This window comes from Salvelinus sp. IW2-2015, unplaced genomic scaffold (assembly GCF_002910315.2).
Source record: "Salvelinus sp. IW2-2015 unplaced genomic scaffold, ASM291031v2 Un_scaffold1718, whole genome shotgun sequence".
In the NCBI taxonomy this organism is placed as follows: domain Eukaryota; kingdom Metazoa; phylum Chordata; class Actinopteri; order Salmoniformes; family Salmonidae; genus Salvelinus; species Salvelinus sp. IW2-2015.
The window spans coordinates 77,792-149,880 of record NW_019943106.1 but is presented as its reverse complement, the minus strand read 5'-3'; the positions used below and the strand labels follow the sequence as shown (position 1 = coordinate 149,880).

At 42.2% G+C, this 72,089-nt stretch overlaps 1 protein-coding gene across 4 annotated transcripts; it reads left to right on the top strand.

Moving 5' to 3' along the window:
- The first annotated feature begins 48,767 nt into the window (after positions 1 to 48,767).
- LOC112071785 (protein FAM107B) lies at positions 48,768 to 71,336 on the top strand. Of its 4 annotated transcripts, none has more exons than XM_024139214.1 (5): positions 48,768 to 49,012; positions 49,484 to 49,540; positions 66,604 to 66,778; positions 69,428 to 69,584; positions 69,831 to 71,336. In XM_024139214.1, exons 3-5 carry the CDS (start codon positions 66,651 to 66,653, stop codon positions 69,948 to 69,950), a joined length of 405 nt encoding a protein of 134 aa, XP_023994982.1. In that variant the 5' UTR covers positions 48,768 to 49,012; positions 49,484 to 49,540; positions 66,604 to 66,650; the 3' UTR covers positions 69,951 to 71,336. The 4 variants fall into 4 exon arrangements, with proteins under 4 accessions (XP_023994982.1, XP_023994981.1, XP_023994980.1 ...); XM_024139212.2 differs by lacking the exons at positions 48,768 to 49,012; positions 49,484 to 49,540 and adding an exon at positions 65,089 to 65,287 and having other exon boundaries at positions 69,831 to 69,963; positions 70,193 to 71,336; XM_024139213.2 differs by lacking the exon at positions 49,484 to 49,540 and having other exon boundaries at positions 48,769 to 49,012.
- The last annotated feature ends 753 nt before the right edge of the window (positions 71,337 to 72,089 follow it).

Below are 72,089 nucleotides of genomic sequence, written 5' to 3'. Positions count from 1 at the left end.
TTTTTATATTTCAATCTCAAGTGAACAAAGATGCGTACGTACAGGATGTTAGGCCAGCAGCACCTTATGTCTTTATGAAGGAGAGAACGGCCATATAATCAGTGCTGTTCATTGGATGTGTTTACATATGGTTGTATTGTTCTTACATGCACATTGGATTTGTTTACATATGGTTGTATTGTTCTTACATGCACATTGGATTTGTTTACATATGGTTGTATTGTTCTTATATACACATTGCTTTACTTGTGTTGCTTTTATATGCACATTTGATTTGCTTACTTAAGGTTGTGTTCATTTAAAGCTGCACTAGGGAAACTTTTACCTCATGGCCACATCTTTAATGTTAATGCTATTATTTTAATGTTTATGCAAACAAAAAGTGCATAGTGCTGCTAATTTTATTTGTTGTTTGTTGGTTTTCAATATAAAACTTGGTGACATGATTTCAGTGTGTGTATTAGTACTTTTTGAACATCTCCAGCACATTTTAACAATACCGCGATAATACTGATAACCGTGATAATTTGTCACTATAATCGGGATATGAAATGTTCATACCGTTTCATCTCTAGCACACACTTGTCTATATAAAAGGTCAAACAGTTGACAGTGCATGACAGAGCAAAAACCAAGTCATGAGGTCGAAGGAATTCCGTAGAGCTCTGAGACGAGCTTGTGTCGAGGCACAGATCTGGGGAAAGGTATCACAACATTTCTGCAGCATTGAAGGTCCCCAAGAACACAGTGGCCTCCATCATTCTTAAATGTTAGAAGTTTGGAACCACCAAGACTCTTCTTAGAGCTGGCCATGATCAGGAATCCATTTTTTAAATGTGAAATTGTTTTATAAAAAAACTATTTCAGAAATTTTAGCATAAGACTGTAACGTAACAAAACGTGGAAAAAGTCAAGGTGTCTGAATACTTTCCGAATGCACTGGACATACATACATACAGGCAAACATACTCCGGACTCCAACATTGCTCGTCTTAATATTTAAATATTTCTTAATGCCATTCTTTACTTTTAGATGTGTGTATTGTTAGATATTACTGCACCTTTGGAGGTAGGAACACAAGCATTTCACTACACCCGCATTAACATCTGCGAAATATGTGTATGCGACCAATAAAACATGATTTGAATAAAATGTTATTTGATTAATTCCTTGTGCTGTTGGACTCCTAAATGCAATGTAAATTGTATTGGTATATGCACTTATCTATTTATCTATTTTAACAGTGCAGTTGGGGCAGTGGTCAGTTAATGTATCAATATCCTTTATGTTTTTAGTGTATGCAAAATGATGGACTGACTGTTTTAAATGTGTGTGATGTGAGAATGTATGTGTGATGTGATCCTTTTAATGTAAGGTGATGCCAAAAAAATCTCCATCCTCGATCAACAAAGTTTTATTCTATATGTGACAACTTTGATAAGTTACTTTGTCCAAATACTTATGACTTATTCACATGGGGGACTAGATACATAAAGTGCTTTCATTTCTAAATGATAAAACATAAGTATAAAAAATAAGCTAAGGACCCTGCGACTAAACTAGAGGTCGACCAATTAATTAGGGCCGATTTTAAGTTATGACAATCGGTAAATCAGCTTTTTTGGATGCCAATTCTGGCCGATTACATTGCAATCCACGAGGAGACTGCGTGGCAGGCTGACCACCTGTTACGTGAGTGCAGCATCAAAAGGACCTTGTGGCTGCAAGGAGCCAAGGTAAGTTGCTAGATAGCATTAAACTTATCTTATAAAAAACAATCAATCTTCACATAATCACTAGTTAACTACACATGGTTGATGACATTACTAGGTTAACTAGCTTGTCCTTTAAAAAAATATATATATATTTTACTTATCCGTTATTTTACCAGGTAAGTTGACTGAGAACACATTCTCATTTACAGCAACGACCTGGGGAATAGTTACAGGGGAGAGGAGGGGGATGAAAGAACCAATCGTAAACTGGGGATTATTAGGTGACCGTGATGGTTTGAGGGCCAGATTGGGAATTTAGCCAGGACACCGGGGTTAACACCCCTACTCTTACGATAAGTGCCATGGGATCTTTAATGACCTCAGAGAGTCAGGACACCCGTTTAATGACCAAAGGCTCGTATTTCTCTGTGTTTATTATATTATAATTAAGTCTATGATTTGATAGAGCGGTCTGACTGAGCGGTGGTATGTTATATATAATGTTATATATAAATCGGGACATTAATTAGCAGAATCAGGTGTGTTCTAAAGGGCCAGGCTAAAGCATGCATATCCAGTGGCTCTCCAGGAGGAGAGTTGGCCCAGGCTAAATGTAAAGCATGCATATCCAGTGGCTCTCCAGGAGGAGAGTTGGCCCCGGCTAAATGTAAAGCATGCATATCCAGTGGCTCTCCAGGAGGAGAGTTGGCCCGGCTAAATGTAAAGCATGCATATCCAGTGGCTCTCCAGGAGGAGAGTTGGCCCCGGCTAAATGTAGGGCTTGTTTTCTGATTCATGGTAGTCTTGTGGAAGTGCAGAGCAATGCCCTGGTAAGTTACTGTTACTGACTGCAAAGTAAATTCTGAGTTTGTGTCAGTCCAAATGAAACAGGCTCGAAATGGACCAGGCTCCCGAGACTCAAAAAGAAAAAGGTGGCGTAAGAGGCCGACGTGCGGGCACACTGGCGAAACTTCGTCGGCGAGTACATAAACCGCCTCAACCCTCCTTTCTATTGGCGAACCTACAATCACTGGAGAACAAACTGGAAGAGCTCCGTTCGAGACTATCCTATCAACGGGACCTGAATAACTGTAACATACTATGTTTCTCAGAGTCGAGGCTGAACAAGGACAATATACATCTCAAATCTAACAGGTGTAACCTTTTCCGTGAAATGCTTACTTACAAGCCCTTAACAAACAATGCACTGAGATGAGTAATGTAGGGTATGTAAACATATAAAAGTGGCATTGTTTAAAGTGGCTAGTGATACATGTATTACATCAAGATGGCAAGATGCAGTAGATGATATAGAGTACAGTATATACATATGAGATGAGTAATGTAGGGTATGTAAACATTATATGAAGTGGCATTGTTTAAAGTGGCTAGTGATACATTTTTCATACATTTTTACATTATTAAAGTGGCTGGAGTTGAGTTAGTATGTTGGCAGCAGCCACACAATGTTAGTGGTGGCTGTTTAACAGTCTGATGGCCTTGAGATAGAAGCTGTTTTTCAGTCTCTCGGTCCCTGCTTTGATGCACCTGTACTGACCTCGCCTTCTGGATGATAGCGGGGTGAACAGGCAGTGGCTCGCGTGGTTGTTGTCCTTGATGATCTTTTTGGCCTTCCTGTGACATCGGGTGGTGTAGGTGTCCTGGAGGGCAGGTAGTTTGCCCCCGGTGATGCGTTGTGCAGACCTCACTACCCTCTGGAGAGCCTTACGGTTGTGGGTGGAGCAGTTGCCGTACCAGGCGGTGATACAGCCCGACAGGATGCTCTCGATTGTGCACCTGTAAAAGTTTGTGAGTTAAATAGTTACCCGGACTATCTGTCTTGACCATTTTTGCATAACCTTTTTTGACTCATCACATAATGCTGCTGCTACTGTTTGTTATCTGTCACTTATTCCTACAGTATTTATATGTACATACAGTATCTACCTAAATAACTTCGTACCCCTGCACATTGACTTGTTAGCTGTTGCCTGCTCTGTGCTACGGCTCAGAGGTGATGAGTGGAGCGAGAGAGCGAGAGAGAAGGAAAGGCAGCTCCATGAAAGAAACTGATAACACAGTCTGCCCTGAGTGGTGAGACACAGCACAGCACAAACGCAAAACACACAGACACCTCTGAACCCCTTCACAATACTAAGTCAAGCATTGTCTTGGCCTAAACAGTACAAGTGTCCTAAGCAACAATCCCACAGGAATCCCACAGACAGGACTGCCTGATGGCATGACTGACAGTTACTCTAAGAAGCAGGATGAGTAGTCTCTCTCTATGCTGTGTGTGTGTGTGTTTTTTTATATTAGATAAACATATGAATCTGACCAGAAGTGATGCGTCATCAATTCTTAATCGTATTAGTTTCGGTTGATGGAATAACAATAGCCTACATTAGCGCTCATGTTCTCAGTATGTGCCTAAACTCACAGTCCTCTTCTGACTCTATTTGAATGGGTAAACTGGTAAATAACACGTTCCTGTGTTTTCCAGTAACATGCATAGCCTATTATTACCCTACAGAAAATACTTATGGTAACAATGACTCCGACAACACACATTATCTGTGTCCTGCGAGTGGATCTTACCTCTGTGCATGGATGTGGTCGCTTAGCCCCGACTGCCAGTTGGAGAAAGGAGGAGCGAGCTACCACCGATAAACCAAGACCGAGACAGCATAATAGGTAGCAGGAAATAAAGCGATGGTCTGATAAACGTTATTGTAACGTGTCGACTTGACTCGGACTCACAAGAATCATTGACTTCCAAAGTATTTCTCGTTCACCAAGCATCGCCTCCCTCCGTTCCTCACGTGACTTCTAGTGCCCCACTGGTATTGCACCACTAGGTGTCGCTAATATACTACATCCCTCCTCTTCTGTTTGACGAACCACTATGATAACACATCTCCAAACTGCAGATCTATGCATTATAACGTAACAAAACATTATCTAGTACTCAAAATAAGGTATCTCTCGTATACAGTATTAACATATTTTCCAACAACAATATACTGTAATGTTTACTTCTAATTTCTTTAAACTACCAACCATAACACTAGTTACATTTCAGGACCTCTTTTGTTAACAATGTTTCTTTAAACAATAGTTGAGTTGAGTTGAGTTTATTTAATTTTTTACAGGAACAGTGCACATTAATCAACGTTTCAGTAAAAGTGCCGGTTTTAGCCAGCCGGCTAATTTTCAACCGCAGTCCCTGGGCAGGTTATTAAAAACAATTACAATATAGACAATCATTGAGCAGTGAGCACACACAGAGCAACATAGGACAAGCAAGACATAGCATACAGACAGAGCAACATAGGACAAGCAAGACGTAACATACAGACAGAGCAACATAGAACAAAAAGCAGCAAGGTAAAATTCATAAAAGCAACAAAGTGTTTCCACACCTCACAAGCTACAGACAACAGACAACGTGGCCATGAGAAACGTCTGTAGTTCTGTGTGCCAATCCTTCCCTTCTGCGCGAATTGCTTTGACAAGCGTCCTGTTCTGTCTTTCAACTTCGGAGTTGGCCTGAGGCCAGTATGGAGTGATGCAGCGGTGTTAGATCCCGCTTTCCTCCACGCATGCTCAGAAATCACTCGCGGTGAGAAGAACGCCATTATCCGTCACAATAGACTCAGGATACCCATGGACTGCGAACGCCATTCTTAGGCTTTTGATTATATTGGCGGTGGTAACGCAGTTTAGGATACTTACATCAACCCATCTTGAGTAGTAGTCCGTTACAAGGAGGTGTTCTCCTGTTGGAAACAGCCCACACATGTCAATGGCTAGGATCTGCCATGGTTTAGCTGGTAGCTCTGTTCTGACTGGGCAGGACTTCACCAGCAGTTCAACCTCTTTATCAATGCATCAGCTGTCAGAGAAGCTCACAGATCATTGCACCTGTACATAGCCCATCTGTAAATAGCCCATCCAACTACCTCATCCCCATATTGTTATTGTAACGGTCATCGTTGCATGAACAAGTGGACCAAAGCGCAGCGTGGTAAGTGGTCATGATTTATTCTCAAAAAACACTTGAACAAAATAACAAAGAGCAAAACGACAACGAACAGTTCTGTCAGGTGCAGAAACACAAAACAGAAAATAACTACCCACAAAGCACAGGTGGGAAAAGGCTACCTAAATATGGTTCCCAATCAGAGACAACGATAGACAGCTGTCCCTGATTGAGAACCACACCTGGCCAAAACAAAGAAATACAAAACATAGAAAAATGAACATAGAATGCCCACCCAAATCACACCCTGACCAAACCAAAATAGAGACATAAAAAGCTCTCTAAGGTCAGGGCGTGACAGTTATTTATCTTTTTGCTCCTTTGCACCCCAGTATCTCTACTTGCACATTCATCTTCTGCACATATATCACTCCAGTGTTTAAATGCTAAATTGTAATTACTTCGCCACTATGGCATATTTATTGCCTTACCTCCCTAATCTTACCTCATTTGCACACACTGTAAATAGATGTTTTTCTATTGTGTTGTTAACTGTACGTTTGTTTATTCCATGTGTAACTTTGGCTTGTTGTTTGTATCACACTGCTTTGCTATATCTTGGCCAGGTCGCAGTTGTAAATGAGAACTTGTTCTCAACTGGCCTACCTGGTTAAATAAAGGTGAAATAAAAAAAAATAATAATGTTTGGCTACCACACTGTTGTATTTTTACTATCCCCTGATGCCCTTCGTGCGCTAACATCAAAGTCCGTTTCTAAGCTGCTCGTGGCATAATAATGTGGTTGCTTCGTAGAACTATCTGTCCAACAATGGAGAGTTCTTCTTGAACACATCGGTATGCAGTGTGGCATGTGCTCCAGTCACCTTGTCTGATGCTTGTCTGATGCTTGTCTGATGCTTGTCTGATGCTTGTCTGATGCTTGTCTGATGCGTGTCTGATGCTTGTCTGATGCTTGTCTGATGCTTGTCTGATGCTTGTCTGATGCTTGTCTGATGCTTGTCTGATGCTTGTTTGATGCTTGCTCGTTGAGTAGCTAGAACTGGGTCCTTTGCTCACACTTCTTCCAGCTCTTGTGGGGTGAAAGCATATGGCACTGTGTGTTTGGCTACGTAGTATATGTGGTCGTCCCTGTAGTGTAGAGATGCCGGAGGGTTCAGAGTCAACCGTGACAGTGAGTCGGCTGCATTCTGAGGCTCAGGCTTGTATATAACCTTGAATCTGTAAGGCTGCATTCTCAGTGCCCATCTCTCAATCCTCGCTGGTGGTTTGGATTTTGGAGAACAAATAGTCTCTCATGGCTTGTGGTTGGTTACCATTACAAAGTCTTTGCCATAGAGAAACACATGAAACTTCTCGCATTCCCAGACTACATCTGTGAGAGCACGACAAGCGTAGTACACTGGCTTGTGTGAACCATATTTTTGCTTCTGACTCAAAATAGCCCCTAGCCCCAACTGGACTAGAATCCACAATCACGTGTCTCTCCATCTTGATTGAAGTAGGCCATGTTGTGTGAACTGGCCAGTGCGTTCTTCAGTGCGTTGAATGATGATTCTTGTTCATCTCCCCATGTCCATTTGCATGATGTTTTTGTGAGTTTTCTCAGTGGTTCGGATGTGGTTGCCAGATTAGGGATGAATCTGCCACAGTAGTTTACTAGTTCTAAGAAACTCCTTATTTCAGCAGCATTTGTCGGTCTGCATGTGTCCTGCACCGCTTCCACCTTTGACTGTGCTGCTCCAATGCTGTTCTGCGAGAGAACGTGGCCCGTCTCTGTCAGTCGGAATTCACATTTGTCACTGTTGAGGGTGAGTCCCCTGTCCTGTAGTTGTCTCAGGACTTGGTGTAGTCGTTTGTTGTGTTCTTGTGTGTTCTTCCCAAACACAATAATATCATCTGAGATGTTGTGGACCCCCTCAATGCCTTGTAGGACTTGGTGGATGATGTGTTGATACTGTATGTCTCTGGAGCAGAGGAGACACTGAACATTAGTCTCTTAGTAGTGCCACAAACCTGTGTGAATCACGAATGTGGTCAGGGCACGAGACTCAGGTTTCAGTTCGATCTGATGGAATGCCCACTTTAGGTCCAGTTTTGAGAAGACCACGGCTCCTGACATGTCCTCCAGGATCTCGTCGATGGTGGGGATGGGGTGTCGCTCCTGCACAACAGCTTCATTTGCTCTACTCATGTCAACACATACTCTGAGGTTTTCTTGTGTACTACAACTAATGGGGACACCCATGGTGTAGATCCATTCACTTTCTCAATAACATCCATGTCCTCTAGCTCGTTCGTCTTCACTTCAACTAGCTTCCTGACACTGAATGGTATTCTGCGCACTGGCTGTGCAACAGGTGTGACAGTCTCATCTACATGAATTCCTAACTGGAAGCCTTTCAGTTTTGCCAGCCCTGTATTCCTCCTGAAGTGCAGCTTTGAATGTCTGTGTAATCACCTTGAACCGAGTTTATGTGTGCCTTTGGCCCTACAGTATGTGCAAAATGCCAAGAGCAACTGCTGATTTCTTTCCCAGTACAGATGTCTGTGCATCTTTCACGACTAGAATGTCTGCAGTGACTGACTCAGAACTAACAACTGCTGTAATGTTCGCAGTGAACAGGCCCTCAACTGCTAATGGTTGTGTTGACCCATATGGGTAAAGTCTCTTGGATGTTGGTTTCAATTGCACATTGCATTTGGTCTGCAAATGACTGAATGTTGCTGTGCCCACAATATTACAGCTAGCCCCAGAGTCAATTAACACGTTAACTGGCTGGCCATTGACTAATAATCGCATTTCAGCGTCATCAGTACTGCTGTTAAGTGTGAACACATGTTCATCATTGTCATTGTTTAGTTTGTCATTTTGTGTAGCAGGTGTGTTTGTGACTTGATTTACATTCAGTTTTGTCTTTGTCCTGCACATTTTGGAGGAACGTCCGTCTTTGCCACATTTGTTGCATTGTTTACCTTGTGTGATGGAACATGCCCGACCAGTATGGCCCTCCTGGCCACATCTGAAGCATGTAACCACTTGGTCATCATTAGATGGCTTGCCTTTGTTGGATGAAGAAAATATTGTTTTCCTTTTCTCTATTTTGTTCCATTCCCATCTGGGTTGTTTTTGTTCACTTTTCCCCCATTGAATTGCATTGACATTGTCTTTCCATTCTGGCCGCCTGCTGGTCAACATCCTCCATTGCTCTTGCTATATCCATTAGAGCCATGAGCCATGCCATGAGCCATGCCTGGCTATCATACTTAGGCAGCCTGTTTTTTCCACCTTATTTGTGGGTAGTTGTCTGTGTTAGTGGCCTGTATAGCCCTAATCAGCTTCACGTTCGTTTTGTTGTTTCTTGTTTCTGTTGGCGACATTCATAAATAATAAGAAATGTATGCTCACCACGCTGCACCTTGGTCCGGTCATTTCCACCCTGACGATGCCCGTGACAAGCTTTAATTTTATTGTTTATCATTGCTGAAGCTTGTTCAAAGCACGTGAATGCACACAACTCTTTGTTTCGAGTTTACAAGCCATATTTTCAGTTTCTGATGTGTCATGAAGGCAGACTACCAATGATGATGTACATAAACCCTGGATTATTGATGCTATCTATTGGCCATTGAGAGGCTTTGAAGTGACCAGTTGGCCGTATTGACCACTCCACGGTGGGAGCAGTCCTCCATAGGAATGAATGGAATTCTACACTATATTAATTAAATGTTTCAAAGACAAAATTGCATGTCTTTAAGTATTGTTTTTTGTTGTAGTGGGGACAGTAACATTAGCAATCTCTAAAAAATATACTTTAAAGAAAATGTTTTTATATATATTTTTTAAATGTTTAGCTCACATAATATAATTTAAAAGTATACATTAAGGTCTCTAATAGAATAAATGTGGTAAAATGAATGTAGACATTAATACATGCATTTCTATAACTTCCTAAATATATTTTACAGCGGTGGGGGAGAGCCAAAATGGAAGCACCATGGTGGCATCAACACAGCACACCCTATAAGTCATCTAGTGTATAAGTAAAACATTGAGGCCTACATACAGAGCACAATCAGGGCAGCAGTTTTGCATTGAGATTCATTTAAATATTTACGGAACAATTAATTACTTTCAATAGAACCATAGTTAGTCTACCTATCAATGTAGAATCTCTGAAAGCTATAGCTTTCAAATAGGCTGCACTTTCTACAGTTACTGCTAGGGTTCAGAATTGTGGTTTCCTATATGTTTTAATGATTGGCCATGTCACTCAACTGGTCACAAAGTATCAAAGTGGTTTAAAGTATTCCATGACTTGAAATGGAAATGTATATGAAAACAATGTATGTGATAATCAGACAGGACTAGCACATGTTTTAATATTGCCCGCTAGAGGTCAGTCATGCTCTAGTCTAGACAGAGCTCTGGAGACAGTGTCATTCTGACCGTACAGGACTGACTTCATCCCAACTGCAGGGCAGCATATTTTAACCTGAGACAGTTTTGAATGTCCAGACAGGTCATAAGAACAAAAAGGAATCCCATATTGCTCCTAATTCGGGGAAAAGCATCCACTATATGAGCATTTTTGCCTGAGAGCTGAAGACTGGGTAGCTCCCAAAACTCGGTAACGTAGGCGGAACCTCATTGGCCAACAGGCGACCGTCCAAGTGCCTGGACAACGTGGGGGAAACATCTCTGAAGTTGGTGTGATAGTCATAGCCATCATCGTTGACCGTGTGGTTGCCAGAGGCTGCCAGATTAGTTCACCCCAATCTGAAAAGATTTACTGTCAATTCGTTCATGAGGACATTTCGGGAAGAAAGCTATTGCGGGGCAGCAGGTAGCCTAGTGGTTAGAGCATTGGACTAGTAACCGAAAAGTTGCTGGATCTGAGCTGACAAGGTAAAAATATGTTCTTCTGCCCTTGAACAAGGCAGTTAACACACTGTTCCCCAGTAGGCCATCATTGTAAGTAAGAATGTGTTCTTAACTGACTTGCCTAGTTAAATAAAGGTTATATAAAAAATGCTTTACCATTCAGTGGTGACCTGTCATGTGGGGCAAAGCCCCAAAAAAATTATATATATTTAAAAAACATTTTGGGGGGCTTGCCTGTTTTGCATGTTATTTTGGCATTAATACGTGTCAAATATCAGTTTGCAAATAAAAAAATATTTTCCACCATAATTTGCAAATAAATTCATTAAAAATCCTACAATGTGATTTTCTGGATTTTTTTTTCTCATTTTGTCTGTCATAGATGAAGTGTACCTATGATGAAAATTACAGGCCTCTCTCATCTTTTTAAGTGGGAGAACTTGCACAATTGGTGGCTGACTAAATACTTTTTTGCCCCACTGTACATACAGTATATCATTCAGTTAATAAAGCTCTATACAAGCACTTGTTACATTAAAACATTTTCATTAAATCGATTTTAATCCGAACCTAAGTTTTGTTACTAAGGATTCCACATTGCGGTTAGCCTTTACGGCTGGGACTGCAAGTTTGTGTTCCTTTTTTTTTTGTGTGGATTCCACGAGTGCTAGCTGGCTGTACTACAGACACCTGTCATCATCGTGGTTAATACTCATTGTTATCTTTTCGTAAAACAACTGGTTGCAGTATAGAGCCAATCTGGATACCAAGCAGATCCTGAGGGAAATCGACGAGTTTACGCAATGGAGGAACAACATACTCCTTCGTGGAAAGATCCAACCACCTCACAAAATAACTTTAATTAACCCGACAAAAAAAAGAAAAACAGACTCATCTAAAGACACAATTGACTTACCATTGAGGTAGAGGCTAGTGCTCTGGCTAAAATCCATGCAACAATGGAAAAGTTGGGTGAGGAGGTAGCAGGGCCGAGGGGGAGTTTGAAGTTCAGCAAGAGTGAAATTCTCAAGCTCCAAAGAGAAAACAAGACACTCACAGCCAAGGTAAAAATACACGATTCCAACATGGATTGTCTACTCAGGGAAAACAGGGTGATGAAGGAGACGCTACTAGACATACAAAGTCATTGCATGCGTGAAAATCAATTTTCTTCTGGTATTCCTGAGGACGCATCCAATACTCCAGAGGGCGCAATCAGAGAATTCATGAAATCCCCATTGAAACTTCATATAGAGACTGTAAACAAGGTGGCTTTCCACCGAGTACACAGACTTGGAGCTCGGAGCAACAAGACCACGGGTCCCGACCGATCATCGCAAAATTTGATCACTACTAACAAAAGGAGCTGATCAAAAGCAGAGGATGGGAGCTTAAAGGGACCAAATTCGGTCTCAACGACCAATTTCCAAAGGAGATAAACGAACGTTGTAAGAGACTGTATCCGGTACAAAGACAACAACGGATGGACGGTAGGCATGCCTTTCTCATTGTGGACAAACTCTTTATAGATGGACAGCTATTCCGAGACAGCTCCATAACACCGTGGCTGTACTAAATTCTACAGGGACTTCAGGTTACAAAAAAAATAAGGTATGGGAACTGTTTAAAATATCTGAACATTATGAAGTGGATATGAACACACACGTACACAACTACATGCTTGCTTACACATACGGACACATACGGACTTATACACACACACACACACACACACACACACACACACACACACACACACAACACACACACACACACACACACACACACACACACACACAGCACACACACACACACACACCACACACACACACACACACACACACACACACACACACACACACACACACACACACACACACCTGATCTTGCTCTCTTCTCTCACTCTCTCTTTTCTCTTCTCTTCTCTCCCTCTCTCTCTATTGTCAAGAACTGTTTAATAATTTAATGTGTTTATTGTTTGTCTATCTTTTTTATGTATTAGTCTTCAAGTTTTTATATGTTTACAACAAGCAATGGGAAGATATCAAAATAGGGGCATTAGGGGATAATAACATATTGTACGGAATACATTTGTACTGTAGTGAAGCCGTCTCTAGAGTAATGCAAGGTCTCTTTCATGATCATGTGAAACGTCAATTGCTATGGAAATGCTGGGATGTGTTTTTCAATTATGTTAAAGGTAATTATGATGCAACTATGATGGTGATACGATATGGATTACAATTATAAATATGAAGGCTATACGCACTACATGTTACACACATAGACACTCAAACATAGACACTCAAACAAGAGTTATTATTTATTTGGACATCACACATTATAGTCTTACTCTTATACAGACATCATGCACACTCTCATTATATCATATCCAATATCATACACGTCAACCTACTCAGATTTGTTACACACATAATTTGTCTCAATTTTCTAACATCTGTGGCATTGGCTCACAGGCAAACAGGCAAGGGAATAAAAAAAATATTGCTAGAACCTATTTCTTGAATTCTAAATATCAGACATTTGAAAGCTCTAGTTTTGACCTTCATAATACCTCTGATGGCAGTAACTTTACAAGCACTAATTATGGTAAATTTAGCCTGAGAATAGTATCTAGCTATGGTAAGGGGTGAAATAAGTATAGCTAGTTATAATTGTAACGGTTTGGCAGATTATAAAAAAAAGATCAGTCTTTACATGGCTAAAAGAAAAGGAATATAACATATACTGTTTACAGGAAACTCTACATCCTGAGATGAAGTTGCATGGAAAAAGGAATGGGGTGGTGAAATAATTTTCTGTCATGGACAAAGGAACTCAAAGGGTGTGATGATATTAATAAACAAAAATGTCGATCTGAATGTGCAAATAATCAGGAATGATTCGCAAGGAAGGTGGATCCTTTTGAATATGAAAGTGGACGAAAAAGAGATTTGGCTCATTAATCTATATGGTTCAAATCAGGATGATCCACACTTCTTCGAAAACATTTATACCAATTTATTGAACTTACAGGCAACAAATTATCTAATCATTATGGTAGAAGACTATAACACAGTGTTAAGTACCTCAATGGACCGTAAAGGTAATCACTATACAGACTATCATCACCGTGCCCTTAAGGAAATCAGAACTATTATGGACAAATTATAAATAGTGGATATTTAGAGACTAAAAAACCCCGACCTAGTGAGATATACATGCAGGAGACTTAATCAAGCTAGTCGTCTTGACTACTTTCTTGTCTCTTTCTGTAACGGTCCTGACCTGTTTTATGTTGTTTTTGTATGTGTTTAGGTCAGGGCATGTGTTTTGGGTGGGCAGTCTATGTTATCTGTTTCTGTGTTGGTTTTTGGGTTGCCTGGTATGGCTCTTAATTAGAGGCAGGTGTTTGGCGTTCCTCTAATTAAGAGTCATATTTAGGTAGGCGTTGTCACAGTGTTCGTTGTGGGTGATTGTCTTCCGTGTTTGTGTTATGTTTGCACCATACGGAACTGTATACGGTTTGTTTCGGTTTATGTAGTCTGTTTCCTATTCGTGCGTTCTTCGTGTCTATGTAAGTTCTCATGTTTAGGTCAGTCTACGTCGTTTGTTATTTTGTATCATTTCAAGTGTAGTTCGTGTTCGTTTTTCGTCTTGTTAATAAATATGTATTCAAACTTCGCTGCGCCTTGGTTCGATCAATACTCCTCCTTTTCGACTGAAGAGAAGGAGGACCGCCGTTACACTTTCTCTCTTGCATCAAAGGTTAAAAAAGTTTTAATAGGAGACAGAATGCGATCGGATCATCATCTAATTGGCATTCACATAACTCTTATAGATTCTGCACGTGGACGGGGATATTGGAAATTTAATCAAAGTTTACTGGAGGACAACTTATTTTTAAGTAAGACAAAATAATTTCTAACCTAATTTTTCCAGTATAATATAGGTTCAGCAAATCACCTTATTGTTTGGGATACCTTTAAATGTACCTTCAGGGGTCATTCAATTCAATATTCATCAATAATAAAAAAGCAGTTTCTGGCTAAAGAAACAAGACTAACAAGGGAAATCCATGAACTAATAGTACAGGTTTATAGCAATAAAAACGATACTACAGAGATACAAAATAAGTTAGAGGAAAAACAAAAAGAACTTGAGGAACTTATTCAAGAACGATCTAATGTAATCTATTACAAAAATAAAGCAAACTGGATGGAATATGGAGAAAAATGCACAAAATTCTTCCTGAATCTCCAATACAGGAACGCTAACAAAAATAATTTGCAGAAACTCGTTACTGAAGACGGAGCCAGCTATGATTCTCATGCTTCTCATGCTAATTATTTTAGGCAGATGTTCTGTTTTCCGTCTCATCCTCTCCCACTGAATGAAGATTATGGTAAGGAATTCTTTCCAAATAATATAAAAAATTGAAAATCAACAAATGTACAGAAAGATCAGTGCGAAGGCCAAATTACAGAGGAATAACTTATTGAGGCTATTAAATCCTTTCAGTCTGGAAAAACCCCAGGGCTTGATGGCATACCGGTAGAGTAATATCAAGTATTTTTTGATATACTAAAAGCTCAATTGTTAGATTGTTTTAACTACTCCTATAGAAATGGTAGTCTGTCAGGTACTCAGCAGGAAGGTCTGATTTCTCTATTATTAAAACAAGACCCAGATGGCAAATATACAGACCCGGTCTATCTAAAAATCTGGAGGCCCCTTACACTTCAATGTTGTGATGCAAAAATACTAGAAAAAAATACTCAGAAATAAAGGGTTTATCAGGTATTGTTCATCCTGATGAGACAGGTTTTTTACATGGACGATACATTGGAGGTAATATAAGACAACTACTAGAAATAATAGAACATCATGAAACATATAAGAAGCCAGGAATGGTATTTATAGCAGATTTTGAAAAGGCATTTGATAAAGTAAGACTGGATTTTATTTATAAATGCCTGGATTTTTTTCAATTTCGGTAATTCTCTTTTAAAATGGGTAAAAATAATGTATTGCAACCCCAGTTGTAAAATAGTAAATAACGGCTACTTCTCAGAGAATTTTGAATTGTCAAGAGCAGTTAAATAAGGGTGTCCGCTGTCACCATATCTATTTGTTATGGCCATCGAAATGCTAGCTATTAAAATCAGATCCAATAACAACATTAGAGGATTAGAAATCCAAGGCTTAAAAACAAAAGTGTCCATGTATGCCGATGACTCAAGTTTTATGTTAAGTCCGCAAGCTAGATCCCTGCAATGTCTCATTAAAGATCTAGATAACTTTTCTGTACTCTCTGGACTAAACCTAATTATGATAAGTGTATCGGATCCTTAAATTACGTATCGGATCCTTAAAAAATACAGCTTTTACATTACCTTGCAGCTTACCTCTAAAATGGACTGATGGTGAAGTAGACATACTCGGTATTCATATCACAAAAGATATAAATAAGCTCTCCACAATGAATTTCAATAGAAAACTTGTAAAAATAGACAAGATCCTGCAACCATGGAGAGATAAATACCTGTCTATTCATGGAAAAATTGCCCTGATTAATAACTCCTTAGTCATATCTCAGTTTACTCACTTACTTATGGTGCTGCCTACTCCTGATGATTCGTTTTTCAAATCATATGAGCAAGAAATATTTCGCCTTATCTGGGACGCTAAACCAGACAAAATAAAACGAGCCTATCTATATAATGAATATGAATTGGGTGGGTTGAGATTATTAAATATAAAAGCACTAAACCTCTCTCTAAAAGCTTCACTCAATCAAAAGTTTTATTTGAACCCTAAATGGTTCTCAAGTAGATTAATAAGAAAAGCTCATCCATTGTTTAAAAATTGACTTTTTGCCTTTGTACAGACTGCCGATTAATTGAAAATTATACTTTTTCAAACAAGCATTTCAGAGCTGGCTACAATTTCATCCCCCTGAAAAGATAGAACAAATATTACAACAAATATTATGGCTGAACTCTAATGTGCTGGTTGATAAAATACCTGTATTTATGGAAAAGATGTTTGAAAAGGGTATTTTGTTCTTAAATTATATTGTAAATTGTAATGGTAGAGTTATGTCCTTCGTAGAGTTATCAGAATTGTAGGGGAAGGTCTGCTCAATCCAAGAGTACAACCAATTGATTACAGCATTGCCCCAAAAATGGAGGAGGCGGGTGGCAGCGGGAGGAGGTAGGGAACTGGTCTGTCTGCCCAATATAAAGGATCAAAACTGGCGGAGGAATAAAAATAGCATAAATAGGAAAGTATACCAGTTTCATTTGAGGACCAGGATGTTGACAACTGTGCCATACAGATTGCAAAATAGTTGGGAAGAGATTTTTGATGTACCGATTCCATGGTACCGGGTGTATGAGTTGATATATAAAACAACGCAAGATTCAAGACTTCGTGCTTTTCAGCTAAAATTATTAAATAGAATTCTAGCCACCAACAAAATGTTAAATATTTGGGGCATAAAATCATCAAAGCTCTGCAGATTATGTTGTGAGGACACAGAATCAAAATAGCATTTATTTTGGTTTTGCCTTCAGGTAGCCTGTTTCTGGTCTCAGGTTCAGGAATGGCTGTAAATGCATAGCATTGATCTAAAATTGACCCTAGAAATAGTACTGTTAGGAGATTTGGAGAGACCGAGAGACCGGTCAGTCAATTACTAATATACTAATACTCTTAGTAAAAGTATTTGTCTTCAACACGCAATCTGTAGATTCTATTCGATTAAATTGATTGAAATTGTACGGTAAACATCATAGCATAGTTGAAAGATATGTGTTGCGTAGAAACACGAAGTGGGTGGCCAGCAGAGATAGATGGGATGGGCTGAGGGAAGCTGAGGGTTGAATTGGAGACAAGTGTGAGTGGAGTTGCTGTGTGAGAGAGAGAGAATGATGGTCAACAGATAAAGGGGAAAAAATGTCAAAATAAAACATAATAAAAGTACATTTGAATGACACTAAGTGGCAGTGTTTTTACAACTAATGCCGGTTTCCCTGAGGCTGATGCCATGCAGGTGTTTGTACACATGCATATACACACACTCTCATTCAAATAAACACATACAGGAACACACACATACATGTAATAGTGCCAGACATGCACACAAACATATAAAGTAGGCATTGCTGTTATGATTTCAGTTGTCCTTGATGTCCTTTGTTTTAAATGTATAATTTTTTATTTTTTTAATTGCATTGTTGTTTGCTGTTTTCTTCTGTCTTTTCCTTTTTTCTCTTTAGTTCATTCTCTTGGTTGTTGGTGCATTGGGGGGTTCTTGGGGGTGGGGAATGGAATTAATTGTATATATTTTTTTATATTGTCCGGGGACTGTGGGAGGGGTCTCGAATGGTTGAGGGACAGCTATTGGGGAACTGTGGTGGATCATGGAGGGTTCGGGTTTCACAAGATTATGATCATGAAAAAGGAAACTATGACATATATTTTATATCACTTTCATGCACACACACCCTCACACATAAGGATGGCTCTGTTGCGGAAAGAACGATACATGTTTGATAGTGTCTTGATGCTGTATTGTTTGTCCTTCATGTTCTAATACTTTAATGTTACCCCTTCCTTGTGTTTTTTGTAATAAATAATTTAAAATGTAAAAATGTAAAAAAATAAAAAAATAAAGCTCTATACACACACATGGTCTCTTTTTTGTTTTCTTGAGTAATGCAGCTCCAAAATACAGGTGTTTCAACCTAGCTCAGTGCTTTCTGTGGTGGTGGGGCGTGCCAGCAGAAAACAGGAGCATTGCACCGTGATTGCCTCAGTGTTCTGTCACTCATGGGGACCGTACATCATCGGCAAGTTTAAGTCCTTAATAAGGGTAGACATCCAAAATTTCTGCCCGTTGGGTCCTGCCATAGAGTTATTTTACAAGTGCCCTTCCAAAAAGGCTCAAGGTCATTGGCCACAGATAAAATGACGTCAAATTATGTTATATGTACAGTAGCTTTGACTGGACTGATCATGTCAACATGTCAACAACTTTCAAAGTCTTAGCTAGCAGTCATCATCATGAATCAAGTCGACAATCTACTGGAAAATCGTTTTTAATCCTTGTCATATGAAGAGAAATAATGAAGAGAAATTACAGATAAAACGTATCGGTGGTCATCGGCCATTGGACATAAAGATTACACAACAAGTTGGAAATTGCAAATTCAACAATAAGTCGTTTGTAAGGAATCAGTGGTTAACTTCAAGCATTGCAAAGCAAGCACTAACGTTAACCTGCTATTCAATGGAGTGGCTGAGTTCCCACCATAAATCCAGAGAACGCCAGACTTTGATGACAAAGTTTGATGACAAAATTTGCCCACAAAGGACCGCAGCGCCACCTTCACAATGTGAGTCCAAAAATGTCTTGTATGCTCCTGCATAAATGATGTAATATGCAAGGGATATATGTATACTGTAGCTAAGAAATAAATACTAAGTGTATGTTGTGTAATAAGCTGTTAGTAGCCCATGTGCCTCACCCTAATAATTTGGTCTATTTTCACCAACGCGATATCATTCGTGGCTGATGTGTGCTTGTTTGCCAACTATTTTTGTACAGCTTTGACAGTGCTACTGATTATAGTGGTGGCGCTTGGCTTGCATGTGGAAATTCAGCACACACAACATTCTATAATAGTATTGTGTTATTTGACGTGTCAAATTAAAAGCTTATTTAACATGTCAAATAATGTTATATGACATACCTTTTTTGACACGCAAAGACCCAAATGGCGTTCAATGTGCCTCACCCTAATAATTTGATCTATTTCACCTCTTAATTTCGCTTACTGTTCTAACTTGGTGGTGCACATGTTGTCTGTAACCTGTTTTAGAGAAATGTGATCATTGAATATTGTAAGAGCTTTCGTTGTCTGTTTATATGCCCCCTTTATTTATCCTACGGTTCTGACTTGTTGTACAGGGAGTACACTGTAAGAACAGCCCATGTTCTGAATTCTGTTGCTGTACATTTCAAAAGTGCTGAACGAATAGTTATATTGCCTACGTCCATCGTCGCTCGCGCATTAATGTCTTAATCGAAATTACAGATTGCCTCTTATCCGCTTGTCGTTCCCTTATGCCATATTTTGTACATCTCAATTGTCAGGAGAAACCACATTTGTTTAAGCAAGTCAGCCATATCAGCTATGTTTTTTTTAAAGGCAGTAAATGAGGCTGTATGAATTGTTTTGCTGCCAGTCAAGGCTCTGCTGAAAGCCAGGTGTAGCAGTGCTAAAGTGTTGGGACTGTTGTTGGGACTTATGTAGGTTCTAACAGTTTGTGGGCACCGTTTGTCACTGTTATAGTGGAATTAATGTATTATTTAGTGTTGTGTTGTATAGTGGCTTTGCTGGCATGCATCCCACATTTTTGGGGGTTTACCCCACCAAGATTTATATGCTAAAATCGCCACTGATTACATTTACAGTAAATTACACATTGTAATGCATGTAAATGTACAAAACGTGTTACAGTATTCTTACAGTATGATCTACTGACAGTATACCCTGTTCAGAATTGACTGAAGACCCCATGGTGGTGGCCGTGTGCTGACCGACAAGCAGGAGTGGGATGTGGTGGAAACGGTGAGGGCCAGGAATGACAAACAACTGTTCAAAAAAAAAGCAGGCCATTTAGGAGAACGATGACACCTTTGCCAATATTGCATCCATCAGCCTACCACCAGGAAGAGGCACCAGGTATCTATGAAACACATTTACCTGGTGCCTTTTGAGAGAAACATCAACCGGGTGAAACAACTCTGGGCAGAGTATGTTCCAGTACAGCACTATATACTGTATTACTGTTACATTTTGATGCACATGCTACTTCAAAATATCATATTGTAACTATACGGTCAAAAATAACTAACCAAAATATATTTTTAGAGGGTGATGGGGCTTGAAGCTGCTGTGAACCATCACAATAATGTTTCTGTTGATGAAGCGGGCTTCAACCTGGCCAACACTTGGTAATGTGGGCGGAACCGCATTGGCCAACGGGCGACCGTCCAAGTACCTGGACAACGTGGGGGAAACATCTCCATGTGCACAGCTATCTCTGAAGTTGGTGTGGTAGGACGTAGGCCATTGGATCCTACAACGCTGCACACCTCATTGTGTTTCTCAATGAAATTGAGCATGCCTGTCAAGATGAAGGGGTTACCTATGTCATTATGTGGGACAATGTCAAGTTCCACTATGCAGAGGTGGTTCAGGTGTAACCGGTGCTGTACTGCACCACTGTAACTCTGCGTTGTGTGTGATTGATTGAGACTATAGACGTCATCTTTGGAGATCAGGTTGTTTTAATTAATCAGAATTCACTCTCTGCATCCTGAATACAAAAGAAAATAAAACATTTGTAGAGCACATATGTTCTGCGGATCATCGCCTCTTTCTCTCATAGTGCATCAAAATGATTTTTGCATACAAAAATTAGTACAGCCTCTCCTTTTTATACATCAACACATAACATATATTTTACATAGATAAAACCACATACCTGCATCCAAAAGAAAATAAAACATTTGTAGAGCACATATGTTCTGCGAATCGTCACCTCTTTCTACAACAGATGCACAATACAAGGGACTGGGATCATTTGGGGAGCTAGCCATCGTTCACACATACAATAATACCTTAGCTAGCTATTAACCACATGTTGAATTCAGAATGTTGATATCATCCTAAAAAATACAATTACAAGTGCATCTTAACAATACAATCCACTTATGAGTAACCTCTAAATATACAACATTATTCATGAACAAAACACTGTGTGTATGACTTGTACTTAAAGGATCAAACTTTTCTGAAGATGACAGAAAAAGTGTGCCTACCTCTCATAGTGCATCACAATGATTTGAGCACGGGCACGCAGGACATAACGTAAGTACACCCTCCCCTACTCCCAGGATGCACGCAGGGCAAAACGTAAGTACACACTCCCCTACTCCCAGGATGCACGCAGGGCAAAACGTAAGTACACACTCCCNAGGATGCACGCAGGGCAAAACGTAAGTACACACTCCCCTACTCCCAGGATGCACGCAGGGCAAAACGTAAGTACACACTCCCCTACTCCCAGGATACACGCAGGGCATAACGTAAGTACACACTCCCCTACTCCCAGGATGCAGGCATGCATAATAACAAATCAACATGCCATATTAATATATGAACCTGGTGAAATTCACAAAGTACTTTAACAACTGTTACACAGGCATAGTTTCGGGCCCATCCCCGATTCATGGCCCAAAACCTGCCCCCATACTCTCCTTTCCTCAACCGTATTGAGGATTTTTTTTGCAGCATAACGATGGAAGGTGTACAATCGCCATCCCCATGAACGTGCCACCCTCCTTCTGGTCATGGATGATTCATGCAACAACATCAACGCAGACCAATGTCAAGTGTATTGCCTAATGTGAAAACTGAGTAATCTGCTGTAATGTACAGTGCTATCGCATATTACTTTCCGCATTATAAGAGTGATTTGAAACACGTACTGTATCTTGCATTGTTTGCTATTGGATAAACTGGTAGTTAAAACAACTACATTAAAAAGACATCATTATGTCATGTTTGTAACGGAGACACAGAGAGTCAGGAAGCAGGTGCAGTCGGTGAGTTTAATAGGAACGAACATGGAGTTAATACAAAAACAGGAGTAGAGTCTGAACAGGAAGCAATACTACCTAATGGGTGATACAACAGAGTGCTGGATAAAGGGGAAGTAATCAGGGTAGTGATGAAGTCCAGGTGTGCCTCATGATGGGTTGCCAGGACCGGTGGTTAGTTGCGGAGCGGGGGAGCGGGGGTAGACGTGACAGTGTTGGTGATTAAACCAATGTTCTCATTACATTTTACAATACACGTATACTTTGAATCAATGGTTGTGTGGTGAAAGCTGCCTACGAACAAAATGAATGCACAATGACAGGTTTTTAATGAAAGATTGGCTGCGTTACAAGTGTGACCAATTTGGCATTTTGTATTAAAAGCTGTGAAAATGTATCACATACTTGTGAAAATAGCTGGCCATACAGGACCACAAAGTAATGCCTAGGCTTCTGCTCAGCAGGCTAACACAGTATTCTGATGCATAGACTACCCGGGTTAGTGAGAGTAAACTAAAGCTCTGTTTACGTCCTCAGACAAAGGAGCTCATGCATGTTTCATCACCAGCGCATTGTTCAATTTGTCCATGTGTAACACTCCCCTGCCACGAAGCTGCTTAACTAAGGAAGGAAGGGAGAGGAGAGGGATACAGAGAGAGAAGGTGAGAGAGAGTGCAAAGGCATGTTAATGGATCAGCCGATTTTACTCAAAGTACAGTTTCTTTGCAGAGTGAATCATATTTCAGAAAGGCAAATGGTTTATTGCTTACTCCATGGTTTGTACAGACTTGGTCTGTCAATGAGTCATGGCCCACTGTAGACAATTATTATTATCTATTAAAGACAAAACCTTTAACCTAATTACTAACAGGCCCCCATTATCATGGACGGGGCTGTAGTGGAGCGGGTCGAGAATTTCATGTTCCTTGGTGTCCACATCACCAACTAACTATCATGGTCCAAACACACCAAGACAGTCGTGAAGAGGGCACGACAAACCCTTTTCCCCCTAAGGAGACTGAAAAGATTCGGCATGGGTCCCCAGATCCTCAAAAAGTTCTACAGCTGCACCATCGAGAGCATCCTGAACGGTTGCATCACCGCCTGGTATGGAAACTGCTTGTTATCTGACCGTAAGGTGCTACAGAGGGTAGTGCGTAGGGCCCAGTACATCACTAGGGCCAAGCTTCCTGCCATCCAGGACCTATATAATAGGCGGTGTCAGAGGAAAGCCCATAAAACTGTCAGACTTCAGTCACCCAAGTCATAGACTGTTTTCTCTGCTACCGCACGGCAAGCGGTACCGGAGCGCCAAGTCTAGGACTAAAAGGTTACTTAACAGCTTCCACCCCCAAGCCATAAGACTGCTGAACAATTAATCAAATGGCCACCGGACTATTTACATTGACACCCCCCTCCCCTCCATTTGTTTTGTACACTGCTGCTACTCGCTGTTTATTATCTATGCATAGTCACTTCACCCCTACCTACATGTACACATTACCTCAACTAACCTGTACCCCGCACATTGACCCAGTACCGGTACTCCCTGTATATAGACTCGTTATTGTGTTACTTTTTATTTTTTACTTTCTTTTATTTGGTAAATAAAAACTCTTCTTGAACTGCACTGTTGGTTAAGGGTTTGTAAGTAAACATTTCACGGTAAGGTCTACACTTGTTGTATTCAGTGCATTTAACAAATAAAGTTTGATTTGATAACTATATTTGCTACTATTTCCTGTCTAATCTGTGTTGACTATTGACTTCTCTGTAAACTCTCTGTGCATCCTGTCTTTCTGAATTAGAAGTTCTAGATAGGAAAAGTTTTTGCAATTTGAAATTGAATGTGAAGCTGCTGCCTCACCACTCATCATTACAAAGCATTATAAAGCGTTATAAAATATGCATGTGTGATGATAGAGTGGGCTGGAAGAGTGACTGATAAATGGACACTTTCACCTGTATGAATATTTAAGTATCAGTCAATCACCCCGAGCAGTTGACCCTCTATTGTCTTTTCTCTCGTTCTGTGGGGAGATATGCCAAGCTCTCTCTCTGCACCACTGAGAGAGAGAGAAAGAGAGACAGACAGAGATAAAGTCCTTAAGTGAAAATAATTAAAAGTTCTACTTAAATCTGTACTTCACTTTACTATTTATATATTTTTTTACTTTTAATGTACATTTTACTCCATATATTTTCCCTGACACCTAAAAGTACTTGCTTAGCAGGACAGAAAAATGGCCCAATTCACACACTCATAAAGAGAGCATCCTTGGTCATCCTTACTGCCTCTGATCTGGCGGACTCACTAAACAGAAATGCTCTGTTTGTAAATTCATTTGTAAATTATGTCTTGTTGGAGTGTACCTCTGGCTATCCGTAAATAAATTTAAAAAAAAAAGAAAATGGTACCATCTGTTTTGCTTAATATAAGGAATTTTGAATTATTTATACTTTTACTTTCACACTGAGTATACAAAACATTGAGAACATCTGCTTTTTCCATGACATAGACTGACCAGGTGAATCCAGGTGAAAGCTATGATCCCTTATTGATGTCACTTGTTAAATCCACTTCAATCAGTTTAGATGAATGGGAAGAGACAGTTTAAAGAAGGATTGTTAAACCTTGAGACAATTGAGTCATGGATTGTGTATGTGTGCCATACAGAGGGTATGTAAGTGCCTTTAAACGGGGTATGGTAGTAGGTGCCAGGCACATCAGTTTGTGTCAAGAACTGCAACGCTGCTGGGTGTTTCACCCTTAACAGTTTCCTGTGTGTATCAAGAATGGTCCACCACCCAAAGGACATCCAACCGAATTGACACAACTGTGGGAAGCATTGGAGTCAACATGGGCCAGCATCCCTGTGGAACGCTTTCGACACATTGTAGAGTCTATGCCCCAACAAATTAAGACTGTTCTTAGGGCAAAAGGGGGGGTTCCAACTCAATATTGGGAAGGTGTCCTAATGTTTGGTATACTCAGTGTATTTTAGCAATAACATTTACTTTTAAAACTTATATTTAAAACAAAATACATTTAGACTTTTAATCAAGCAGTATTTTACTGGGTGACTTTCACTTTTACTTGAGTCATTCTCTATTAATGTACTGTATCTTTGCTTTTAATCAAGTATGAAAATTGGGTACTTTTTCCATCAATACTCTCTCTTACTGGAGGTCTTACCTGAGCTGTCACGGAACTCGATACCCACCCAACCATAACACACAATTGACCCTGTATACGCTAACCCCTGTTCTCGCATCCAATGTGTTCATTAGCAAAGAGTGGTGAAGATTGAAATAAGGTTTAAAAGTAGCTGACTCTGAATCAGCTACTGATTCAGAGGCCAGCAGCAACTGAACAGCTTGGCCCAGGCCCAGCATTCCACCAATTGACTGGCGGACTGGGGAGTATCTGCATAGGTAATCAGACACCCAGCACACACACTGCCCCTGAAACACACACACAAACACACACACAGCAGGAAGGCAGGTAGAGGGGTTCGCGGGGCTGAAGCGTTCATTCCAGCCTGTGTACTGCCACAGAGAGAGGGAGGAGAGAGGAAAAAAGAGCTATTCACAACCAGGCAGAGGAGTGGAGACCAGGACCCCAGACTGAGCCAGACAGAGATAAAGAATTGGCTTACAAAGTATTTAGATCAAACTAAATCATGGGTAGAGAAAAAAGGTGTGTTGAAGCTGAAGGACTCAGAAACACACAGGGTGAGATTGACTGACTGATAGACTGATGGACGGACTGATGAAAGCAGAGACCAGGTGTCTCTAGCAGCCTCTACAGGGTGACAAAGCTTGACTGACTCCTGACAGGCCCATTGTGAGGAAACACTACCCGGACAGTGGTGTTGTCGTTGGGGTTTTTATTTGGTTATTTTTCCTGTGACTTTATATCCCATCAGCATGCAAGGTCTCCCCTGTTCTGCGTTGCGCCACTGTTTCGGCAGTCCTCCAGATGTTACAGCTGACTCTATACAGTCCCTGGACCCGGACCTCTCCCAATCCAGCAGAACTGATCTAGAACCCCCTGTGATGGTGGGCCCGGTTCTCTGCCAGCTGGTTCCCAAACCAGACGCCCCTGTAGAACACCAGCCGCATCACAGAACTGTCAGCTGTATCTTTATACACAAGAGAACAAGAACTCTGAATGGTACCAACTCCAACTCCAACGGTCTACCAGCAGGGAGAGAGAACTACATCTTTAAGACCCCTCCGGTTTGCCCTAGCCTGTCAGACAGTCCTGAGGGGGATCCTGAGCTAGTGATGGGTTTAGAGGTAGCGGTAAAGTACCCTATCATCCCCAGACCCTCCCACATTATCAGACAACCCAAGGTATGTTGTGTAGGTTTGCAAAACTTTACTCTATCACTATGTTGGTCTGATTAAGATAACGTTATACTGTTGACATCACCAGGTTTGGGCCATTCTTAAAGTTTGATGTTGTTCACCAAGCCACCACAAGGGGGGTCAGTAGCCTACACTTGTATATCAGTTGAGATCACCTTTTCTCCATCAAAATTAAAAACACGTGTAAACACACACACAGCTATCCCCTTGCCTGTAGCTGCAGATAGTGTGTCAGTGACACTGTCTCAGATCCTGTTCTACATGACTGACAATGTCTGCCTTGATTCTGTTGTGCATCTGTAGGCACACACATTACTGTCTCAGTATAGTAGCTAATGTGTTGTCAGTCTTGAGTTTCTTATTTAGTAGGCTACAGTGGATGGTGTGACTATGTGAACTGCAGCCAGCACCGTCATTTGCACATATAGGTTTCATTATTCAAACGCGCTAATGCTCCTCCATTCATCACCCCATTCAAGGACTACAACATTAGTCCCTGAATATTACCTGACTATTTGTTATTTTTCACTGTTATTGATTGGTATGATGTAATTGCGGAAGACATTTTTGCCTAATGTTCACAAATGTTTATTATTGATTGTGTACTGGAAATACATTGAGATGATTCCTGTTAACAATTAATTGTTCATCATTAAGAACACCTACTTAGTTTAGGCCTATCTGTTTGAAGGCCTTTTACCGCTTTCAAGATAACTCAGAACCCCCGAAACTCCGAAATTTCACACTTGAAAACTCGTTGTAGAAAGATGAGCCCCGAGTTTCCCTATTGGAAAGACACAGAATCAACCAGGATGAAGCTCTACACAAATAACTAAAGCACATTTAAATTTTGAGGTTCGGATGTTTCGGAGTTGTCTTGAAAGCACTGTTATTGAACCAGATTATATTTTCCAGGGAAGAGATTGTGTGCTAATGCTGCATTCACAACATCTCGTAATTTCGTAAAGCATACGACTTGAACGCCCCTCCAACTGGTAGTCACTAGCGGGAAACTCATCTATCAGCCCAGTTTCCCACTTGCACCTCTTTGACATCATTTGTCAACAAAAAAAGACAGCAAGCATTACACATCTTCAGCAGTTGTTGTTTATGGTATGAACAAAATACAAATTGTTGGTACAAAATGTAAACTGTTCATTTTACTTTTGATTTAGAAAGTGAAATCAGCACTGGAAGTCTTCTAATGACCACCATGTTTGATGATATTTCCCAATTCGAAATGTGAATGCACCAACTCGTATTTCATAACTGGTAATAACCACTTTCCCACTTGGTCATGAACGCAGCATAACACAGTTTACTTAAGGTTGTTGTGGAACAGAGAGGGGTGACAGGCCCAATGCACAATGGTTCTGTGAGCTGTTCCATGCAGTTTACACATTTGTTTTTAGCAATTTATTGATTTATGCCTTCTTATTCAGATTATTCAGATAAGACAATTTCATTTTTGTTTCGTGTAGGTCTACATAGATTTTGTCTTTCATCATTCAATCACAGTTCATATGAACACCCTGCACTCCTGCACCTGTAAATGAACCATTTAGCTCTTGAAGACCTTGTTGCAGGTCTGTGTTCCTGTCTCCTCCTCTGTTCCTAAGGGTCCACTATTTCACATGCATCAGCAAGGCAGAAATGTCCCATGTCATACTCATCCTGGCAGTCACACTGAGATTGATCCATTACACTGAGTGTACTAAATATTAGGATCCCTTATTGATGTCACTGCTTAAATCCACTTCAATCAGTAAAGATGAAGGGGAGGAGACAGGTTAAAGAAGGATTTTTAAGCCTTGAGACAATTGAGACATGGGTTGTGTATGTGGGCCATTCAGAGGGTCAATAGTCAATGGGGTGGGAGCCAGATGTGTTTTTGGAAGGCCAACAAGCTCTCACAGTCTAGAAGTTTTTGCACTTTTCTCCAAACATCAAATTTCAAAGTTGCTCTAAATGTCAAATATCGAAGTTAGTGGTTAAGGGTTAAGGTTTGGGATGGGGTTAAAAGAAAGAAAAAAGTGTTTACTACTGGGATTGAACACACAACCTTTGCATCTGGGGTCATGGGATGACTCCTATCCGCCACCCTCATCCACAATTCACAAGCAAAACCCAAGCCTACTTGATACTAATAGCTCCCACTGCTGCCCGTGAGGCAGACTTCCAATTTCAAAGTCAATCTTGAGTGATCTCGCTGTGACAGAGGAAGCAGGAAACCACTGTCATTAACCAAATAGACTGGATGGTCAGAATAGAGACACAGAGAGAGAGAGAGAGCGAGCGAGAGAGAGAGAACAAGCAGTGAATGAAAAGAGACCAGGACGTTGATAAAACTTAACAACACTTATATGCCATTTTCATAATGATTTTAAAAGTTTCAGTCTGAACATGTCACAACACAATTTCTTTATATTACTATTTCTTGTATTATTTATGTTTTGATGTTCCTGGTTGCATGTGTGTGTGTATGTATGTGTTTTGTGTATGTGTGATCGTGTGTTGTGTGTGCTGTTGTGTGTGTGTGGCCTGGTGGGGTTGTGTGTGTGTGTGGGTGTGTGTGTGTGTGTGTGTGTGTGTGTGTGTGTGTGCTGTGTGGGCCGGTGGGCGCATTTGTGGTGGTGTGTGTGTGGGGACGCGGGGGGGTGTGGTGGTGTGTGGGTGTGGGGGGCCTGGGGAGGGGTGAGAGGGGGGGGGGGGGTGGAGCAGTGGGGTGGGCGGGGGGGCGTGCGGCTGTGTGGGGCGGTGTGTGGGTGTGTGTGTGTCGTTGGGTGTGTGTGTGTGGGTGTGTGGTGTTGTGGGGTGTGTGTGTGTTGTGGTGTGTGTGTGTGGGTGTGTGTGTGTGTTGTGTGTGTGTGTGTGTGTGTGTGGTGTGTGTGGTGTGGTGTGTGTGTGTGTGTGTGTGTGTGTGGTCTATGTGTGTGCTATGTTGCGTGTGTGTCGTTGCGTGTAGTGTGTGCTGTGAGTGCATCGTGTGCGTGTATGTGTGTGTGCGGTAGTATGTGTGTGTTGTGTGTGTGTATGTGGTGCTGTGCGTGTAATGTTGTGTGTGCGTGTATGTGTGGCTGTGTGTTGTGTGTTAATTGTGTGTGCGTGTATGTTGTGTGTGCATGTAAGGTGTGATGTGAGTGTATGTTTGTGTCGTGTATGTGTGTGTGCGTGTGTGTGCGTGTATGTTGTGCGTGTCGTGTATGTGTGCTGCGTGTGTGTATGGTGAGTGTATTGTGTGTGCGTGTATAGTGTGTTACGGCTGTATGTGCGTGTGCGTGTATGTGTGTGCGCTATGGAGTGCTGCAGTGTGAGTGTGTGTGCCTGTATGGGCTGTGCTGCATGTGTATGGTGTGTTTGCGAAGTGTATGTTGTTGCTGTGGCATGTATGACTGTTGTGCGTGTATGGTGTGTGCCTGTGTGCGTGTATGTGTGTATGTGTGTGTGTGCGTGTGTGCGTGTATGTGTGACCTGGGTGGTAACTGACAGTGTTATTTTCTGTTTCGTCTCGGCGTTCTCATCAGGAATCAGAATTCCAGGAAGCTTCATCTGACAGGTTGGAATATATGGAGGATGGGACGTTATCAGGTACAGAAAGGAACTCTCCTCTCTTCCTCCTCTCTTGTTTCTACTCCCCCCTTTCACCCTAGTTCTGGACATAGATTCAGGGAGGAAAACCCCCTGGCATGTGCTTTGTCCTCTTAACAGAAAAACAAAACTTTAAATGTCTGTGTGGAAAGATGGGCCTGGAAAATATAAGCATCAATCATTCTTATGCAAATCAGTCTCTCTCTTCATTAAACCACTTTAGGCTTGCATTGATTCACAGTTTGACTTCATTCATTTTTAACTGCATTCAAAAACAACAATCTGAGCAATTCACTTAGAGATTTTGGCTTTCCCTTTTACTGTCACATCTAAACTCTTGTTACAAAAAAAATACTACAGAGGGAGAATTTCCTTTTCCCCTCAATATCTTGTTATGGTCTGACTGAAGTTAACTACAGTACTGATTAGGACGTCTCTGTCTGTCTCAAATAGGAATGCTGAAAAAAGGACTGTGTGTTTGTGTGTCTGTGTGTGTTTGATCACCTTGCCAGGATGTCTGAGGGAGGCTCAGTACTGTCGGTTACCTAGGTGACGGGTCTCGGGGCAATGTCTGGGTGGGGCCTATGGGAGGCTGATCATTTGTGTGTGTGTGTGTGTGTGCACGTGTGTGCAAGGGCGTGTGTGCAGGTGTGTGTGTGTGCAAACATGCGTGCCAGTGGTACCCAGGGGACAGAGGGTAACAAAGACTGGGCATGACTGGGCTTTGGCTGTCCAATCTGTCCTTTGTTCCCTGTCCATTACTGATGATGTCACTGTGCCCCAATTACCATTATAAAGGGGGGTGCATTGATTTTGTCAAATATCAGCCAGTGTGTTTGTGTGTGTGTATATATAGCATTGCTGTCAACAATGAAATGTCCAATGATTTTAGAGTAATGTACTGTATTATTGCGAGAGAGAGAAAAGCAGCAGGTCAGATCAGTGATGCTGTGAAACCTTAACAAAGACTGTCAGTATAGCAGAGGTTCATGTTCCAGACACTTTCAAAGGATTAACCTCTTCAGCTCTTTCTGTCTGTGACACACACATAAACACACTAACTGTACACCGACAGACAGAACATGTGTAACCTTCTCATAGAGGATGTTGGCAAACAGTACGTCCAATCTATTCCTAGATCCAACATGAAGAGTCCTCCCACTGGGCAAAAACTGGGTGGAAAGTTTTGTTTTTAGACTTAATTTTAACCAAAATATTAAATGTGAGGACATTGAATTAACGTGGAAAACTGATTGGATTTGCAAAAAGTTAATGTAAGGGAATTTTGTCTTTTTTTCACCCAACATTTAACATACAGTGCATTCAGAAAGTATTCAGACCCCTTGACTTTTTCCACATTTTTTTTAACGTTACAGCCTTATTCTAAAATGTATTCAAGAGTTTTTTCCCCTCATCAATCTACACACCATACCCCATAATGGCAAAGCAAAAACTGAAATATTACATTTATATAAGTATCAGACCCTTTTCTCAGTACTTTGATGAAGCACCTTTGGCAGCGATTATAGCCTCGAGTCTTCTTGGGTATAACGCTACAAGCTTGGCACACCTGTATTTGGGGAGTTTCTCCCATTCTTCTCTGCAGATTCTCTCAAGCTCTGTCAGGTTGGATGGGGAGCGTCACTGCACAGCTATTTTCAGGTCTCTCCAGAGATATTCGATCGGATTCAAGTTCGAGCTTTGGCTGGGCCACTCAAGGACATTCAGAGACTTGTCCCAAAGCCACTCTTGCGTTGTCTTGGCTGTGTTCTTGGGGTCGTTGTCCCGTTGGAAGGTGAACCTTCACCCCAGTCTGAGGTCCTGAGCGCTCTAGAGCAGGTTTTGATCAAGGATCTCTCTGTACTTTACTTAACCGTTCATCTTTCCCTCGATCCTGACTAGTCTCCCAGTCCCTGCCGCTGAAAAACATCCCCACAGCATGATGCAGATCTGTTCATCGACACAATCCTGTCCCAGAGCTCTACGGACATATCCTATGACCTCATGGCTTGGTTTTTGCTCTGACATGCACTGTCAACTGCGGGACCTTATATAGACAGGTGTGTGCTTTTCCAAATCATGTACAATCAATTGAATTTACCACAGGTGGACTCCAATCAAGTTGTAGAAACATCTCAAGGATGATCAATGGAAACAGGATGCACCTGAGTTCAATTTCGAGTCTCATAGCAAAGGGTCTGAATAATTATTTTTTAAACCTGTTTTCGCTTTGTCATTATGGGGTATTGTGTATAGATTGATGAGTAAGGCTGTAACATCACAAAATATGAGAAAAGGGAAAGGAGTCTGAATACTTTCCAAATGCACTGTAAATCTAATGACGGTGACATTTTTGTTTGATTTCACGTAGAATTCCTGTTAGTTGACAACCAAATGTAAACCAAAACTAGATGTTGAATTGATGTCTGTTCCCAGTGGGCTGTCCCTGTCATGGGGTAAGTTGGTTATTTTCCAGTTATTTTCAGATAGGGTATGAGAATTAATTTCAGACACAATGGGGTTCCTTTATTTCCTGACAATACTGGAACAGTGCGTTCCCATTTCCTAAAGACTGTGGTTTGAAAGAGAGTGTGACGTACACACACACAAACACACACACACACACACACACACACACACACACACAACACCACACACTGACCTTGATTTCCCAATTTCTTTCTCCTTTGGTCGTGGTGTGTGTTTTGGGAAGGCCTCTCTGTGAACTCCTTCCTGTGTTGGAAATCTTACTTATTCAGCTTATTCACACACACAGCCAGAAAGATGGGCGGATGGAGTTATGAACAGTCAGATAGAGATAACAATAGAGAGTTTCTATCTTCGAGGTTCACCTCCCACATTTTACTGTTCTTTTTATTGGTACAGTTTCATTGTGTCCTTCCTGTACGTTTTTGTGTGTTTCTACTTTACTGTATGGACAATGACATCAGTGGCTGAAGACTTGTTTTTACCAAAACACTAGCAACATAAGAGAAAAACTAAATTATAAATGCCTTTCAGTATGTTTGCCTAGAAAGTGACACAGAAAGATTGTACCCTGTAGTATCCAGCTAACATAAACAATTAGTCCTCTTACTCCAAACAGGAAAGACAGAGCTTACACCACAACAACAGTAAACCATTTCTGGTGTGTTGAGAGTGAGACAACTAAAAAGGATTGAATATTTCAATGTCAGCTGATTTGGCTCTTCATAAAGCTGTATTCAATCTTGAACGTTCCCTGTGTACACCTAATATGGTTGCCGTTCCACCCATTACAGATCAGGGAATGTCACTTCTAGTAATTCTTATCCAATGGAATGACTATGCTCATCAGCAGGAAGAGCCATGTACTGATTCCCCACTGGTACATCAGTAGGTCCTCTGTGGCATTTACAGGATTAAAATGGGGGATTTATTCCCTATTGATTACTCTGGCAGGGTTCTAAATCCTGTGTGATCCATATCACACACATGCCACACATTACAGATGCAGAGAGAAGAGCAGAGAGAGAGAGAGAGAGAGAGAGATGGAGAAGAGAGAGAGAGAAGGGAAGGGGGAGAGAACAGAGAGAGAGAGGAGTGAGAGAGAGAGAGAGAGAGAGAGAGAGAGAGAGAGAGAGAGAGAGAGAGAGAGAGAGAGAGAGAGAAATATAGAAATAGTGCTTTACTTCTTTACTCCTCCTCATGAGCATGGTACTTAATCGACTGATCTGTTCTGTTTTAGTGACTGGGTTGGGTTGTGTGAGATACCGTGTCTATGAAAAACAATGACACAGAGAGAGGGAGAGAGAGACGGCTCTGTTCATTAGAATGCATGGGCACCCATTAAGCTGTGGAAAGGCTGTTGATGGTATGAGAGAGAGAGACTGAGAGACAAAGAGAGACAGCGAGAAAGAGAGAGGATAAATAAAAAAGATACGGAACAGAAAAGGAACAAAATAGGATAGGAATAGTTGTCGATCCTTTATTGACAGCATAAGAAGGAGAGGTTAGTCGTGGTGAAATCCAGCTAGACACTGTATTTGAAACATTGTATTTGAGGACGTGAGGGAGAGACATAACTTTATTCGAAGTAAAGCTGGAATACAAAAACAGTCTTCACTGCAAACTGATGGCATCCTGTGACTACATTAAATCATAATTCTGGAAAAACACACAAGGGTGTTCTTGAGGTTCCCTGGTCGTATAGTGAGGATATGTCAGAACTATAGCATCAGAACTATAGCAGGAGACTCCAGGAGGAAGGAGAAAAGCAGTGGAAAGAATGTGACCAGACTGTTTGGAGGCAGAGACAGAGGTTAGAGGCAGAGATGGAAATAAGTGAAAGAGAAGGAGTTAGTTGGGGAGGAGTTTAAGAGAGAGCGAGAGAGCGAGAGAGCCGAAACCACACAAAAACAAAACTCAACACTATGGAACACAAAGCTTTTACTATCTCATCCTGGAATATATAACTTCTGAGGTCATCTGCCTTTGGCCTAAAGAGCAGGAACCCAGACTTCATCAAAGAAATTGGAAATACAGATATTGTCATCCTATAAGAAACATGGTATAAAGGAGATGGACCCACTGGTTGCCCTCTAGGTTACAGAGAGCTGGTAGTCCCATCCACCAAACTAACAGGTGTGGAACAGGGAAGAGACTCAGGGTGTATGCTAATTTGGTATAGAGCAGACCTAACCCACTCTATTAAATCTGTTAAAACAGGAACATTTTACATCTGGCTAGTAACAGAGAAAAATGTCTAAATGTGTGCTACCTATATCCCCCCAATAGAATCCCCATACTTTAACGATGAGAGCTTCTACCTCCTAGAGGAGGAGATAAACAATTTCCAGGCTCATGGACATGTACTGAAATGACAGAACTGGACAAGAACCCGACACCCTCAGCACACAGGGGGACGAACACCTACATGGAGGTGACAGCACTCCCTCCCCCATATGCCCCACTAGACACAACTATGACAACATTACCAAAAAAAACGTGTCACAACTCCTGCAGCTCTATTGGACACTGGGTATGTACATAGTCAATGGTAAGCTTCGAGGGGACTCCTATGGCAGGTACACCTGTAGCTCATCTCTTGGCAGTAGTACTGTAGACTACTTTATCACTGACCTCAATCCAGAGTCCCTTAGAGCGTTCACAGTCAGTCCACTGACACCCCTATCAGATCACAGCAAAATCATACTCTACTTGAACAGAGCTATGCTCAATCATGAGGCATCAAAGCCAAAGGAACTGAATAATGTTAAGAAATGCTATAAATGGAAGGAAAATAGTGTTGAAATCTATCAAAAAACAATTAGACATCAACAAATTAAATCCCTTTTAGACAACTTCCTGGACAAAAGGTTTCACTGTAACAGTGAAGTTGTAAACTTGGCAGTAGAAAACCTAAACAGTATATTTGACCTCAGCTTCCCTATCAAATCTAAAAATGTCAAGCAGACAACATAAGAAAATGAATAACAATGACAAATGGTTTGATGAAGAATGCAAAAATCTCACACAGGCACACATCTCTTTTTTAGAAACCTATCCAACCAAAAACATAGAGACCCAGAAAACCTGAGCCTACGCCTTCACTATGGTGAATCACTAAAACAATACAGAAATACACTACGGAAAAAGAAGGAACAGCACGTCAGAAATCAGCTCAATGTAATTGAAGAATCCATAGAATCTAATCACTAATCACAAATTGGAAAACCTCTTGTCCAATCTTTTTGGCTCTATAACAAAGAACAAACAGCAAAAACATGTACAGTACATGATCAAATACAAATCTTAGAATCAACTATTAAAGACTACCTACCAGAACACACTGGATTCTCCAATTACATTGAATGAACTACCGAACAAAATACAAACCCTCCAACCCAAAAAGGCCTGTGGGGTTGATGTTATCCCAAATGAAATGATAAAATATATTAGAAAATATTTTTACCATTGCGGGCCAGAATCCTATTATACATCATGTGTATGACTGTGTTGACCGATATATATAATGTAAATCACGTCCCGATATGATACTTATTTAACTTTTTAACATGCACAGAAATGAACCACATCCATGTTTTCCTTTTGGTAGGTATTTTCATTATTAAACATGCAATGAACTACACGGAGGGAAAAGTACACTCTGCATTCAGCCCCACGGACAGAACTCTTGTTAATGGGTATGCACAAAAACACAAGAAAGAGAGAGAGCTCAACATTACATGTAAACTACTCAATCAGTGTGAGGAGTGAAGTCTCTGATGGGCATTGACTAGAGCAGTGAAGTCAGGTATAGTTTCTGACGTCGCTATGCGCAGGATTGCTGAGAGGTGAGAGTCAGTAAGAGATGACCTGTGCCTTGACTTGTTATATTTCATCACCGGAAATGTCTGTGCACATACATAGGTTGACCCAGACAGTACAAACATCTTCTGAACATGACTCCTAATCTTTGGAAAGTTTTGTTCATTGAGAGATGCATAGAACCTCCTCAGTGACATTGTTTTGAATAGTTCTCCAATCACTGCATCAGACTGAAGATCGATAAGCTCAAGATGCAGGTCAGTGGGAGCATTATCCACATTGAAGGTGAAAGGAGAGGAAACCAACAGCATGTCATTTTCCAACACGTTGAAATCCTCAAAACGACGGGAAAACTCACCGTTCAAAGCACGCAGCAGCGATGTATACGTCTCCCTCTGGTCATCTGATAGGGAACAGACTAGTAGTGTCGGAAGGTGGGTGAGATTGTTGTCTTCTACTTGACAGGTCAGGAGGAGTAATTTTCCCTTGAAGGCTTTGACAAGGCTGTACATCTGATGTGTGGTAGGGGAGATCTGCATGACCTGACTCTGTCTCTTCCAGCAGTGAGACAAACTGCTTGTGGTTTAAAGATTTTGCACTTATGAAGCACTGTAGTGACTGTATCAACAACATGGCTCATTTTCAGAACACATTTACAGAGCACCTCCTGATGAATAATGCAATGCAGGAAGAAAAAAATCTGATGTGGGTTCAGCTCAGCTACTTGATCTTGTATCCTTTTCAAAAGACCAACGTTTTCTCCTGTCAGGTTTGGGAACCCATCAGTGGTCACACTGGATAACTTCAAAACCCAGTCCCAGCTTTGGCACACACTTATTAACCTCCTCCAATAAATCTTTCCCTGTGGTTGTGCTCTTCATTGGCTGCATTGAAGCAATCTCCTCTGTAATTTCAAAGTCTGGGGTTATGCCTCGTAAGAATATCAACAACTGCGCGTGCCACGTGCATCACTGCTCTCGTCCAGGGCCAAGGAGAAATAGGTGACATCCTTTCCCTTGTCTTTCAAATGTTGTTCCATATTCTCTGCGATGTCAACAACATGCCGTGTCACTGTTTATCTTGACAGGGAAACATTTTCAAACAGCTCTTTCTTTTCGGGGCAAAGTATTGCTGCAGAGTCAATTAAACATTCTTTAACGAATTCGCCCTCAGCAAATGGCTTGCCATGTTTAGCAATTATGTGGGACGGTACATAGCTAGCTCTCACAATTCCGTTGTTTGCTGAATGCAGTTTTGTGAAAAGTCCTTGCTGCTTTGCAACTGAGAAAGCAACTCTTTCGATGCACTTGCCATCTGCTCAGAAGACATATTCCTATATTTCTCTGCATGCTTCATCTGGAAGTGTCAGGACAAGTTGTAGTCTTACAAGACAGTGATGCTCTCTTTGCACACTAAGCACACAGCTTTCCCTGATACCTCAATAAAGAAATATTTCAATGTCCACTCTTACTGGAACACCCTAGATTCATTGTCTACTTTCCTTTTCTTTGAAAAACCAATTTTTGTGCAATTTCTAGCTAGCTATTATTTGTAACTGTGATGTGTGTGTGTCAGCCTGTCAGTCACTGTCTGTCCTCGTGCAGTTGTTATTTATACGTGCCTTCAAAATAAATGTTCTACAAGCGATGGGAGTTAAATCATTACACAAAGGAGAGTATTCATTGGGCTTTTAATTTGAATGACAAATACGTTTTTCAGAACTTTACTATCGCAAATTCTTTGTGATCTGAGCATGATTACGCAGGCCATATTGAATCAGGTCGCGGGCCGCATACGCCCCCCGGGACGGCTTTTGCCCAGGCCTGATCTATATCCACATGAAAAAACTGTACAGTTTACTATATAATCTACAGTACTTACTAATGTATGCCAAGATGGCGCCAATAGATATGGCAGCTTCGCTTCAAGTCCTTAGGAAACTGTGCAGTATTTTGTTTTTTTTCTGTATTATTTCTTACATTGTTAGCTCAGAAAACCTTAACTGTTATTACATACAGCCGGGAAGAACTATTGGATATCAGAGAGACGTCAACTTACCAGCACAACCAGCACTACGACCAGGAATACGACTTTCCCAAAGCAGATCCTTTGTCTGCATCTCCCAGGGCATTTGATCTGATTCCAGAGGCTGACCCAAAACAACGCCGTCGGAGGAGAGGGTGCCGGAGCGGTCTTCTAGTGAGGCTTCGGATGTGCGCACACCACCCACCGCTTCTGATTATATTACTTGCTGATGTCCAGTCCCTAGTTAACAAAGTTGACGAAATTAGGGAAAGAGTTGCTTTCCAAAGAGATATCCGGGATTGTAACATACTCTGTTTCAAGGAGACATGGCTAGCTGGGGACATGCTGTCAGAGTCCGTACAGCCAACAAGATTTACAATGCATCGCGCCGACAGGAACAAACATGTTTCTGGTAAGAAGAAGGGCGGGGGTGTATATTTCATGATTAACGACTGTAATTGTAACAACATACAAGAACTCAAGTCCTTTTGTTCACCTGACCTAGAATTCCTCACAATCAAATGCCGACCGTATTATCTCCCAAGAGAACTCTCCTTGGTTATCGTCACAGCCGTATATATCCCCCCGCAAGCAGATACCAAGATGGCCATCAAGGAACTTCACTGAACTTTATGCAAACTGGAAACCATACATCCTGAGGCTGCATTTATTGTAGCTGGGGATTTTAACAATGCTAATCTGAGAACAAGGCTACCTAAATTCTATCAGCATATTGATTGCAGTCCACAAGCGAGTAACACACTCGACCACTGCTACTCTAACTTCCGTGATGCATACAAGGCCCTCCACGCCCTCCTATTGGCAAATCTGACCAGGAAGCGCCCGTGCTTAGGTCTATCCAATGCTGGTCTGACAATACAGTGCCACCGACACAGCCGCTACCAAAGACTGTGGGCTCTCCTTCTCCGTGGCCGACGTGAGTAAAACATTTAAACGTGTTAACCCTAGCAAGGCTGCCGGCCCAGAAAGCATCGCTAGCCGCGTCCTTAGAGCAAGCGCAGACCAGCTGGCTGGTGTGTTTACAGACATATTCAATCAATCCCTATCCCAGTCTGCTGTCCCCACATGCTTCAAGATGGCCACCATTGTTCCTGTTCCCAAGAAAGCTAAGGTAACTGAACTAAATGACTATCCATCTGGACAAGAGGAATACCTACAGTTGAAGTCGGAAGTTTACCTACAGTTGAAGTCGGAAGTTTACCTACACTTAGGTTGGAGTCATTAAAACTCGTTTTTCAACCACTCCACAAATTTCTTGTTAACAAACTATAGTTTTGGCAAGTCAGTTAGGACATCTACAAGTCATATTTCCAACAATTGTTTACAGACAGATTATTTCACTTATAATTCACTATATCACAATTCCAGTGGGTCAGAAGTTCACATATACTAAGTTGACTGTGCCTTTAAAAAGCTTGGAAAATTCCAGAAAAAGTCATCATGGCTTCAGAAGATTCTGATAGGCTAATTGACATCATTGAGTCAATTGGAGGTGTACCTGTGGATGTATTTCAAGGCCTACCTTCAAACTCAGTGTCTCTTTTCTTGACATCATGGGAAAATCAAAAGAAATCAGCCAAGACCTCCACAAATTGTAGACCTCCACAAGTCTGGTTCATCCTTGGGAGCAATTTTCAAACACCTGAAGGTACCACGTTCATCTGTACAAACAATAATACACAAGTATAAACACTGTGGGACCACGCAGCCGTCATACCGCTCAGGAAGGAGACGCGTTCGGTCTACTAGAGAGATGAACGTATTTTGGTGCGAAAAGTGCAAATCAATCCCAGAACAACAGCAAAGGATCTTGTGAAGATGCTGGAGGAAACAGGTACAAAAGTATCTATATCCACAGTAAAACGAGGCCTATATCGACATAACCTGAAAGGCCTCAAGGAAGAAGCCACTGCTCCAAAACCGCCATAAAAAAGCCAGACTACGTTTTGCAACTGCACATGGGGACAAAGATTGTACTTTTTGGAGAAATGTCCTCTGGTCTGATGAAACAAAAATAGAACTGTTTGGCCATAATGACCATTGTTATGTTTGGAGGAAAAAGGGGGAGGCTTGCAAGACGAAGTACACCATCCAAACCGTGAAGAACGGGGGTGGCAGCATCATGTTGTGGGGGTGCTTTGCTGCAGGAGGGACTGGTGCACTTCACAAAATAGATGGAATCATGAGAAAGGAAAATGATGTGGATATATTGAAGCAACATCTCAAGACATCAGTCAGGAAGTTAAAGCTTGGTCGCAAATGGGTCTTCCAAAGCATACTTCCAAAGTTGTGGCAAAATGGCTTAAGGAGAACAAAGTCAAGGTATTGGAGTGGCCATCACAAAGCCCTGACCTCAATCCTATAGAAAATTTGTGGGCAGAACTGAAAAAGCGTGTGTGAGCAAGGAGGCCTACAAACCTGACTCCGTTACACCAGCTCTGTCAGGAAGAATGGACCAAACTTCACCCAACTTATTGTGGGAAGCTTGTTGAAGGCTACTCGAAACGTTTGACCCAAGTTAAACAATTTAAAGGCAATGCTACCAAATACTAATTGAGTGTATGTAAACTTCTGACCCACTGGGAATGTGATGAAAGAAATAAAAGCTGAAATAAATCACTCTCTCTACTAGTATTCTTACATTTCACATTCTTAAAATAAAGTGGTGATCCTAACTGACCTAAGACAAGGAATTTTTACTAGGATTAAATGTCAGGATTTTTGAAAAACTGAGTTTAAATGTATTTGGCTCAGGTGTATGTAAACTTCCGAATTGAACTGTATGTACGAATACTGTTCATTGACTACAGCTCAGCATTCAACACCATAGTACCCTCAAAACTCATCATTAATCTTGAGACCCTGGGTCTCGACCCCGCCCTGTGCAACTGGGTCCTGGACTTCCTGACGGGCCGCCCCCAGGTGGTGAAGGTAGGAAACAACATCTCCACTCCGCTGATCCTCAACACTGGGGCCCCACAAGGTTGCGTTCTCAGCCCTCTCCTGTACTCCCTGTTCACCCACGACTGCGTGGCCATACACTTCAACTCAATCATCAAGTTTGCAGACGACACTGCAGTGGTAGGCTTGACGTCCAACAATGACGAGACAGCCTACAGGGAGGAGGTGAGGGGCCTCGGAGCGTGGTGTCAGGAAAGTAACCTCTCACTCAATGTCAGCAAAACAAAAGAGTTGATTGTGAACTTCAGGAAACAGCAAAGGGAGCACCCCCCATCCACATCGATGGGAGTGCGTGGACCGAAACAGAGTGTTTACGGACATATTCAATCTCTCCCTATCCCAGTCTGTTGTCCCAACTTACCAACAACGGCGAGACAGCCTACAGGGAGGAGGTTAGGGCCCTGGCGGAATGGTGCCAGGAAAATGACCTCTCCCTCAATGTCAACAAAGGAGCTGATCGTCAACTTCAGGAGACAGCAGAGAGAGCACACCTCCATACACATCGACGGGGCCGCAATGGAGAGGGTGAAAAGCTTCAAGTTCCTCAGCGGGCACATCACTGACAACCTGAAATGGTCCATCTACACAGATAGTGTGGCGTTGCACCTCTGCAACCTCAGGAGACTGAAGAAACTCTGCTTGGGCACTAAAACCCTCACAAAGATGCACCTTTGAGAGCATCTTGTCAGGCTGTATCACCGCCAGGTATAGCAACTGCACTGTGCGCAACCGCAGGAATCTCCAAAGGGTGGTGCGGTCAGCCCAATACATCACCGGGGGCACACTGCCTGCCACCCGGAACATCTACAGCACCCAGTGCCACAGGAATGCCAAGATGATCATCAAGGACCTCAGCCACCCAAGCCATGGTCTGTTCACCCCGTTACCATCTAGAAGACGAAGAAAGTACAGGTACGTCAAAGCTTGGGACCAAGAGACCGAAAAACAGCTTCTATCTCCAGGCCATCAGACTGTTAAACAGTCACCACTAGCCAGCCTCCACCCAGTATCCTGCCCTGAACATAGTCACTGTTACTAGCTGGCTGCCACCCAGTACCATACCCTGCACCTTAGAGATCGCTGCCCTATGTCAATAGTCCCTCATGTTTACATACTGTTTTACCCACTTCATATCCAGTACCAGTCAAAAGTTTGGACACACTTACTCATTCAAGGGTTTTTCTACATTGTAGAATTATAGTGAAGACATCAAAACTATGAAATAACTCATATGGAATCATGTAGTAAACAAAAAAGTGTATATTTTATATTTGAGGTTCTTCAAAGTAGCCATCCTTTGCATTGATGACAGCTTTGCACACTCTTGGCATCCGTTTAGACCTCAGCCCTACCTACTTACAAGCTATGGAAAATGTGCTCCTTAAGTATTTTGTCCAGTAGACAAAATCAAATCAAATGTATTTCTAAAGCCCTTTTTACATCAGCAGATGTCAAAAACGCTTTTACAGAAAGCCAGCCTAAAACCCCAAACAGCAAGCAATGCAGATGTAGAAGCATGATGACAAGGAAAAACTCCCTAAAAAAGGCAGGAACCTGGGAAGAAACCTCAAGAGGAACCAGGCTCTGAGGGGAGGCCAGACCTCTTCTGGCTGTGCCAGGTGGAGATTATAAGAATACATGGCCATTAAGGCCAGATCGTTCTTCAAGATGTTCAAATGTTCATAGATGACTAGCAGGGTCAAAAAATAATCACAGTGGTTATATATGCTGTTTCAGCATGACAATGCCCCCATGCACAAAGTGAGGTAGATACAGAAATGTTTTGTCGAGATCAGTGTGGAAGAACTTGACTGACCTGAACAAAGCCCTGACTTCAACCGCATCGAACACATTTGGGATGAATTGGATCGCCAAACATCTGTACCCGACCTCACTAATGCTCTTGTGGCTTAATGGAAGCAAGTCACAGCAGCAATGTCCCAACATCTAGTGGAAAGCCTTCCCAAAAGAGTGGAGGCTGTTATTGCAGCAAAGGGGGGGACCAACTCCATATTAATGCCCATTCTTTTGGAATGATATGTTCGACGAGCAGCTGTTCACATACCTTTGGCCATGTAGTGTATGTAGGACAGGCCTTCAGTCCTTCACAACTAAGTCACACAGAGAAGGGCTTTGTATGTACCATTATTTACTATCTATCCATCAACATTGACTGGACTGCATACAAACTTACATGGAACACACACAGAAAACAGATAGCAACAGTGAGAAAATTGTTTCCCATAAATGCTATTAGTATTGTTTCACATTGTAGGCTATAACTACATTACTGGGTTCAGCTCTGATGTTTAGTCTACCTATTGAAACTATCATGGACTGAAAGTCATTAGAGCATATGATTTCCACATAACCTATTAATGTTTTTTAGGAGACATGTTCACTACATTTGTCAATAACTGCATAGTACAACCAAAAGCAACGTACCAACTAACAGTCATGAATAACATGGTTTTGAGAGTCCAATAATCTGAGAGGAACAGAGAGAGTCACTATCACTCACAGGAAGACAACCCAGTTACCATGGTTTAAGATAACCACCACTTCCTGTTTAAAGAGAAGGCCCTTGGTGGTCTCAGGAGCAATGGTTGTAGCTGAAATCACACACACACACACACACACACACACACACACACACACACACACACACACACACACACACACACACACACCCACACACTACACACACAGTTAGTTTGTGGGAAAGACTCCTGTGATGATAGTAGAAGCAGCTGTGTCTGAGATATGAGATAGTCAGACAGGGCCAAGACACACACAGTGGAAACACAGCTAGCCAGTCAACAGCATCCCAGTGAGAACAAAACAGTATTTGAGGTCAGGAACAAATACATACGTAACAGACTCACAATACTGTATCCTTACTGTATACACTACAGGTCAACCAAGGGCATGAGAGGAGATGCACTCTCAAACATTTTGACAATTTCAGCCAGTAGATTTGAAAGTGGTGCTCATGAGCCAAAAGTGGTCCACATTATTAGTATATTTCATCATCCAATTGTGTAATATGTCATCCATTTTGTGTGATATGCTACAAATTTAGCAATTTGTATGATATCATATGAATTTTGACAATATGTTTATCAAGTTTCAGGGAAGACTCAGATGCAGACAGTGTCGAAGTAACAAAATGTTATTACTAGAACAGGTGGCAAAGGGCTGTGAGACATGGGTTTGATCTTAGACACATGACAAGTGGGATGTATACGGAGGGTACAGGGCAACAGAAGACGAACAGCAGAGGGGCTAATGATTTTGGAGATTAGGAAAGGACCGATAAACCGGGGGGAAAGTTTGCAGGACTCCACCCAGAGTAGTCTTGAGAAGAGCCGACCTGGCTCTCTTCCATGTACGACGACAGCGACGTACAAACACCTGGGCCGAGGGTATGCCAACCTCTTCCTCCTGCTCTGGGAAGAGCGGGGGCTGATAACCCAGGGAACACTCAAATGGCGAGAGACCCATGGCAGAGCAAGGAAGGCTGTTGAGGGCATATTCGACCCACACTAGTTGCTGGCTCCAGGTGGTGGGGTTGGTTGAGACCAGGCAGCAAAGAGTCGTCTCCAGGTCTTGGTTGGCTCGCTCCGACTGGCCGTTGGACTATGGGTGAAACCCGGAGAACAGGCTGGCTGACAACCCAATGAGTGTCCAGAACGCCTTCCGCCCTTGGCAGACTTCGGAGACTCTCGGGGGAACTCGGGCAGCCTCAGGTTCTCTCGGCAACGGAGCCGTCGGGGACATCCAGGATGTCTCGGAGGCGAGGTGGAAGCCTTGAGCAGGAGAGAGAAATCGAACCTCCTCTCCTTCCTTGGCTCCCGTCAAGGCGATGAGCAAGTTGAGATGTGTCGGTAGCAAGCTCGTCCTTTACTTCCTCCGATACTCCGTGCAGGAACATGTCGAACAGCGCTTCCGGGTTCCAGGCACTCTCAGCTGCCAACGTGCGGAAATCCACCGCACAGTCTGCCACACTGTGGGAGTCTTGCCGAAGCTGGTGTAACTTCCGGGCAGCCTCTCTCCCGGACAGTGGAGCATCAAAAATCTCCGCCATGAACTCCTCCAGACTGAAGCATACTGAGGCTGACTGTTGTTCCCATACTGCCGTAGCCCAAGCGAGATCCCTCCCGGACATCAGTGTCATGAGGTACACTTTCTTAGAGTGGTACAAGAGAAGGAGGAGGGCTGCAGCTCGATGATGAGGGAACACTGAGCGAGAGACGCCTGACAGATGCCCGACTCTCCATCGTAAGCAGGGTTCCTAGGAAATTGGGATGTCCGGGGAGGCGGCACTGCTAACAGATGGGTTACTGAGGGGATAGGAAGTTACCGTCATGGTAGGCTGCCTCACAGACCACCTGCGGAATTGCTCCAACATTGTGTTCCCACGCTCGGTCATGGCGTTCGGTCAAGGTCTGGACCCCTTCCATAAGACCGCGAAGCAACTTCTCGTGCCTTCCAATGGTGGCTCCTTGGGAGGAGATGGCTTTGGAGCTGGTCCGAGTCTGCTGGGTCAGACATGGCCAGTTCGTACTATCACGTTTCAGGGAAGACACAGATGCCGACAGTGTTGAAGTAACAAACGTTTATTAATAGAACAGGGGGCAGGCAAAACGACAAGTCAAGGTCAGGCAGAGGTCAGTAATCCAGATCAGAGTCCAAAAGGTACAGAACGGCAGGCAGTCTCCGGGTCAGGGCAGGCAGAGATCAATAATCCAGGGTGGTGTGACAAGGTACAGAACAGCAGGCAGGCTCAGGGTCAGGCAGAATGGTCAAAACCGAGAAAACTAGAAAACAGGAACTAGAAAAAGACAAGAGGAAGGGGAAAACGCTGGTAGGCTTGACGAACAAAATGAACTGGCAACAGACAAACAGAGAACACAAGTATAAATACACTGGGGATAATAGGGAAGATGGGCGACACCTGGAGGGGGGTGAAGACAAGCACAAAGACAGGTGAAACAGATCAGGGTGTGACAATGTTACTAATTTGTTGTGTTTAAGATCCCAGAGTTGATCTTTAACAGAGATATTTATGACAAAGTTCACATGTAGTTGTCTAAGTTAGCGCCAGGCATTGATTTTCCATTCCCGAGGCTTGAAAAACTGTCACCATGGACATGGAACTGTCTTGATTATATGGGTTAATGGTATCAACAGTTTTTAGGGTACATAAATTACCTGGTATTTACTTAAAAATTAATTGGTAGATACCAGTTGTATACAATTATTTTAAATATCAAGAATTACCCATTCATGAATTCCTTGTAAAATGCCAGCTAATTTCTGTTTCATAAAATAAACTATTCTAATGAACCACACAATTTTAACATTTTGCAGACGCTCTTATCCAGAGCAATAAGTGCCTTGCACAAGGGCACATCAGCAGTTTTTATTTTACCTAGGCGGCTCAGGATTCAAACCAGCAACCTTTTGGTTACTGGACCAACGCTCTTAATCTTTAGGCTACCTGCCACAACTTCTCAGTTGTGGTTTTAAAAAAGTATCCTAAACTTCTCGCTATAACAACCAAGCCTTACCCCAGAACTGAAGCCGTTGACAGATGTGTGTGATAAGACCTCTGATCAGTGGCATGCTTACCTTCCTACACTTAAACGTTTCCATGACAATCCACAACTGAAACTTAAGTTAAGCAAGTCTTGAATAAACAATGACTACATTGCAAGACTATATGACTTCATATGACTGTCTGGATTTGAATCTGGTTTCATCTGCGCACAATAATACAGTTTTAGCCCACTTAGCCAAAACCCAGGCATTAGTATAGGGACCTAATGCATGTCTGCAGGTTTAGGCAAGCTTACTCATCAGAGATCTTAGTGTACTTCTGTCGTCAGAAGCTCTGAATGAGTTATGCAATACAATATCAAGTAATACTTGCTCTCAATGATTGATCAGAGTCCTACCTTCTCTCACTCTCAATGATTAGTCATAATCCTAACTATGTACATACACTATATTTAATTCCTATGATGTCTCTCTCTGTCTCCATCTGTTTCCTGAATGATGGAAGGCTGCAGTAACAGTGGTCTCTGGTGGGAGTGTCCTCTCAGTCAGTGGTGACCTCGTCATGACTCACCGCATTGTTCGCACGCACACACACACACACACACACACACCACACACACACCACACCACACACACACACACACACACACACACACACCACACACACACACACACACACACACACACACCACACACAACTCATATTGACACCATACACACGCATAGTGACCATACAAACACACACCACACACCAACACACGCATAGTGACACCATACACACACACACACACACACATACACACACACACACACACACACATACACATACACACACACTCACACATAGACAATCTGCCACTCTGTTTATTATCTATTCTGATTGCCTAGTCACTTTTACCCCTACCTACATGTACATATTACCTCAATTATCTCAACTACCTCATATACTCGGTACGGTAATCCTTGTACATAGCCTCATTATTGTTATTTTATTGTGTTACTCTTTCCATTATTGATTTTTTACTTTTTAACCCTGCATTCATGGGAAAGGGCTTGTAAGTAAGCATTTCACGGTTAAGTCTACACCTGTTGTATTCAAAGCATGTGACAAATAACATTTGATTTGACCTCTTTGGCCCCTCTCACATGTTCAGTCTTCAGTCTCCCCAACAACACACACAGAATCCTGGACCCTCATGCCTATCAGTGGGCCTGGCCATGTGGTCACTGGGGAGATAGTAGCCTAGACTGAAACTGTCAGATCTCTAGTTAAACTAGTGGTTTCAAACAGCAGCTTAAACAGGAGGAGGTAGATGAGCAGACCCAGTACTGGCTGATCTGTAAGAATATTAACTACTCTACCGCAGCAACATTTAGTCTGCTAACTAATACAATACAATACACACGTTTTGAGCGCAAACGTATAAAATTAGTAGATGAAAAGTAGCTTATTAACCTTAAAGGGTTTCTATGTAACAGGATGGATGCTCTCTTTCTATGTGTGTGCCGCTCTGTATTGTGTGTTGCGCGCGCCATCTCCCAGCCCCAGCCACAGCCCATCGCTACCCTGCCACACCCCGCCCCGGCGTAAGGGGTCTCCCCCATAGAATGTAAAAAAAATATGTCTCTCCGGTCAACAGCTTGAGCAGATAGAGAAAGAGAGGAGGAGTATGACATCACAATGGGCCGCCCATTCAGCATTAATCTACATTTTCTATGGGTCCCGAGTGTGTATGTGTGTGCAGTTGAACAGTTTCGAAGGAGAAAAGCAGAATAGCAGCTAAACCTAAACGGAGAAGTGATCTGGAGACGCACCGATGAGGCTAAAAACCACTTTGTCCTTTTAATTATTAAACTAGTCCATTTGGAGAAGTAACGTCGGGATCGAGTTTAGGTAGGTGTGTGTGTGAGTGTGTGTGTGAGTGTGTGTGTGTGTGCGCGTGCGCACGCGCGTTTTTGTTCTGTTTGTCTGTCTGAGCGCACAGTACACAAAGCAGTGCGCCTGCTTTGGTTATAACATATACATTGGGCCGCGTGTAGTGCTCGATATATAATAATCTAGTCTAGTTTTGTTTAATATTCTTAAAACAAAGCCGCGATGATAAGTGTTGTATTGGAGGTTATAGAAAAAACTCTGGGCTCATTGTTGCTTCAGAAGCGCGTGTTGTTTTGCTTACGAACGGGACAGTGAAGAAAGAAGCAGCATAGATTTAGAATCAGACCGTTGTTTCGCCCCATCTGTCTGCCTCCAATCAATCCTTATAAACTTGAGGAAGTTTAACCTATGAGTTTATGGAACATGTTAATTGAAATCTTATGAAGCAATGTGTATGAGTGATTTTCTGTACTTATTTGATATCGACAGATAGGACTGCAGGCTACATATTGTTACTGAAGTGGGCTAAGATTCCCGCTTTATCAGGTAGGTGCCTTTTGTTATTTTGGAGTTGGATAGCTGAAGTCTGAGTGATCAACTGTTTATGAGGTTGTGTGTGTCCCAGTGTTTGACAGCATCATATAGACAGGCCATGATGAACTGCTCTGCTGTCTGGAGCACATGGCCCTAGTAATCACTGACACACTGGTCTATCACTGTCAACCAGAAATCCACTGTGTGTGTGTGTGTGTGTAGTCAGTAATAACATATAGACAAGGCTCCTTCTGACAGCTACAGTAGTCAAACTTTAACCATACTCAACTCAGAAGTATTTCCTATCTATCAGACAGAAGTGCAGCAAGGTATGGGAGAGAGTCAATCTCGAGGTCCATAAAGTATTCTATTCTACAGATACTAGTTGGAATTGACCTTGGAACTCAGAACCACATCTTACATGCAATGTTAAGTCTGTCAGTAGAGTCTAGAGTTTAAGTAAACAAGTCATTGGGTCACTGAGGAAATAATTGTCTTGAGTCATTTCTCTGAAGTTCACTTACAGTAAGTAATCAGGGGCTGCCAGAGAGTTGGAGGGGATAAATATGAATAAAGGGTGAGCAAAAGAGAATGAGATGGGAGAGATGAGTGAAATAGATGAATAAGAGAAAGGGAGAATATGAATGAGTGAGTTGCACTGTGTTCCAGAGTAGAGAGAGTGAGTGAGTGGGGAAGAGAGGGAAGTGCCAACACATGTGGTAGTCATTTAGAAGGCAGTTTGCTTTACATCTGTTTTCTGATCTTTGAACTACCCCCTCCTTTTCTCTCTTTTTCTCTCTCTATCTTGCTCTCGCTTCCCCTGATCCTCTCTTTCTTTGTTCATCATGTTCCCGTACACACACACACACACACACACACACACACACACACACACACACACACACACACACACCACACACACACACACACACACACACACACACACACACACACACACACACACACTGGTAGGGTTCTCCATGGAATGCAGACATATCATCCCCAGTGATGTATCAAGGATATACATTACCAACTGCAGCGTGCAGCAATACGCCTCAAATAAATGTCTATCTCAGGTATTCTGGAATGGAATGTGTCCCTGTCTCAGGTATTCTGGAATGGAATGTGTCCCTGTCTTAGGTATTCTGGAATGGAATTTGTCCATATCGCCGGTATTCTGGAATGGATGTGTCCCTGTCTCTGGTATTCTGGAATGGAATTTGTCCATATCTCAGAATGCACATGTGTGTTTAGGGCCCTCTAGGTATATACTGTACATCAATCAGTGTGCCATATTTCTCTGTGTCGCTGTGCGGTTGGAGTAGGACAACCATGTTCATTAGTCAGCAGACTATTCTGAGCAGACCTATACTGCCAATGCTGCACATACCTCCCTCTAGCTCTCTCTTGGTCTAGTTCTCTCTCTCTCTCTGATTTAGTTTACACTAACCTCCTCCCATATGATAAGCATTTATGAGCAGGAAAGTCTACCTTGTTGCTTATGTGTCTTTGTCTGTGTGTGTAAGTCTGGGTCTGCGTATGCGTGTGTTTCTTTGTGTGTTTGTATCTTTATCTCTATCAGAGTGTGTGTGTCTGTCTACTGTAACAGCAGTGTGTGTGTGAGTCTCTGCTCTCTTTGTTTGCAGTCGAGATCTTCATGCTATGACAGTCCCTCTCTGCACTACCATTGAAATCTTCCTGATCTGATACAAAGAGCTGGTCTTTTAGGGCTTGATCTGCCTCAGATGACTCCGCTAGAGTTGGAGGTTGTGAGTCTGATTGCCACATGCTCCACATATATATTTGTCTTGGATAAAATCATATGATCATGTCATAATAAAGACTTGTCTTTGTTATGTGCTCGACAACCACTGGTTCACTGACAGTAGATCACTTTGCTGAGTATGATCTGGATATACAGTATGTGTATAGGCTAGGCTAGGCTAGGCTAGGCTAGGCTACATAAGATACAGTGCAGATGCAAAGTTTGGTAACATAATGATTCTGTTACCAAACGTTGCATTTGTACTGTTCTTCAAGTAAAATGTGTTTTTGTCAAATGTTCTGTGTAAATTGTTAAACGTAGTTCTTGTGCATAGAGTTGTATGCTGTGTTAAAGTTTTGAATCAGCGTAATTCCTTTACCATGGAATTGCCCATAACCTATAAGCCACGATGCAATGCTTCATGCAATGAAGTGATAGAACCCTAGAACACAAAGGATTTATTTACACCATGCTGGCGCTATGGTTGCCATGGATCCGCATTATGGCGGCATGGGGAGGAGGGGGGAAGTCTCTCTCCTTCCCTCTGTGTGTACTAGACTTGATGATAGAGCTGAGGGCTGGAGGCGGTCACACACCTGCAACATGTTTTACTCTCTCTTTCTGCCCTACAAATGGTGTTCAATAACATTAATAAAACAAAAGATGGGGCCATACAGCATGTGCTTACACACCAACACAGTTTTATTATTACATATTCATACACTACCTCTCTGAATAATGTTTATGGCATGGAACAAAGACATGAATGCATCCACACACACACACCTTCTCTATGGCTCTGCATTGATTTCTCTTCATTGGTTTAGGAGCCTCAATCAGAATAAAGTACCATTACCACACCAGCCACTCTGTATTTAAAAGAAAATGGGTTTACACACTGACACACACACACACACACACACACACACACAGAAACACAGAGAGAAACACAGAGAGACTCTAAAAGCTCCCCTCCCAACAGTAAGAGAGCTCGTCGGGCTGAAGGATACAGGAGAATGGGAGTTTGAGCTGCATTCATTAGATTAACACCTAGGCTGAGTCATATGATAAGACATATGATCCTGTATTATTTAACACACACACACACACACACACACACAGTCTTTGTTCAGAATGGAAGTACATGACCGCATTACTGTCGGAAACTAAAGTCGCCGAGTAGGCCAACTAACTAACTGACCATAGTTATTATAATGGGCAAGAGTTTCAGACCCGTAATTTGTACTTGTATTTATTATGGATCCCCATTATCTGCTGCCAAGGCAGAAGCTACTAATCCTGGGGTCCAGCAAAATTAAGGCAGTTTATACAATTTTAAAAACATTACAATACATTCACAGATTTCACAACACACTGTGTGCCCTCAGGCCCCTACTCCACCTCTATCACATATCTACAGTACAAAATCCAAGTGTACGTGTGTGTATAGTGCGTATGTTATCGTGTGTGTGTATGCATGTGTATGTGCCTATGTTTATGTTGCTTCACAGTCCCCGCTGTTCCATAAGGTGTAATTTGATCTGTTTTTTAAATCTAATTTTACTGCTTGCATTAGTTACTTGATGTGGAACAGAGTTCCATGTAGTCATGGACTATGTAGTACTGTGCACCTCCCATAGTCTGTTCTGGACTTTCTGTTCTGTTCTGGTGGCATGTCTTGTGGGCATATTATTAATATTAGCAGTCTGTGTACATCCAAGGGCCAGCCGTGCTGCCCTGTTCTGAGGCAATTGCAATTGTCCCTTTTTGTGACACCTGACCACACAACTGAACAGTACACCAGGTGCGACAAAACTAGGGCCTGCAGGACCAGCCTTGTCGATAGTGTAACGGCTGTCCTCCTCCTCTTCATCCGAAGAGGAGGAGCAGGGATTGAACCAAGGTGCAGCGGGTTGTGAATACATAATGAATTTATTGACAAGACGAAAAAACGAACACGAACTACACTTGAAATGATACAAAATAACAAACGACGTAGACTGACCTAAACATGAGAACTTACATAGACACGAAGAACGCACGAACAGGAACAGACTACATACAAACCGAAACAGTCCCGTGTGGTACGAAATAACATACAGACACGGAAGACAACCACCCACAAACAAACAGTGTGAAAACACCTACCTTAATATGGCTCTCAATCAGAGGAAATGAAAACCACCTGCCTCTAATTGAGAGCCATATCAGGTCACCCTTAAACCAACATAGAAACAGAAAACATAGACTGCCCACCCAAACTCACGTCCTGACCAGCTAACACATACACAAACTAACAGAAAACAGGTCAGGAACGTGACAGATAGTGCTGTTATTATGGACAGACTTCTCCCCATCTTAGCTACTGTTATATCAACATGTTTTGACCATGACAGTTTACAATCCAGGGTTACTCCAAGCAGTTTAGTCACCTCAACTTGCTCAATTTCCACATTATTTAGATTTAGTTGAGGTTTAGGGTTTAGTAAATGATTTGTTCCTGCGGCTCTTTGTTAAGTGTTGCAGTCATTTTAGTCGCTGTAGTAGCTGACATGTATAGTGTTGAGTTATCCGCATACATAGACACACTGACTTTAGGCAAAGTCATTAGTAAAGATTGAAGAAAGTAAGGGGCCTAGACACCTGCCCTGGGGAATTCCTGATTCTACCTGGATTATGTTGGCTTCCATTAAAGAACACCCTCAGTGTTCAGTTAGACAGGTAACTATTTATCCACAAAATAGTATTGGGTGTAAAGCCATAACACATACATTTTTCCAGAAGCAGACTATGATCAATAAAATCAAAGCCACACTGAAGTCTAACAAAACAGCCCCCACAATCTTTTTATTATCAATTTCTCTCAGCCAATCATCAGCCATTTGTGTAAGTACTGTGCTTGTTGAATGTCCTTCCCTATAAGCATGCTGAAAGTCTGTTGTCAATTTGTTTACTGTGAAATAATACTGTATCTGGTCAAACACAATTTTTCCCAAAAGTTTACTACGGGTTGGTAACAGGCTGATTGGTCGGCTATTTGAGCCAGTAAAGGGGGATTTACTATTCTTAGGTAGCGGAATGACTTTTGCTTCCCTCCAAGCCTGAGGGCAAACACTTTCTAGTAGGCTTAAATTGAAGATATGGCAAATAGGAGTGGCAATATCGTACGCTACTATCCTCAGTAATTTTCCATCCAAGTTGTCAGACCCCGGGGGCTTATCCTCAGTAATTTTCCATCCAAGTTGTCAGACCCCGGGGGCTTATCCTCAGTAATTTTCCATCCAAGTGTCTGACCCCGGTGGCTTTTCCACACTCACTTTACGGAATAAAAAATTACAATGCTTGTCTTTCATAATTTGGTCAGATATACTTGGATATGTAGTCAGTGTTTGTTGCTGGCAGGTTACACTTAAATTTGCTGATCTTGCCAATGAAAAAAACATTATTAAAGTAGTTGGCAATATCAGTTGGTTTTGTGATGAATGAGCCATCTGATTCAATAAATGATGGAGCTGAGTTTGCCTTTCTCCCCAAAATTTAATTTAAGGTGCTCCAACGCTTTTTACTTGTATTCTTTATGTAATTTATCTTTGTTTCATTGTGTAGTTTCTTCATCTTTTTATTCAGTTTAGTCACATGATTCTCAATTTGCAATACATTTGCCAATCGGTTGTGCAGCCAACTTATTTGCCATTCCTTTTGCCTCATCCCTCTCAACCATACAATTTTTCAATTTCTCATCAATCCACAGGGATTTAACAGTTTTTACAGTCATTTATAAATGGGTGCATGCGTATTAGTAATTGGAATAAGCTATTTCATAAATGTGTCAAGTGCAGTGTCTGTTTGCTCCTCATTACTCACAACGGACCAACAAATATTATTTACATCAACAACATAGGAATCCCTACAAAACGCATTGTATGACCTCTTATACACTATATTAGGCCCCGCCTTTGGAACTTTGATTTTCCTTGATATGGCTACTATATTGTGATAACTACATCCGATGGATCTGGATTCTGCTTTCAAGCACATTTCTGCAGCATTAGTAAAGATGTTATCAATACATGTTGATGATTTAATCCTGTGCTGTTTGTAACTACCCTGGTAGGTTGACTGACAACCTGATCCAGGTTGCAAGCACTGGTTACACTGAAGCTTTTTCTGAGTGGAAGCTTGATGAAAGTCAGTCAATATTTAAATCACCCAGAAAATATACCTCTCTGTTGATATCACATACATTATCAAGGCATTTCACACATGTTATCCAGATACTGACTGTTAGCACTTGGTGGTCTATAGCAGCTTCCCACCAGAATGGGCTTTAGGTGAGGCAGATGAACCTGTAGCCATATTACTTCAACAGTATTTAACATGAGGTCCTCTCTAATCTTTACAGGAATGTGGTTCTGAATATAAACAGCAACACCTCCACTATTGGCATTTCTATATTTTCTGTAAATGTTATAACCTTGTATTGCTACCACTGTATCATCAAAGGTATTATCTAAGTGACTTTCAGAGATAGTCAGAATATGAATGTCATCTGTTACTAGCAAATTATTGATTTCAGGAACCTTGTTTCTTAAGCTACATATGTTAACGTGGGCTTTTTTGAGCACTTACTTCTGGGATGCTTACTTGTTTTCATTGCTTTACTGAGACGCTTAGCAGATGTAGATATGTTCATGTTATTTATGTTAGTGCAGGTAAGCTGCACACAGTGGACTTCCTACTAGGGCACACTGCCTCGGTGCTAACAGTATAACTCTGGTTCATAGGCACATGATTACTGCATTCAATAGCTGTAGGATCAGCAGAGTCTGTGTCACAATGGTAGGTATTAACTCTGTGTCACAATGGTAGGTATTAACTGAACTGGGCTTGAGTCATTGATAAGTCATTGTCTCAACGCAGCCTTATAATGCTGTGAAAGGATCCAGGAACCCAAATGATTTGAGTGGATCCCACCTCCTTATAAAATGTGTTTTGTTTCCAAAAGGTATCGAAATTGTCAACAAAAGTTACACCCATTGAGCTGCAATAATCACATAGCCAGTTGTGAAGAGAAAGAATCCTGCTAAAGCGTTCAATGCTGCGATTCAGAGATGGCAGAGGGCCAGATATGATGGGTCTTTTGTTAGTGTCTAGCAGAGTCAGTCAACTCTTTAAAATCCAGTTGCAACTGTTCAGAGCTGCCCTTCATAATGTCATTAAAACCACATGGACTACGATAGAATCGATTTCCATGTCCTGACGTAGTACATTCGGGTGCAGCTTAGTAATGTCATTTACTCTCGCTCCTGGATAGGAGATTGTTTTTGCACCAGGAACGGTCACAAATCTTACCATGGAGCTGCCCAAAATCACTGCTGGCGAGAAGGATGAGGAAATCCGTCCACTCCCATGCTTCACAGGATTCAAATAACCCCTTATGGACTGGCGAGAGGCAGGATAACTTGAACCCGTGGCTCCCGGTGCCTGGTGCAGGCCTCTGACAGATGGAGAAGCCCCACTCGATCCAGAGCAGGGACGGAAGATTGCCGACTTCAAAATCGTAGTAGTAGGCACTGAGGCTGCAGACAGGCATCAGGACGGCGAAACTATTCGTTGTTTGTTTCCGCTCTGGGCCTCTCGTTGGGGGTGTAGACTGCATTGCGGGAGGCCGCTGCCTTCGACTTCCACAGCTCGTAACATGCGACCATCGTTGATTGCCTTGCTCCTCTTGCTGTGCACCTTTGACTCCACTATCAGATGGGGGAGGTCCGGGCAACACCGGCCAGTCAGATAATGACAAACGACAAGTCGGAGATGCACCCAACAAGCGTGAACACTGTCCAACCACCGGCATAGAAAATGTTAACATTCCACTCTGCGTTTTCCCCAGTTTCTTACGTAGACTGGCAACCTGTGTGATCAAGGAAGCCACCTCAAGCCTAAAATCCTCGGGCAAGCAAACAATTGTGTTCCATTGGAACTCTGAGTGATCCGTTTTTTCCCGAAACAAAGCTTAGAACCGTTCATTTATTTCTCCAGACAAAGAGGGCTCCATTGCAAAACTCATCTGGTACCAACTTCGTTAGCTTGATGGCTAGCAGCTTAGCGTCTCTGTCAAGCAGTATATTGAAAATAGCTTGTTGACAAAAAAGATCGAAAACATTTTTTGTCTGTATATTGTGTTTTGCTACATTACAACTCCTGATTTGTGCTGCAATTTACAACAAAACACAAAAGAGAACAAAGACACTGTATGATGATAACTCCTATTAGTCTGCTTTTGGGACACCTTGTTGTGACCAATGTGTTCAATTAGTGTTTGTGTTTGTGTATCATTACCCTGTTCTGTGTGTGTGTTTTTGTGCCCCTGTGGTGCATGTGTATGTGTATCTGTCTGTCTCTCTCTGTTATGGTATCAAACATGTTGCTAATGGAAACAGTTGTTGTTGATGCTGTTTTCTGCAGCAGCATGTAAACAAAGGAGACCTAATCCGCGCTACCATACCCTCCATCCAATCAGGGCTTAGCTCACAATAAGAGATCTGCAGAGGTCTGACTGTCTGTTCTAACAGTTTGTGCGTTTGTTGAACTAAGGTCATTCCTCCTCGCGGTGGTGTCTGACCTAAAGTGAAGAGATATGGTTGGTCAGATATACCTTGAGCATTCCTATGCATACATGTGTTAGTCCCAGCTGTGAGGGGGTATATGTGACCCATAGAGCTGCCATTGTGTCAGGGGGACAGGAGAGAGGGACAGCTGTCACCCAAAACAGCCCCCTCTACCCCACCCCCATCATTTGTGAGGCAGGTGTCCTGCAGGGATGTCAGTGTGTGTGTGTGTGTGTGTGTGGGGGGGGGGGTTATGAACAGGCTTTGATTCCCCCTTGCTTGTCTGTCTGGAGGACAAGATATGGTTAGTTACACAGCCACCTGTGTATTTCACTCTACTATCCTCTGTTCTCTGAGGTGTGTACTGTATGTGTGGATGGGGCCGTGCTCCAGTATTACAATAGTTCTGCAGGTTCATCACATTCCTATGGCGGGACTCAAACTGATGCCTCTGCTCTTTCAATGAGCTCCATTCACTCTTTATTCTGCCTCTGACCCTGCCAGTCATAACGTGTGTGAGCGTGTGTATGATAACACAAGCCTCTCCTTGAAAAATAAACCTTAACAATGGGGGAGGAACATGACTTCACTTTTCCCTCCCAGTATATCTATTTTGTGTCAAACTAAGAGATAGGCTAAAGCTCACGGCTAAATACCACACTCAGTGCCTCAGAAAATCTGCTGAGTTGAACTAAAACAGACAGTTTATCTTCACAGGTTTCAGAGATACATTGGGTTTTAATGTAGAACCGGGACCAACGAGTTAGCTAGTTCGTTAGTTAGGTAGTTAGCTAGTTGGGTTGGGTAGTTACTCAGTTTGACACAGAAAGCTCCTATCAACAGGAAGTACACATTAAGTGGAGCCATCTCACTGTACAGTGTGGAGATTGCCCCACAGGAAGATGCCTGGGTGTGGCAAGGAGAGGGAGAGAACATCTCTGTACAGATAGGTTTATGAACAAAGCTACAAATATCCTTTGCTATAAACTCAACGTTGACTTGCATTGAATTCATTATACTGTATGTCAGGCAGAGATGAGCGTTTGAATCAGGAAGGTTTCCTTTCACGACCTCTACAAGCCAAAACATGAAATTAAATAACCGGGTGGTCCTTTTGGCGGTAGGAATGTGAGACAATATATCCACCGGAAAGTACAATTACATCATGCGCACAAGATGAAAATACATGCACTAGCACATGCTTCAGGTGATATAAATCTGAACACACTACCAGCGCTTTGAAAAGTTGATGTAATTATACTTTATGGATATATTATCTCAAATTCCTACCGCCAAAAGGAACAACCGCACGGGCAACCGGTAAAGTATGTTAACATTTCATTTTATTCAATGTTCTGCCTTGTAGAGGTCGTGAGAGGAAACTTTCCTGATTCAAACAGTAATTTCTGCCCGACGTAGAATTCAATCCTAACTCGAGCCGCTCGTACACTCTGACCATGGCATGTTAAATGCTCAGGTCATGGTTGGGAAATGCTGCTGTTGCACTTTCACTTCCCAGAAAAGACAAGTTTGCACAAGCTGAAATGGACAAGAACTGTGTACTTGAGGAAACCAACATTCTCTGTGCCTGTAGACATGATGTTGTGGTGTGTCTCTTGGCTGGTAGCTGAACTGCTAAATCCCTCAGTGGTAGGCTGACACTGATAGGATGTGTTGTACTTGGGCTGTCTCACTGTTTTCACTGTTCCCTGAGGAATGACATCAGGGCTGATTAGAGTTCCCAAATGTTCCCTTTCACTGTTTCAGTATTCCCAGTGTTATGAATTTACAGCCGTACAGGGCTCCTCCTAGTGACCTGAAGTGACGTTTGTAGTTCAGTTTACATTCCTAGTGTCTGACACAGAGCATGCCTGACATGACTCACTCAGCTCTATGTGGGTGTGTGTTCTGAGAAAAGTCTGATGTATAGAACCAGAACCCCAATTTGACATCATCCAGTGTGTGTGTGAAGGGAGCGGTGATCTCCCAGCAGTCATTCAGGGAAGAGACCCTAAAATTCCAGCCCTCTCCTCAGCCCCTTCAAATTCTAGCTCTGGGACAGGAAATACTAACCAAACCTCAGCCACCTGAAACTCATTCTGGGTGTGTGCGCTTCGTGTGGGGACCTGAGTGAGAAACAACATCTGAGCTGCTAAATGTCACTGTTCCACATATTCCTCCGTTCCCCCTCCTCCTCATCTCTCCATCTCTCCGCTGTCAGTCTTTTTCTCATGGTTTTCTTCACAGCTAAATGTTTTTATTTATTTATTATTTCACCTTTATTTAACCAGGTAGGCCAGTTGAGAACAAGTTCTCATTTACAACTGCGACCTGGCCAAGACAGAGCAAAGCAGTGCGACATAAACAACACAGAGTTACACATGGGATAAACAAACGTACAGTAAATAACACAATAGAAAATCTATATACAGTATGTGCAAATGTAGTAAGTTTGGTGATGAATATGAAGCGATGGCCAGCCAGTGAGAGCATACAGGTCGCAGTGGTGGATAGTATATGGGGCTTTGGTGACAAAACAGATGGCACTGTGAAAGACTACATCCAATTTGCTGAGTAGAGTGTTGGGGGCTATTTTGTAAATGACATCGCCGAAGTCAAGTATCGGTAGGATAGTCAGTTTTACGAGGGTATGTTTGGCAGCATAAGTGAAGGATGCTTTGTTGCGAAATAGGAAGCCGATTCTAGATTTAATTTTGGATTGGAGATGCTTAATGTGAGTCTGGAAGGAGAGTTTACAGTCCAACCAGACACCTAGGTATTTGTAGTTGTCCACATATTCTAAGTCAGAACCATCAAGAGTAGTGATGCTAGACGGGCGGGCAGGTGCGGGCAGCGATCGTTTGAAGAGCATGCAATTAGTTTTACTTGCATTTAAGAGCAGTTAAAGGCCAAGGAAGGAGTCTTGTATTGCATTGAAGCTCATCTGGAGGTTTGTTAACACAGTGTCCAAAGAAGGGCCAGAAATATACAGAATGGTGTCGTCTGCATAGAGGTGGATGAGAGAATCACCAGCAGTAAGAGCGACATCATTGATGTATACAGAGAAAAGAGTCGGCCCGAGAATTGAACCCTGTGGCACCCCCATAGAGACCGCCAGAGGTCCGGACAACTGGCCCTCCGATTTGACACACTGAACTCTATTTGAGAAGTAGTTGGTGAACCAGGCGAGGCAGTCATTTGAGAAACCAAGGCTGTTGAGTCTGCCGATAAGAATGCGGTGATTGACAGAGACGAAAGCCTTGGCCAGGTCGATGAAGACGGCAGCACAGTATTGTCTTTTATCGATGGCGGTTATGATATCGTTTAGGACCTTGAGCGTGGCTGAGGTGCACCCATGACCAGCTCGGAAACCAGATTGCATAGCGGAGAAGGTACGGTGGGATTCGAAATGGTCGGTGATCTGTTTGTTAATAACTTGGCTTTTGAAAACTTTAGAAAGGCAGGGTAGGATAGATATAGGTCTGTAACAGTTTGGGTCTAGAGTGTCTCTCCCTTTGAAGAGGGGGATGACCAGCGGCAGCTTTCCAATCTTTAGGGTTCTCAGACGATACGAAAGAGGTTGAACAGGCTAGTAATAGCGGTTGCAACAATTGCGGTGGATAATTTTAGAAAGAGAGAGTCCAGATTATCTAGCCCAGCTGATTTGTAGGGGTCCAGATTTTGCAGCACGTTCAGAACATCAGCTATCTGGATTTGGGTGAAGGAGAAATGGGGGAGGCTTGGGCAAGTTGCTGTGGGGGGTGCAGAGCTGTTGACCGGGGTAGGGGTAGCCAGGTGGAAATGCATGGCCAGCCGTAGAAAAATGCTGATTGAAATTCTCGATTATCGTAGATTTATTGGTGGTGACAGTGTTTCCTAGCCTCAGTGCAGTGGGCAGCTGGGAGGAGGTGCTCTTGTTCTCCATTGACTTCACAGTGTCCCAGAACCTTTTGGAGTTTGTGCTTTAGGATGCAAATTTCTATTTGAAAAAGCTAGCCTTTGCTTTCCTAACTGCCTGTGTATGTGTGTGTTGTGTGTTGTTGTGGGGGGTAGGGGGGCATATCTCTCCCTCTCACTCTGAGGGCATCAGAACTACATGAACAAAGTGAAAGAGGTTCTCTCAACCTCCGACCTTGCAATAAGCAAGTGTAATTTCCCATAATTTAGATTATTTTAGTCTAAATCATCTCACAACTTCCACTCAACTGTCATTGTTCCACCATCACCATGGTGACCCGTCATCACTCACACCCTCGGCACCAGGCCAACAACAGAAAGTTTGTGTGTGCATGCGGACATACGTGAGTGTGTGCGTGCATGTCTGTTGAAACTTCTAGTGCTGCTGTTAGCTCAGACCCAATGAAGAGCAAGCCATGCTGATGCAATGGCCTAGTGCAGCACTCTGTGTGCAGTGCCAGGACTGTCATTCAATTAGCCCTAATGCAGCCTGCAAGGGTAGACACAGGGACGCACACGCACACCTCCTTTACACACACACCTCCTTTATACACACACTCACACCGTCATTCCCTCCCTTCCTTCCTTCCTCCCTCTCACTCTTTCCTACTTAGAAATACAAACACAAATGGACACCCAATCAGAAAGTACTCACCCATTAGTTCACTCATTAGTATTGCTTTGAGATGTTGACAGCCTCTGATTCTCCCTGTCTCTATCTCTCTCTGTTTATTTTTACCTTTCACCCCTATCTCCTACCCGCTGGTTTCCCAGTGTCACTCACACACAGCATGTGAGGTCATAGTCGCGTAGAGGTCATGGCAGGGGTGACATGCAAAGAGTAAAAAAGAAGATGGGCAGTACAACAGTGTCCTCTGAACATATGTGTGTTTACAGTGTTAGTTCCTCTGTGTTGAGGTTGTCGGTCATAACTGGATCTCAATTGCATACTCGTCTCGTCCTCTCTACTCGCCTCCTCCTAGGTCCCGCCCCTCTGACCTTCTCCTCCAATGGGTTTTGAGAGGGAGGCGAGAGGACGCGAGAAGTATGCAATTGAGATTCTCCCATAAAAGCCGTCTGGTTCCTACACCTATAAAAATGAACGAGCTGTTTTAATTGGGATGCCTGGAATAGCAGGAAGTGCACTCCAGAAAAGTAATGTACACACACACACATACACACACACACACACACACACACACACACACACACACACACACACACACACACACACACACACACACACACACACACACACACACACACACACACACACACACACACACACACACACACACACACACACACACACACGTTGTTGAAAGCTGTTTACCTTTGACCTATAAATGGTGATTGGGTCTTAGTGTTGACAGATATGTCCCACAGGATAAGATGGGAGGGTGTGTGTGTGTTTTTTACTGTCATGTGTGTCACCTTCCTAGGCAAAGGATTCCTCTGGGGAGTATGACCACACAGACGGTTGAGTGACCAACTAGATGGGAAAGAAAGGACAGAGCTCTCTGTGACAGTATTGTAGTGCGCAAGTCTGGTGGCAGTATGTCACACCTCACTGAATGTCTGTCTGTCCCAGGCAAGAAGGGAGAGGACATGTCTCCATACTCTTCTCTTTTATTATTTAAAAAAACCACAGGTAGATTTTCCAAATTGTATTTTCACCAGTCCGGTCGTCCCTGATAATTGATCACGAAGAAAAGGAGATGAGGATAGTAAAAGCCACTGTAGACTATTGAGATGTAGCCCGTCTGGGACTTTAGAGGGGATAGGAGGTGAGCCTTGGCCCTTTCAACTCCCTATGTCACTTCCTTTTCCCATGAGGCGAGGAGGTGGAACTGCCACCAGATGTGTTAAGCCAAACGGATGCTTTCTTAACACCCCCCACCTGCTTGCTCCGCTACCCACCGCTGCTCACACTTACGGTTATTGCTTTTGATGTACACAATCAGCACATGCACACCCACAGCACAGACACGCATACACACAGTATGCATGAGCACACACACTATTGCCTTCAGGGGTTATGTGTATTTATGACGACAAAACGTTTTGTTTTGTTCAAGTGCAATGTCTGCACATGTATACCCCACACGGTGTAAAAAACAATAGTCTCATTTCTCACATAATGGGATCTAAATATCATCTTTCTGTTTTTCTTTGTCGACTGTTCCTCTCTGAGGATGTTCCTCTCATGCAAATTATTTATCGACTGTTCCTCTCATGCAAATACTTAGTACATCTGGCCCTCATCAAGAGAAACACCCCATTCAAAACGTGTGGGAGACATGGTTGTTTATCCGTCTCTTTGTTATGTAACTGGCTCTTTGTTATGGTCTTCTCTGGGATGTGAGGCAGCAGCGAGCTCTAGTGGTGAGATAGAAACATTACATATCTTCAGGGCACTTGTTTTTAATGGGACACAGTATTACAGCTCCATGCTTGTGATGTTATTATTGTTGTTGTACATTCAACACACCGGCTTACACACAGAATCAACTTTCAATTTATGATGTTTAGAACTTGTGTTTTTTTATTTTTTTATTATGAAGTAGACTGCAGGCCTATATTGCAGATGGGGTGTTTTTGGTCATCTAGCCTACACTGCGTGATGCTGATGATCCATTCTGAGAAATGCTTCTTATGTCATAGGCTATGAAATGTTACTATTACCTAAGTAATGCCCACAGTTCTAACATCTCAGAGTACTTTTGGCCTAGGCTACTAATTCATAGAAACACATACACATTGGAATGCGACCAATTACACACCTAGCTCACCTTTGAACTCTGAGAAAGAGAATAGCTTGTTGTCGGTTATTTGACGTTTCCAGAGAGCGAGAGAGAGAGAGAGAGAGTGTGTGTGTGTGTGTGTGTGTGTGTGTGTGTGTGTGTGTGTGTGTGTGTGTGTGAGTGTGTGTGCTGTCTCTTATACACATCTAGATGTGTATAAGAGACAGGTTCTAACATCTCAGAGTACTTTTGGCCTAGGCTACTAATTCATAGAAACACATACACATTGGAATGCGACCAATTACACACCTAGCTCACCTTTGAACTCTGAGAAAGAGAATAGCTTGTTGTCGGTTATTTGACGTTTCCAGAGAGCGAGAGAGAGAGAGAGAGAGTGTGTGTGTGTGTGTGTGTGTGTGTGTGCTGTCTCTTATACACATCTAGATGTGTATAAGAGACAGGTGCATCTCATCAAAGCTCATTCCAACCAGAGGCTCCATTCTCCCCTGAGTAGAACAGCTGCGTGCAGGAGCTCCTCTGTTTTCTCTTCTCCTGTCCAGAGGTCATACCAGGCTATTGATAGTACAGTACCACTATTATCATTATTATTATTATTATGACTTCTAATCAATAGTCCAGATGGCGACTATGTGTAGAATAACAGTTTTTCCTCACCTCCTGCAGGGTAAGTTGGAGAGTTTGTAAAAATGTGCGTTGTTTGATGAAAACTTGACGTCTTCTAGCCGGTCTTATTATGCATATGTTTTACCGATGTAAGTGTATCTCATAACTTTTTATACCTGGCCATGGTAATGAATGGATACTGGGTTAGATTTTTGCATGTCTGTGTGGGTACTGTTATCCTGATTGTCAGTAGTTGCGGCGTTATGAAGTTATCTGTGTCGGGATAGCCATATTTCATGTTCTATAATGAGTTTTCGAATACAATGGAGTGTCTCCAAGGGTGGAAATGGTCTTGGACACACAAATCAGCTGTAGGCTATATGAAATAGATAGAACATCCTACATATAGGCTACTATCCATACATAGCACTCATTCATTTGGTGGCTGCAGGAAATTGTGCTCTGATGATCTGAATAGAACCAAGTGTATGAAATGGAAATGTGTAGCTTTTATATTTGGATATTGAAAGCAGTTTGTGAGAATAGAACATGAGATGAAGTCCCTGTTTGATGATTGATGTCTGATTAGCTTATCAGCTCGTATTATATGTGTGTAGTAATATATCCCAATGCAATCTCTGTATTGTATTTTAAATACAGAATATCCATACAAAGAAGTGGAGATTTGTATATGATTGTATTGTTGTTCTCAGAGCGGCATTTGAGAAACCTGCCGTGAGAGCAGTCTGTCTGTATGCAGAGATGGTTATCCTTATGGAGAATAGAACATTCCTGTGTTGGAATGGAATGATTATGTAACTCCAGACTCTGCCATCAGTAGTGGGGGTCGTAATGTCTGGGCACAGAAAAACACAATGCCTTAAAACAGCTACATGTAATGGTGCCTACAGTGAGGTGTGATTTTAGAATGTGTGTGTGCGTATGTGTGTGCATGTATGAGAGAGAGAGAGAGAGAGAGAGAGAGAGAGAGAGAGAGAGAGAGAGAGAGAGAGAGAGAGAGAGAGAGAGAGAGAGAGAGAGAGAGAGAGAGAGAGAGAGAGAGAGAGAGAGAGAGAGAGAGAGAGAGAGCATTGTTGTAGCAGTAAACAATAGACGGATGGTGTGGACAGACTTTCTCTGTAAATGAAAGCGGTGCAGTGCTTTACTGTCTAACGTGAAGCTGCAGACTTCAGCCTCTTTCCAACATCAGTGTGGACTAGGACAAGTGGTTATTCCACTAGAGCGCTCAACACACAGCAGATACTGCTGGGGAGTGTGCTTGTGTAGTTAACCATTACAGTAGTAAATGAATAAAATAAATGAATCAAGAAAATGAATCATATAATAAATGACTAATAACATAATGAATCCCCTCAGATCGGTGTGTGGACACAGGTCTGTCTCTGTCTCTGGGCAGGAGTGTAATGGCTGAGCCGGACTATCTGGAGGGGGACTGTGAGGAGCTGATCAAACCCAAGAAGCTGTTGAACCCAGTCAAGAGCTCCAGAAACCACCAGGACCTCCACCGAGAACTCATGATGAACCAAAAGAGGTGAGGGGACTGGGGGCAACACAACACACACTTCACCTCTCCTTCTTCCACTCCATTTCACCTGTGTCTACTGCATTTTCTTTCCCAGTTGTCTGATTCCCAGATCCCTGTCTTACTCAAAAGAGGGAAACTGTAAACAATTTTCTATTCATCAATGGAGGATAAACACCAGTTTAGCTCACTGTGCTCACTGTGTTATGGTAGACATAAATCCTGGCCCTGACTGAGGATGGATGAAGTCCAAGACAATGAGGGTGGTTATGAACAGTTTATAACCCTCACCTTCAACTCAGACTTTTGACTGTGATCTATCAGAGGTTTATGATCACCTACTGTTTCTGTTTATAATCCAGTGTTTCTTCGGGGTCAGATAGGTTGTCCTACGTCTATTGGTTAAGGTTAGGATAGAGGTTTTAGTTAGCTGATCCTAGATCTGTTGTTAGGAGTGTGTGACAGCGTTCTACTGCAGTGTGCTGCTATGCTATGACATCCTGTATCGGGGGTACCCCCGGGGAGACACATCACAGTAGTGTTATGTAAACCTTAATGCATGAAACTTTAATAAGAACTATTATATAAAACTTTTAGTGCATTCTGCTGTCTCAGAACTATTACGTAAAAACATGCTTTTACTGCACGGAAATGTTCCTCCTACCCGAACACTTTCAATATTAGTATAGCACAGAAGCACACAACAATCACAATCTATAACTTTTACAATCTATAATTGTGTTTCCGGTGAAAAGCTCTGCCTCTGCAGAGTTATTTTACCATTTATGGTTAAAATAAATGGGTGGGTCTTGGTAAATTCAGAATTGTATTTTAGATTTTTTTGGGCTGAATGTTTTTGTTGTTCCTTCAGTTACCACTGGGAAAGATGTAAGTTACAGAATGGACCGTGGCACCAAATCACACTGGTTATGAGTGCATGCTCATTTGCATTCATGTGTGACTGTGTGTGCGTGTGTTTGACGGCCTCAGTGCTGACGCTCAAGTCTGTCTTTTCTCATGCTGAATAGACAGATGCTCAAGGCCTTGTTGCTATGCTATATATAAACACACACACACCAACACAGTGTGTACTGTTGACAGATGTTACATCACTGTGCCCTGTCTGTTAGCACACTGCACAGAACCATGTGCATTATGGACATGAACACAGGGCTCTGAAGTATGGAGGGATGGAGAAAGGGGGGAGAGAGTTAGAGGGAGTGGGTTAGGGGTGAAATTGAGATGGACACAGATTGTGTTTGTCTTATGTGTGTTTCAGTGTTGGTATGAGGTATATACTTTAGACTATATTGATTTAGAACTGATATGAAAGAGGAGATGTTTTGACTGGGTTTTAGTATTCTTTGTGGAGGAGATGAGGGGAAAAATACGTAGGAGAGAGGATAGGGGACGAGAGATACAGAGGAGAGAAGAAAGAGATCATATTATAGAGAGGAGAAGGAGAGGAAGAAGATGGAGAGAAATGTTTGGGGTGTAGCGGATTAGTGATGATGAGAGAGATGGATGGTTGAGAGAAAGAGAGATGGATAGAGGGAGGGAGGGAGAGAAAAAGAGAGATGGATGGATAGAGGGAGGGAGGGAGGGAGAGAGGGAGGGAGGGAGGGAGGGAAAGGGAACGTTGTGCACGGCGGATTAGAACACCATCTCCCGCAGAGGGTCTCTCACTCTCCTCAACTACCTATGATGTTCAGTCACACATACACACGCGTGTGCACAGAGAAGAGACGTTTAGAACTGCATCTTTGAGACTCTAATTTAACCTCTTTTGAAATCACTTACTCAGGTCAGGCTGAAATAAAGTTGAAATGTACAGGGATGGAGGTCAGGCTATATATAACACACACATGCACACCACACACTATTCTATCCTATTAGATCTTGTCTATTCAGAACACTCATTTAGGTTCTCCGTTTTTGTCCTACTGAACAACATTTTAAGTTAAATCCAGGGCAATCAATAATGTAGTTAGACACTGCATGAATGAGTTGAAAACAAGACAGTGTTTGAGGGTTCAGATTTAGGCTTTAATATACTGGTATTATTGTAGTCATCTCACTAATAGGGGTTTGTACTCAGATGGCCCTGTCCTCTTTCAGATTGAATATCTGAATCCTAAAACCACAACTTTACACAGTAGTATAACAACAAAATGGAAACGCCTGTTTCAACAATGGCATGTCATCTCTGGCAGAAGGGACAGCTCAATGAAAGAAAGGGATAGCTATATTAGGAAAGAGGTTGATATGATTTGTAGACAGGCGGGTACATTTGATTGATTGATATTCACTAATTGTGTGTCTTAACACTGATCTGTGTGTATGGTCAAGTCAAGACCGCCGCCATCATACATTTCATCACATAATCTCAATCTCCTAATCCCAATGCCAATTCCTGTCCAGTCCAGCCATGGCCCCTAGCTTGCCTAAGATTACTAGATGTGGGCTAATCTGGGATGGCTTAGCTTTATGTAACTTTCTCTGAATAGGAAGTGATGGATAGATCAATGTAGAACTGCCTGTCTCTGTCCGTACTGTAATCAGGTCAATTATTAGTTGTGTGTGTCTGTGTAAGTAAAGTTCCTTGTCATTGGCTGTGGAAGTACTATAATAACATCTGTGATTGGTTGCTTCTCCAAGGGGCCTAGCTCCTCAGAACAAACCAGAGCTCCAGAAGGTTCTGGAGAAGAGGAAGAGAGAGCAGGTCCTCAAGGCCCAGAAGGAGGAGCAGGAGGCCCACACCAAGAGGAGCGACCTGGAGATAGAATTAATGAAGAGACAACAGAAACTAGAACAGGTAGACACACACACACACACACACACACACACACACACACACACACACACACACACACACACACACACACACACACACACTGTGTTACTCATACACACCCAACACTGTAAAGATAGACAGACTGACAGCATTTGAGAAAATAAATACACAGAGAGAGGGAGAGGACAGTTGGGGATCACACACACATGCTAACATGTACTTGTACTAACATGTAACCTAACTTTCTTCTCTATCGTGTATATTTAGCTTGAGTTGGACCAGCAGAAGGATGAGGAGGAGCAGGAGAACACCCCTGAGTTTGTGAAGATGAAGAGCAACCTGAGAAGGACCAAGCAGGAGGCCAATGGGGAGGAACTTACCACTTAGGGAGCCACGGGGGGTGTGTTTGTGTGTGTGGAAAAATAGAAAGCAACTGTGTACTGTACATAGAGGAATGTTTGTGCATATGTGAGTGTGTGTGCCTGTGTGCAGATTCAATGGCACATGTTATCTGATATGGACTTCCTGATTTATCTGACCCTGTTGAGAAAGACTTAAAGACTACAGACCAATTTGTCTGCCCACTACAGACCAGCAGTACTACATACCTCTTTGTCTGTCCACTACAGTACTCCCCTCACCTCAGCCAGAGTGGAGACTTAGCCACCTGTACTCACCTCAGCCTCTCCACTCAACACACGGACAGAGAGGAGACTTAACACGGACACAAAACACGGAACGTGCTACACGTGAAGAACAGCCAGTCAATCTTCTGGGGAGGTCTGATGCAGGAACCAACAGAACCAACACAGAGTTTCCATTCCCTCTGTCTCCTGGTCTTCCCCTCTGTCTCCTGGTCTTCCCCTCTGTCTCCTGGTCTTCCCCTCTTTCTCCTGTCCACCCTTCTCTCCAGCCACAGAAAGCTCTCCTTTATGTTGTTGTTGTTACTGTTGTCGTTGTTTTCATTTTCAGAACCCAGAATGGAAAAGCGGACACTGGATGGACTCTTGAAGCTGTGTTTTGTAAAAATGCCAAATTAATGTACCGTTGTTATTTATGTTTATGTTTTTAGTATTTTAGCCCCATGTAGGGAGATAGAGACATCTCAGATTAGTTTTACAGCTCAGTGTGTGGAGCATGAACAGAGGGATATACTGCAAAGCAGGATCAATGAGTCAGCCAACTAACTTTGATAAACAACCAGAAAGAACTTTCGATTTTCTGGTTAATTAAGAAATTCTAATTTTAGATATGTGTTTTTGGTTGTTAAGTCAATTAGAGCATGCCATTTCAAAAGTATTAAAAAAAGTAAGTTATTTCAGAATATTTGGGCTGGTTATCTGGCCAACTCATTGATCCTACTTTGTAATATATCCCTCAGGAGAGGACAAGTGTGTGGTTGTGTGAAAAAACACCCAGATAGTTTGTTTTATTTTCAACATGCCACTTCTTCAGCTAATGATATTTGAAGCAATACTACAACTCCCCAAAGTGTGCAAGTGGTCTTTTCTTTCTATAATTATAATAAATAGATTTTTTTTATGAATAAAGGGGATATTAAATTAGTCTTATTTTGGATGTGAGGTCAGCAGAGATGATGTCATGTACCAGGAAGTAAGTGCACATGGGAGCCAACTGTTCCAATAATTGCATTTGGTTCTATGCTTCGTTTATGTGCTTCTCTGAATCTCTGGGTAAGATTGTAAGACAATCCTCTCCTCTGTCCCTCTGCAGACCTAACATCTTATTTTAAATAAATATCATTTAACTGCTCACACTCTCTGTGTGTCGTTCTTCAAAATGTGCTTATATATACTGTACCAGTCAAAAGTTTGGACACACCTACTCATTGAAGGCTTTTTCTTTATTTTTTGTATTTTCTACATTGGAGAAAAATACATAAAAACTATAAAATAACACATATGGAATCACGTAGTTACCAAAAATGTAAAACAAATAAAAATATATTTGAGATTTGAGATTCTTGAAAGGAGCCACCCTTTTCCTTGATGACAGCTATGCACACTCTTGGCATTATCTCAACCAGCTTCACCTGGAATGCTTTTCCAACAGTCTTGAAGGAGTTTCCACATATGCTGAGCACTTGTTGACTGCTTTTCCTTCACTCTGCGGTCCAACTCATCCCAAACCATCTCAATTGAGTTGAGGTTGGGTAATTGTGGAGGCCAGGTCATCTGATACAGCATTACATCCCTCAATCTTGGTCAAATAGCCCTTACACAGCCTGGAGGTGTTGGGTCATTGTCCTGTTGAAAAACAAATGATAGCCCCACTAAGCGCAAAACCAGATGGGATGGCATATTGCTGCAGAATGCTGTGGCAGCCATGCTGGTAAAGTGTGCCTTGAATTCTAAATAAATCACTGACAGTGTCACCAGCCAAGCACCATCACACCTCCTCCTCCATGCTTCACGTTGGGAACCACACATGCAGAGATCATCCATTCTCCCACTCTGCATCTCACAAAGACACAGCGGTTGGAACCAAAAGTCTCAAATTTGGACT

Excerpts from the sequence above, each read along its gene's own strand:
- LOC112071785 (XM_024139212.2), top strand. The coding sequence starts at position 65,242 with ATGGCGACTATGTGTAGAATAACAGTTTTTCCTCACCTCCTGCAGG. Across the intron at positions 65,288-66,603 it reads TTTTCCTCACCTCCTGCAGG|ATCGGTGTGTGGACACAGGT; the intron begins GTAAGTTGGAGA and ends GAATCCCCTCAG. Across the intron at positions 69,585-69,830 it reads GACAACAGAAACTAGAACAG|CTTGAGTTGGACCAGCAGAA; the intron begins GTAGACACACAC and ends GTGTATATTTAG.